We start from the raw sequence: 60,013 nt of genomic DNA, 5'->3' as shown, positions 1-60,013 counted from the left end.
CAAATTACAAAGTTGCTTCATAAAGTAGGAAAAGCAAACTCTGATACTTCATTTGCAAAAATGTTCATTAATTGTCTCAGGCTTCATTGTCTCTTGATTTTCACACCAATTGCTTTCTGTTTCTTTTCTTCCCTTCTCAATTTTCTCAATCTTCTGCTGCCAGATATTCTATTCCCGATTCACGTTCCTTACTTTTGCATACCTTGTGGTCTTAGTTGCTCTTCTAAAGAGCAACTGGATTCTCATTTTTTAGGTAAAAAACATAAGAAGCAATGTAAAAAATATAAGCCATTTGTATCAGATCAGCTATCGGGGTACGTTTCGAATGAACAGTCAGATCAACCGATTGGTCAACCTGACTTTTTCTCTCCAATACCTACTTTATTCAGTACAGCTAGTGAGAATTCGACAAACTTTTGGTTTCCAAAGATGGTTCCTTGTATAAAAAATATCATAGAGCTGGAGTCCAAATTGACATTAACAAATAAATTTCCTCCGTTTTTGGCTTCAGTCACTCCTTGTTCATATCAAGAACGAACAGATTTGAAGAGTGATCTTTCACTCAATCAGAAGGATAACCGCGATTCTTCTGAGCCCAGACAGTTTTGTAGACACGGCGAATGTATTCTGATAAGATCATTACAGGTAAGAAAAAACAGTAATTTGTGTTATAACTTTATTTATTGTGGAACGTTTATTATTAGTATGAGTATATTATCAGGTGTATTTGATTATTGTTTACATTATTCGATTGTAACACGTGCTTGGTACAGAAGAGCACCAAGAAACATACTATACAGTTTGGCAATAATTTAGAGGAGTTAATTAATACTTAAAGGTTTGTTTAATTCAATTATGAGAGACATTATAGTGTAAAATGCAGGTACGAGCAACCAAGATAACTTATTTATTTATTTGTTTAAACACATAAATATTGGTACAAGGAAGCACCAGATAAATATGCGCCTCACAAGTCTCATTCGATTTGTGTGAGGGCTGTGATACTGCCCAGGTCAGTCAGCGACAACGTAGGACCAGGCACATATATGCATCGGTCTAAGTTGCCATACCTCGTTAGCACAACAAGATGAACACCGGATTCATAGAAGTAATTAATTTAGTGGTGGTAGTATATAAAGAAAGGTTGTATATAAGGATATAGTATAGGGAAGAAAAAAGTTATGAAGCAATTTTAATCTCAAGGTTTAAGGCAAGATAAAGAGTGTATACACCTACGTCATTGTGATCGATTCTGAGCCATGTCACACAGAGTCTCCAACCATTTATTACGATAGTCACGCGGACCCCAACCAGGTAGTCTGCATCTGCCAACATGGCTCAGATTAGAAGTTAGTGACTTCAAGCACTGATGCCATGTTTTGGTTTGGCCGCCCCTAACTCTCTTCCAACCATCCCCTACACTAGTCAGCATTGCGCGTCGTGGTAATCGGTGTTCAGGCATACGTAACACGTGGCCCAACCATCTCATCCCGACCGTTGCTGCTACCTTGACGTGGTGGTCGGGCTTGCCTATCGTGATGATCCAATCGAGCTATGCTGGCTGGAACAATCGTTCCTCGAGGTCCTACCATGCCAGACAGGTCGGTTGAAGAGCGGTAAGACTAAAAGCAGCAATCCCAAGGTCCGAAGGCGAAGTCGTACTGCCGACTGTACAGAGGTGTGACGGCAGTAAGGTGTTTCCTTCAGACAACCAGCATGGCAGCGATGCTGCCTTCCCACAAGGAGGGGTGGGGTTAGAAAAGGTCGACCCTAAAAATGCACACCTCGCCTTATCCCACGGATATCCGTCTCCGGCGGTAAGGTTCTTTGAAGAACGGAGCTAACACAAAAACTACTGCCCAGGTGCCCAGACTGAAGCAGGTGGTTTTCTTAGGGGACCACACCCGGAGCCTTTGACCTAAAGGTCTAGTCCACAAGGCAGTGGAGCATCGTAAGGAGATGCAGTCCCATGGTAGCAGGTGACCAACAGTTGGTTCATACGCCATTCGTTCCTTCAGGATACTGGAGCCCATGTGCACCATTGGTTTGGAATCAGGGTTTTCCAACTCCCCTAGGTGGATCCTCTATATCCACCAACCCGGTTAAAGCGCCGGACATTCGCTTTTCGTCCTCTCAATTTCGTAAACAACACCCCCGCCACGAGAAGACAGTGAGTAGGACTTCCCTGGCAGAGGCTATATATTCGCGTGGCCATATGAGAGCATTTGGAGAGGGAGAGTAGACTCTCCCCACTCTCGGCCGTACCAGGGCATTTGAGGGCCAAGATAACATTTTAGATTAAACGTCGGTGTTATAAAAAAAAGTCAGTCAGTCACAACGTAGAACTTCGTACGTACGTACATCAGTTCGAGTTGCCATGCCACATTAGCACGGAGATGCAGTTGTCGATTCAAATCCCATAGTGGTAGAGGTGGTCAGAGTATAAGCAGTAATCCGAAAGATTAGGGTTTCACTGCCATAAAGTAGGACGGGACGAACTGCTGCCAAGTGAACTCGCCTACGCCATAAATGACGCAAGTTGACGAAAGCTAGTCGGGCCTTCTGTATCCGTGCTGAGATTTCGTCACACACCAGACCACAAGGGCTGATGAGACTCCCAAGATAAGTGAAGCGGTCAACACGCTCAACTACTTCACTCCCTATCATTAGTTCAGGTGCCAATGCAACCCAATCCTGAAGTAACATTCTAAGTCAACAAGTAAGTCTCCCGGTAAAAGTTCGACTCTTGGAAATTTAGATGAGAGAAGTGTTATCTCTAAAATGACGTCTACGATAAAGTTAGACAAGAATGGAGAGAGTGAACAGCCCTGACGTACACCACTTGAGGTAATCATTTCTGATGAAAGTTCGTTATAAGCTCTAACTCGACCAGTTGTGTTCGAGTAGAGAGGTTTTATAAGGTTAATATACTTTGGTACTCCTTTCAGTTACAAACACCGTATTAGGACCTCACGATCAACGGAGTCTATGTTCTATGTGTCTATGTTCGAGGACATGATGTAAAGTGATTATCTGGCCCAGGCCGAAAACCAGCCAGGTTTTCTTTGGTCTTCTCTTCACGAGCTTTGGTTAGGCGTCGAAGTATTAATAAAGCTAATATTTTAGACACTATATTAGTCAAACTGATTCCTCTGTGATTGTCACAAGAAGACTTTTGTCCTTTCTTATAGACTGGCACAATCAGTGATTGGGACCATTCAGATGGAATTACGTCTAGATCCCAGATTCTACCGAAGACCTCAGTCAATCTCGCTGATAGTACTGGACCGCCATCCTTAAAAATCTCAGTGGTAAGCCTGTCAGGGCCTGCTGCTCTCACTCGCGTCAGATTTCCTATAGCTTTTTCAACCTCGTGAAGGGTTGGTGGACTTACATTAACTTGCCATTCAGGTCGACTGGGGATCAAGGGAAACCGAAGTGTGGCTGAAGGCCAGTTGAACTGATCCCTAAAGTGTTTTTTCTTTATAAAAAAACAAAAAAGAACTACAGCAGGAGTACCACTGACTTCCCTAAACCTTGTGTCAATATATGTAACAACTGTTATTCACTGTCTTTGGTATCCCACTTATAGAACCTCAATTACCTGAAAAATGCTAACCTACAGCGAATAGTTTTCATTTCTCTACGTCTTCATTAACTGATAGTTTCTGTATTTCAACCCCCCAACCTCTGAAGTGACATACGTAAAGCATCTGTGCCATACGGACTTCTAGACTGTTTCCAATGGTTCACCACCAAAGTGCGTGAGAGCTAGGAATCCTATTATTCTTTTGGGAGTACTGTGCATTTCAGTTAAGACAAACACCATACTTTCGAACACTGATCAGCAACTGATGTATTGCTGCTTGGTTAACCCGTATTTCATCGCATAGTAAAACGGTGCCATCCGCAAACTGAATGTCATGATGTATTTGTGTAGGTATAAATTCTCCATTACATTATCGCATTGCACTCAAAGTTTATTATCACCTAAAGTAAAGCCAAAGAAAAATGGTTATATAAGATAGTCCTATTCAACCCAACTGTCGTATTTCTTCCTGATCGGTCGTTCCTTCATTGCGCAGAACCTGAAATGAAACAAAAGTCTATATTTGCACGTACTTACTTACGCCTGTTACAGCTCGTAGAATACAGGTCACTGACCAGGATTCCCCAACCTAATCTGCCTTCGGCTTTCCCTTCCAGAATGCTAGTGTGGTCATTCACTCGACTCCACCTCGCGATGCTGCCTTCCGATAAGGAAGAGTGGGATTAGAAAACGTCGACCCTGAAAATACACACCACGCCTTATTACACGGATTTCCGTCTCCGGCTGTAAGGTTCCAACAAGTACGGAGCTAACACGAAAACTACTCACAAAAAGGTCGTGTGTGGCCGGCCTTAGGCAGTTGTCCCTTGGGCACTGCGGTCGCGCTCTCAGATCACTAAGACCACCTCTAACCCAATATTATTTCGGGTACCTTTAGAAGAATCTCTCCACGGTGTGGGCAACCGGGAAATGATAACTGCCCATATAACTCTAACAGCACTCAAGACCACTGTATTCATAATCAATTTCCCTCTTTAATTCCTACTATTTCTTCTACCTCGACTTTCAACTCTAAAATTCCTCCTTGAGTGTTGCTACAGCATCTAAAATACTAGCCTCAATAATTATCAGACGCTTAACAAAGACTCATGAACTGCAAACACCGGAAGATCAGGCTGGCTTCAGACCTGGTCGTGGCTGCATCGATTACATATTCACCATTCGTCAGGTTCTAGAACACAGACATACTTATCGGCGTCCGACAATGATAGTTCTTGACTTAAAGGCAGCATTTGACTCTGTAGACCGAGAGGTTCTGTGGCAGTGTCTGTCATTGAAAGGTGTACCTCAGAAATATATAAACCTTGTGAGCGCTCTTCACTCGAACACTAGTAGCCGAGTCAGAGCTTATGGTGAACTGTCACTTGATTTCGCGACCTCAAGTGGTGTCCGGTAAGACTGTCCACTATTTCCATTTCTGTTCAACTTCATCATGGACCTACTGCTGGAAATAACGTTCTCGTCGACTAAATTTTCGGACATTGATTTCCTGCCAGGAGGTCCACTTATTGACTTAGAATACGCAGATGACATAGTCCTGTTTGGTGAAGACGCTGATAAGATGTAGAGTCTTTTGGTAGTACTGAGCAATAATACTAGGATGTTTAGGATGCGTTCCCCCCTCTAAATGCAAGTTGTTGCTCCAATACTGACCTGCGTCAACACCTGAACTAAGGATAAGGAGTGAAGTAATCAAACGCGTCGACAACTTCATTTATCTTGGAAGTCTGACCAGCCCTAATGGGTTGGTGTCTGACGGAATCTCTACACGGGTCCAGAAAGCTTGTTTGGCTTTTGCCAACTTACATCATAAATGTTGAAGGCGAGATATCCGTCTATCAACTAAGAAACGAGCATATTGCGCGGCAATTAGTTCTGCTCTACTTTACGGCTGTGAAACGTGGCCATTGTGAGAAGATACTCGTAACTTACTAGTATTTGACCACAGATGTTTTAGAAATATTGCCATTATCTGCTTGGATCACCGGGTAAGTAATAGTAAGGTTAGACACATGATATTAAATAATGATGGTAAATCAGTTGATAGGGTGGATGTACACCGACTGAGGTGGTTGTGTTATATCATAGCGAAGATTAAATGAACAGTTACTGGCAGGAACTATTTTAGGACTGTTATTTTATATATACTCTTATTGTATAACTGTTAAGTAACTAGATTATATATATTTATATTCCTCTTATTATAAGCTTTTATTTGACTTGTTGACTACTACCATAAGACGTACTGTTCTCAAGTTATTCCCAATTTATTTCTTACAATCCCTCGCTTTCACAGCCACTTCCTGCTTAGTGATGTATGGTTGTTTTTATTTTATGGTATTATAAAGTCTGGTTTGCCTGTATATAAATCAAGTATATCTGTAGTATGATTCATACAGTTAAAGCTGTGTTCTGGAGTCAACAGACAGGGCTAGACGAGAAAAAGTAATATGGACTGTAGGCTGCTCGTACGGGTCAAGACGTCATTGGCTTGATGCAGTACTATGATTGTATAAGTCGTGTTCTGATTGGTGAATAAATCATATGATATAATTGGAAGAGCACAAGTCATAGCAGGTTGGGCCACGTATTGCGCATGTCTAACCACCGATTACTACGGCGCGCAGTACTGACTAGTGTTGGAGACAGATGGAAGATAGTCCAGGATGGCCAGACCAAAACGTGGCATCGATCCTTAAAGTCACTGACTTCTGGTCTGAGCCATGTTGGTAGATGCAGACTACGTGGTTTGGGTCTACGCGACTATCGCAACCAGTGGTTAGAGGCTCTGGGTGACATGACTCAGAATCGATCGCAATGGCTTAGGTTTATACACTCTGTGCTATTCCTTAAAATTGCTCTACATCTTTCTTTCTACAAACTAATTATTTCTTGTACTATATCCTTATACGCAATCTTTGTTTTATATATTACTACTTCTATGAATTTGATGTTCATCTTGTTGTGCTAATGAGGCGTGGCAACTTTGACCGATGCATATATGTGCCTGGTCGTACGTTGTAGCTGACATGTGTAACATAGAACTTAACAAGTGTGTGCATTCGCTTAGATTGCCATAATGCATTAGCATAGAGAGATAAAATTTTCAAGACAAATCCCAGAGTAGTAGTAGAAAAGACTAAGTAAACAAAATAGAAAGTACAAGATTTTGGGACTCAAGTTCTATTGAAAAATGGGGTGAAAGCACCTGTGCTATAGTGAATGATTTCGAACCATGTCACCCAAAGTCTCTGACCACTGGTTGTGATGATTCATGCGAACACCAACCATGTAATCTTCACCAATTAACACAGATCAATTCAATTGTTAATTACTTCATGACGTGGTGCCAAGTTTTGGTCCACCCCTACCGTTCTACCAGACTAAATCGTTCGTCATGGAAGCAGGCAGCAGTTTGGTATACGTTATAAATTTCCCAACTACCTAAGTAAATGAAGATTCTCTAGTTCATCAACTGACTTATCATCTCAGCCAATTATTCTACTTCTAGCCCCAACATTGCTCACTTGGTTGCCCCAAAAAGGGGAACGTTTCGAAGATACCTATGAACCAATAGAAGTAACCTACGAGTATTCTCCATTCATGATGGCCATACTTCACACTCATAAAGTAAAATACAGCGAACTACTACATGGTAAACCCGCCCCTTGATTGGAAGACGGAGATCTCGCCTACGGAAACAAATTCCTTCTTAAAATGCATGCATTGCTACTCAAAACGATTAGAAGATAGCATTTTGTCAGCGTTTTCATCAAACAGGACTATATCATGAGTAAACAGACGAATGTCTTAGTAAGAGATCAAATCATGAAAAGATAGATGAGAGTGATATCACTAAAAGAAAGTCCATGAAAAAGTTAAATAAAAATGATGAAGGTGGACATCCCTGACGAACTTGATGTTGAAAATTTTAATGACATACGGCCTTAAGCTCTTACTCAACCTGCAATGTTTGAGCAGATAGTTTGAACAAGGTTTATTTACTTCTCCGGCACACACCCCAATGACAGCTACTGAAACAGAAACTCTTGGCCAACATGGTCAATGTTACCACATCGTTAAGAAATACAATTGTGATCAGACGTGTATTTGATTGATAAATCCACGTCCATGTCTCAAACCAGCTTGATTTTCTCGAGTTTGCTATTCACAAAGTTATGTATTAGATACTATATTTGTCCAGCTGGTTATTTTGTGATTGTCACAAGATGATTTTTATCCTTCTTATGAACTGGGATGATCGGAACCAGTCAAATAGAATTATGTTCAGTTCCCGGATTTTAGCTAAGATCCTAGTCAATCTAACTGCTAAAACCGGATTACCATCTTCAAAGATTTGCAAAACTAATCTATCTGAATCTGATGCTTTCCTTCGGTTTATATTACTCATATTCCTTCCAACCGCACTAAGAATCGGAAACTGACTTCAATTTGTCACTTACGTTATTAAGAGGTGGTTGCGGCCAAAGGCTAGTTGAACTGTTCCCTAAAGCACTACGCCCATCGGTCCAACCTCCTGGATTGAGTGAATGTTCGAGTCTTTTTCCGAGACAGTCTTACTAACAGCCGGATTTTAAATACCCGTCTCGTTGATAATTCTGAAGAGTTGTCTACTGTTACCTATCAATGTTGTCTTCCCAGCCTCTTTTGCTTTCACCACTACTCATGAATATTGTGTAGGCTTTTTGTTATCCAACACGTTATAGCTGGGTCTGCCCATCATCATGTTCTGAGGCAGATGGAATGAGTTAATAAGCATTTATCAGTTCAGTAGACCCCGCTAAGCCCACTGACTTTTCTTAACCTTTTGGTTAAGGTGTTTCCATAGTTTTCAGGATATCATGTCAAGCTACCTTGGGGTGGATATTACTTTCAAGGATGACCAACTCCACTAGTTGTTCCTGAAATATATTCTTGACTTTTTCTTCATCAAGTCGAACTCGAAGGTATCTTAATGATATGGCTTTGATACTTCCAATAATGCACATAACTAGACGTGTTCGTACTAGAGCATGATCTGAGTCTATATATGCGCTCCAGAATGAGCGGTAAGCGAGCGATTTTGTTGTGAACAAGATGACGTAAGTTGGCAAAAACCAAACAAGCTTTCTGGACCCGTGTAGAGATTCCGTCAGACACCATCCCATTAGGGCTGGTCAGACTTCCAAGATAAATGAAGTTGTCGACGCGTTTGATTACTTCACTCCTTATCCTTAGTTCAGGTGTTGACGCAGGTCAGTATTGGAGCAACAACTTGCATTTAGAGGGGGGAACGCATCCTAAACATCCTAGTATTATTGCTCAGTACTACCAAAAGACTCTACATCTTATCAGCGTCTTCACCAAACAGGACTATGTCATCTGCGTATTCTAAGTCAATAAGTGGACCTCCTGGCAGGAAATCAATGTCCGAAAATTTAGTCGACGAGAACGTTATTTCCAGCAGTAGGTCCATGATGAAGTTGAACAGAAATGGAAATAGTGGACAGTCTTACCGGACACCACTTGAGGTCGCGAAATCAAGTGACAGTTCACCATAAGCTCTGACTCGGCTACTAGTGTTCGAGTGAAGAGCGCTCACAAGGTCTTCGATTTATCCTCAAATAGTAATGGATAATGTAATGCGTTTCCACGGTTATGAAGAAACAAAGTAGTAAAATGAATTTATGTCGCTTCTTCTTATGTGATTATAGGTAACTGTTGATCGTTTTGATTGCTTTCGTCCCCACAGTTTGACTGCTTGTGCAGAATGAGCCATACTCTAAGATAAATAAATAGAAATACAAACGAAATATATCTTGGAAGTCGTCTTATATTTTCTTCAGTCTGTGTTAAGATTTCAATAAATCAATAAAAAAAAGCGTAGTCCCTTAACTTGATGTTCTGAATCTCATAATATCTTAGTTCTTTCGTTGTTTTCCGTAAATCGTCACTTAAGGCCATCATGATTGTTTTCATCATTAAAGTATCACCTCGATAATATCATCCACTAAGCTAACAGTCCTCAACTTCCACTTCACTAGCGATAAACGAGTTTGTTTGGCTTATTATAATATATCACCCTAATTTTAAATTGCTCTACAGTTATTATAGATTCTTTGATTGGCCATGGCACATTCCCCAACATCTGTGCACTAATCCAGGCTATGCTGGTGGCTGCTAACAAATTACTGTTTATGCCTTATCACAATATTTCCTTAGGACATTTTTCGTGAGAAAATCGTATTGGTTAGGGAGAGTTTGGGTTTCAGCTAGCTATTCAAGGCTTCTTACTCCTCTTCTCTGTAGGCAGTTGATATTGGTCACTACTCACAAAATGATCAGTAGGGGACTCTCAGACGTACAAACAATCGGTTTTGGTCTAAGTAGTTCAGTTGTTTCGCCTCTGGAGTTGTTATTGAGTAACATCGGAGTCATCAGTTCCCTCATAAAGTTACTTCTGATTGAAGAGTGCCAACCACTCCAAAGATTCCTTCCAATTACTTTTAAGGTCACTAACCTCAACACAAACCATATGGTCTGTAAGCAAGCACATCCTAAGTTAAATCATCACATCACAAAACTCACGAATAAGTGTGATGAAAATCTAAGAATCGAAGTATCTTAATCCACGCTAATTTGTTCATAAATAATTATTTGACACGTTAAACATCCAAAATGTTTTTTTCCCGTTTACAGTTTTATGAAGATGATTTAAATACAAGAATCGGTAATCCTGGATGACTGGGCATTAAATATTTGTGGGGATTCTCAATTTTCTCATAATAACTATATATTATTATTTTTTTGTACAGAGTTATTATAGCGCATTTTACTTATTTTCTTATACACTACTGATAAACATTAGTGATGATATATGTTGGGCCTAGATCATTCATTATTGTAGTAATTTTTTATAGGTAACCTACATACCAACTCACTTTGTATATTTGGTGAGTCAGTCATTAAACTAATTTGTACCAATTGACCATCTTATTTGAGTCGAATTTGTCCTACAAACTTGATGAAACTTCTACTTAGTTATTTTAACCGGCGGATAGTTTCCTGGTGAATAACACATGTTGGTATTAATCACGGCACTTTTTCGTCGACTCATTCCTTTATTTTCACCCAATTGGCATCTAATAAAAATGTACTGGAGTTCTAAATTTTTGAAATAAAAGCAATAAAGTTTCAATTTTTGTCTCCAAAATATTAGATATTCGAATGAGATCATATTTTTTGTCGAAACGATAGGTTGTCTACGCGATATTTTAATCTGTTCCCCTAACTAGCTATTAGAACCCTTGTTAAAAGACACCAGTATATCTGTATGATTTAGACTTTGAAATTATACGCACAAAATACGGGATCACGCCCCAACATAAATAATAAGTCATAATATATGCAGAACTAAGATATCTTTATTACAAAATTGTGTAGTAAGTTGGTGCTTAATCCACTGTAACCTAAGAACAGGAAAAGATATGTCATTAGTTAATAGTTCAAATAGGCACTTTCAATTAGAACAACGTCGAAATGTTGTAGGTCAGTTTTAATACAAATACCTTTGAAAACATATAAACTAGTTCATCGTGAAGTATTTTCCAAACATTCCCATTTCCACATCTCCCATCTATAATAAATGGCTCGCGAGTGTATTTTGGGGGGGGAATACATTGTGTCAGTTCAATTGTTCATATTTCCATTAGTACCTAACTAACTTGTAGTTGATGATGATCGGTAATGCACCAGATGTTGTCATTTATTTATTTAAACACAAATATTGGTACAATAGGGCACCAGATATATATGCACCGCACAAATCTCATTTGATTTGTGTGAGGGCTGTTATACTGCTCAGGTGCTCAAACTGAAGCAGATGGTTTTCTCAGGGGACCACACCCGGAGCCTTCGACCTAAAAATCTGATCCACAACGCAGTGGAGCATCGTGAGGAGATTCAATCCCATGGTAGCCGGTGACCAACGATTGATTCATACGCCATTTGTTCCCTGAGGATACTGGAGCCCATGTGCACCACTGGTTTGGAATCAGGGTTTTCCAACTCCCCTAGGTGGACCCTCCGTGTCCACCAACCCGGTGAGAGCGCCGGACATTCGCTTTTCGTCCTCTCAATTTTGTAAACAATACCCTGGTGCGAGAAGGTAGTGAGTAGGACTTCCGTGGCAGAAGCTATATACGCGTGGCCATGTGAGAAAGCATTTCGAGAGGGAGAGCGGATTCTCCCCCCTCTCGGTCGTTTCAGGGCATTTGGCGGCCGTTAGAAGCTAAAATGCAATTGTTAGTATCAACATACAGTTATAAAGTTCTAAGCTAAGCTCATTTAGGTTTATTGCCAGTTATCTTAAGTAAGTAAGTAATCTTAAACCACTGACGAAGCGTAAATTGGTCAAATCAGCTTTACTCAATAATCGTGTTGGTACATTATCTTTAGTATCGGTTGGAAATAAAGTGGTTGTTTGATACGTTGTGTTGGGCACTTTTAATATCACACAATGAATTACGTGTTCGATAGCACTTTATGTATTTCAAAGCGATTCTTCAGAAGGGAATTTGTAAGCTTCAGTTTTACTATTGTTTAAAAAGTCGGTTTGTTTTTTAGAGTTCGGCGAGACTTCAATTTATGGACGACCTTTGAACGAATCTTGAGAAATATTAGCCAATCAGTAAACAGTCAGTATAGAGTAAAAATATATTATACAAAACCAAAGAATTAAAATGGATACCAATCATATTAAAAGACTAATATTTGAACGAAGAATATTCTTTTCGATAAATTCTCTTCAGGTTCTACAATTATATATCCAAATTAATAATCCGAAAAATTGGCCAGGTTAAAGGCAAAGTACATAGTTTAATGCATGTAAATTTAGGAATGTCAAATCAAATAGAATAAAATTGTTAATGTTGATATGACTCATATAGAATGTTAACTTGAATCTGTATATACGTAAAGTGAAAATTTAAGATCTGTGATCAGAATATAAATATGGGTCAGATAGGGTGAGAGAGATATGATAGTGCAATTACAATTCGCTGATATATTTCTAGCTAAATTAGAGAACGGTCATCTGAAAAAGATTATTCAAGAATTCAAATTTTACTGCAGATATATGGATGACACATTCATCCTGTGTAAAGATAATATTTCACAACATGATGTGCTTAGGCAATTTAACGAAGTGCATCCAGCCATCCAGTTTACATCGGAGGAAGAGAGTGATGGCCGATTAGCCTTTTTAGACGTCCTCTTAACTAAGAGATCTGATGGATCGTTAAGAAGAAACATGAACAGAAAAAGTACTTGGACTGGACAGTATACACACTTCCTTAGCTTTGTACCTCTACAGTACAAACGAAACCTAATCAAAACCCTTAGCTATCGAATACGCACTATATGTTCGGCGGATGTAGTTGACAATGAGCTAAACACATTGCATAGTGCTCTAAGGGAGAACGGGTATCCCAGAAAATTTATAATTAAATATATGATCTTTAAAGTGAAAATAGGCGAATTCCAAACGGTCAAGAAGAAGTCCTTGTTCATGCGCCTACAATTCAGGGGGGATGCAGCCAGCGAAATACTTACTCAGATCTGTCCAGAAATCTTTCAACGCAGGTGAACTACGTTTGGTGTTTTCTACGCGTCCAATGGTGACACCGAGGCTTAAAGATGAAGTCCCTAGAATGACCACTTCATTTTGTATTTATCAGTTCGACTGCTCCTGTGGAGCAAGTTTTATTGGTCGAAGTTCTAGGAATTTAAGTAACGAAGATGATGCCAACGTAACGACGTATGATAAGGGACGAACGTGCACTGATATTGGAGGTGAAATGTCACTGAATCCGTCAGTTGGGTCACTGAATATCGAACAGACGATCTATCCCTGTTAAAGTCAAGGTCAACAAACGCGCATCAGTAAATCATACGCCATGGACCGGCCCGTTAGGTGGTTGTCTCATTAACGTCTCTGTACTCATTCTTACTAGTATATTTACGTAATCACCCCCTTTGTGTTATACAGTCTTCAAAGCAGTCATAGTGCTTTAATACATCGAAGGGGTAATCCACGTTAGATGCTTCGAAGTTAGCTGGTTCGTCACACCGTTCCCGTCTAACTCCAATCATTCGACATAGATAATCAACTTTGGTGGTCTGCAGCTGTCAACTTATCGGTTAAGACAAATTTGAGACCTGTCCGAAATTACATAAGGTAATAGAAATTCCGTGATTAATAGTTTTGTAGTTGTAAATAATTCCCCAAAATCAATAGCTCATTAAGTGTTCGACATTGGATGCTGACCATGTTGTTTAAGTGGACTTGTTTAACTGAAGGCTTTCGGTCATGCATCCGTACCAGACCACGTTGCAACACGGCGTGGGACACAGCTCCTACGTTTCATTAGCCAGCTTATAGAAAAGGTCCTCGATATATTGGTAACGAATCAAATATATCTTTCCTGCCTCTTCTCGTCTGACTTCTGATTTCTATCTGACTGGGCACGATCGAATATAGAAGGTGCTACTGGTAGCTAGTTGTAAAACTAGAACATCCGTTGCATCATCATTGGTGAGACCGACGTGATCTGGTACACCAAGTCAATATACTGTGAGTCTGTTCCACTTTGGAATATTATTATTGTTATTCTTTATTTGAATTTTATATATTGTGATATACTTTTTTTCGCGAATTTTTTTTTCCGGATATATTTTAATTAGACATTTTTCGTTATCTATATTACTATGACGGAACACTCACCCAAGGTTTTTAAGTTAAAGTCTATTCCCCCTATTTCGATTCAGTTAACGCCATTTTGGCCCAACAATATCGAGTCTTGGTTCTGCTATGCAGAAGCCGATTTTTGCATGCACGGAATCACGGACTCGCGCACACGTTTCCTCGCGGTAGTTAAGGCGTTACCGCGCGAGTTTAACAGGTACGTAACACCTAGTATGTTTACTAGTGATGTTCCCGAACCTTACGAAACGCTCAAACTATCGATTTTAAAACGCGGAGACCTAACTGATCGACAACGGTTAGACCAACTCCTTAACAATATCGACTTACAACATGGTTCTGCGGCGGACATGTTGCTTAGAATGAGAGAAGTCATCGGCCAACGAACTTTCGATGATGGCCTATTTAGACAACTTTTCTTGTCTAAACTCCCTCAACAGGTGCAGGCAGTGCTTGTTTCATTTCAAAACAATGCCATAGATGAACTAGCTGCATCTGCCGATCGAATCTTGGAAATCACGAAATTTTCTAAGGCCGAGGTTTTTACTATCAAAGAAAAACCCCAATCGACCTCGACTGACATGGCCGAACTATGTCACACGCTTACAAGATATCTTAGAGTTCGTAATGACCGTAGTCGGTCAAAATCCTCGCGTAGGAGCGTTTCACGTAAGAGATCTGTCTCTTGACCACGAGAGACAGAAAACCCCGACTGGTGCTGGTATCACAACCAGTACGGTAAATCCTCTAGAAAATGCAGGCAGCCCTGCAATTACCCGAAGTCCAAGGCGACTGACACGAATAAGACTTCGGGAAACTTTCAAGCCGGCACGCGTTAACGGCAGCCGTAGCCGGCGAACACAGCCGTCTGTTATACGTCACGGATGTGACTACGAAAGTTCGCTACCTCGTCGACACCGGCGCAGAAGTTAGCGTTCTTCCAGCAAATCCCAACGACAGACTTCGCGAGTCTGTTTTCAGTTTACAGGCGGCAAACAGAAAGTCGATCGCTACTTACGATAAAAGGTACGTCTACCTTAACGTGGGTTTACGCAAACCCATTCACTGGATTTTCGTGGTTGCAGATGTCTCTATGCCAATCATTGGTATAGACCTGTTACAATACCACAATCTACTAATCGACACTCGCTCAAGAAAGCTAATAGACGGAAACACTAAGTTATCCCTTTGCGTAACTCCTTTTTCGGGTTGCAGGTTATCCCCAATCACAATTAAGCACACCATAGACACCCTGTACCATTCACTACTCGACAAATACCCCGGGATATACCAACCGCAATCGAAATTGCCTTGTGTAACCGGCAATGTTACACATGACATCTCGACTACAGGACCACCTGTATTCTCGAAAGCCCGTCGACTCGCTCCCGAAAAGCTTAGGTTAGCCAAAAACGGATTCGACCATATGATAGGCTTAGGGATAATTCGACCATCAAATAGTCCATGGTCATCTCCATTGCACATGGTCCCTAAAAAAGACTGCAACGATTGGCGGCCAACTGGTGATTATCGGCGTCTGAATGCTAAAACCATTCCCGATCGTTACCCGTTGCCTCATATTCACGATTTGACAGCTACCTTGAAAGGTACAACTGTTTTTTCGAAAATCGACTTAGTTAAGGCCCATAACCAAATACCGATGGCAACCGACGACATTCCTAAAACCGCCATCATCACTTCTTCCGGTCTTTACGAATTCTTGCGAATGCCTTTTGGTTTGAGAAATGCGGCTCAAACCTTACAAAGGTTTATAGACGACGTCTTCCGAGGTCTCAACTTCGTACATGCGTATGTTGATGACTGTCTAATAGCAAGTCCGGACAGAGAATCACATCTCAAGCACCTGGACATTGTTTTCGATCGACTCCAAAGGCATGGCATTACTGTAAACATTCAGGAGTGCCGAACCGGAACCAACTCCTTATACTTCTTGGGACACACTATTGATGCCTAAGGCATCCGACCCCTTAGAAGCAAAATGGCGGCCATTCTGGATTACCCAGAACCGACCACGATCAAGCAATTGCGAACTTTCAACGGCCTTGTAAGTTTCTACAGACGGTTCATACATAAATGCGCGTCCCTTATGAAACCGTTAACCGATCAACTTCGTGGAAATGCTAAATCAATTAGTTTAGACGACACAGCGCGTAAAGCATTCTCCACAGTTAAGGAACACATCGCTAAGACAACCCTGCTTGCGCATCAAGACACTCAAGCGCCCATTAGTATCGCCGTAGACGCATCCGACTCAGCAATCGGAGCAGTCTTACAACAATGGGTTAACAACTCGTGGCAACCTTTAGGATTTTTCTCGAGACGGTTGCTAGACACGGAATCTAGGTACAGCACGTTCGGTAGGGAACTCCTAGCTATGTATTGTGCTGTACGGCATTACCAACATTCCATCGAAGGAAGAGAATTCACACTTTTTACCGATCACAAACCTCTTACCTTCTCTTTAAGTTCATCTTCAGACAATTACTCACCGCGAGAGTCTCGACAACTCGACTACATTTCACAGTTTACTTCAGACATACAACACATTTCTGGAGCAAACAATGTAGTCGCAGACGCCTTGTCTCGAATAAGTTCCTTGAACCGTTTCCAAGGAATCGACCTTCTTAAACTCGCTCAGCTTCAAAAAGAAGACATTGATCTTCAGCATGAGTTATCCTCGACAACTCTTAAACTGCGTATTCAACAGATGGAAACAGGTGAGGAAACCTTACTTTGCGACACATCTACAGGTAGGGATCGTCCAATAGTACCAAAACATTATCGACGCAAGGTCTTCAATACGTTGCACAATCTTTCTCACCCAGGTGCTCGTGCAACAGTCAAACTTATAGCCGAACGGTTTTGCCGGCCTGGCATGAATAAAGACGTGAAGGAGTGGGCACGCTCCTGTGTAAGCTGTCAGAAATCTAAGGTCATAAGGCACAACAAATGTCCCTTAGGCTCTTTCAAAACCCCTGACGCTCGTTTCGACCACGTTCATCTAAATTTGGTAGGACTCTTACCCGATTCAAACGGATACTCATATCTCTTAACATGCGTAGACCGTTTAACTCGATGGCCAGAAGCAGTACCGATTAAGGACATTACTGCTGAAAGTGTGGCTCGCGCTTTCATCGAACGATGGGTAGCAAATTTCGGCTGCCCTTCCACGATCACTACGGACCGCGGATGCCAGTTCGAAACTGCACTTTTCCGTTGTCTGACCTCACTATTAGGAATCACGCGCTTCCGAACGACCGCCTACCACCCACAGGCAAACGGGTTGGTAGAACGTTTTCATAGACAACTTAAAGCTTCATTATCAGCTGCAAACGTTTCACAGTGGACAGACGCGTTTCCACTCGTCTTGCTAGGTATCCGCAATGCAGTGAAAGCTGACATTGGATACACTGCATCTCAACTCGTTTACGGAACGACACTCCGACTCCCAGGAGAATTCGTGGATCCTTCAGCTTCTTCATTGAACATGGATCTAAACTCTTACACGAGTAAGCTTACAAACGCTATGCGTTCAGTTAAACCTGCTCACACTCGACCTCAATCAACTGATGTTTTCGTTCAACCTGAATTACGACATAGTTCACACGTCTTCGTTCGTCGAGACTCACATCGACGACCTCTCGAATCAGCATACGAAGGACCCTTCAAAGTTCTTCAACGCGAACCCAAGTACTATGTAGTCGATAAGAACGGCACGAACGATAGCATCAGTATCGATCGCTTAAAAGCAGCGTACTTAGAAGGAAACCCTAGGTACGTCGAATTTCCTTCGGTACAATCGTACGACACGGCTCCGACACTTGTAGTACCCTACACGACAGCCGACACACAACTTGATACTTCGTCAACGTCGATAGATAAACCTAAAACAACGCGTTCTGGAAGAAGAGTAAGATTTCCAGAACATCTTAACGAATATTGCACGTAGGACACAAGCTTTATGTTGAATTCCCTTTTCATTGTTTGTTATAAAAACTTTTTTTAATATGCTCATTTTTTTATTTATTCAAAAATAACAAAACATTTTATTTTTTTTGAGCGTATTTATATTTTTTTATATATATATAAAACCAAAAAAACCTTTTTTCTTTCCGATCGCTTTTACGCTGTTTGCAAGTGTATTAGTTTATTTTTTTTCCCGCTCATCTTGTGTCCTTACGCAAGTACGAGTGTATTTTCGACACGCACTCACACGTTCTATCTTTTCTTTTTTCCAGGACGGCTGGAAAGGAACGACGAAGTTTCCCAAGGAACCGAAATTCTCATTGTATTTTATCTCTTGATTGTTATGTTGTACCTCATGGTCCCTTAGTTTAAGGAAAGACGACCAGACGCTGCTAAACGAAGCAAGCTATCAGAAGAGTGTTTACCAACGACAAACTCGTTGAGTTTAAACTTCTGGCTGATCACGTCTTAGGGACATCACTACCTCACTAGGGGGGAGTGATCTGTAGCTGTAAATAATTCCCCAAAATCAATAGCTTTCTAAGTGTTCGACATTGGATGCTGACCACGTTGTTTAAGTGGACTTGTTTAACTGAAGGCTTTCGGTCATGCATCCGTACCAGATCACGTTGCAACTCGGCGTGGGACACAGCTCCTACGTTTCAATAGTCAGTTAAGAACGAACGCCTCTCGATATATTGGTAACGTATCAAATATATCTTTCCCGGCGCAGAAGTTAGCGTTCTTCCAGCAAATCCCAACGACAGACTTCGCGAGTGCTACTGGTAGCTAATTGTAAAGTTAGAATACTAGTCGTATCCTCAATGGCAACATTTCTAAGACATCTGTGATCAAATACTAGTAACTTACGAGTATCTTCTACCATTACTTTGATCCTTTGTTCTTGGTCGTGATATGTGTAACTGATATAACGTGATCTCTGTGTTAAGCACACTGATCGGGTATCCAATGGAACAGTACGACAAACTCAGGCCAGTTTTATCATATTGTATTTGCGCGGTATACCTCAGAATAATGTGTCATCAATTCTATCAGATTGTCGATGAAATATCGATTTAGAGTAGCCAGTAAAGCTTATTTTAGACAAATCATTAGGAAAATGAACAACGGGTGCATACATTGATAGTAAATAAACAGAATTCTAAGAAAATATGTTTGAGTAAATAAGAAAGTGTTTTCCCTGCGAGAGAGACCTTTAAATAAATACTGAAAATTGTAAAGATTTTTTAGTAACTAGCTTCGAGAGGCGATTTCCGAAGTTTCAGCACGAAGCCGTGACCATTTGAGCTAATCGAAGTCTCATTGTGCTCCGGACTAACTATTTGGTATTCAATAATTTCAAACACACTTTATTTCGAGAAACTAAAGTGTTTCATCAGACACATATCTACAGTCATAGTTTGGCAAGACATTATATTCAAATGCCATTGAATTGGTTGTTAACATCATTAAAGCCTAAAATAAACAACAATATATGTAACTGACATATAGTTTTTGCATAGCTTGAATCGTTTTAAACATGGAAGTTAGTCATTCCAATTTTGATGAGACTTTAGATTAAAAAAATCTGCGTTTTGTTCCAAGTAATCCCGTTTCTCATGACATCTCGCTGTGATTATAACTATAGTTAACTTAGATTATTGACTCATGCAATGTCTCTGAAAGTTTTGCAAGTAGCACATATCTGGATATTCTGAAAAGCACCTCAATCAAGTCGTTATGTTTACTCACGAGACAGATACGGCTGCAATTATTCTGAACTCTTTTTTGTAATTGCAGCAGTATACTTGGCAGCCAATCAGAATAAAGTGAGGATTATCATTTCTCCATCTTTGTAAGCAATGGCGGCCGTCCTTTCCTGTTCTGCGTTTGTTTCCGCTTTTGCTTTTATGTAGCTGCATAATTTAATATTTCAGTCTGCTGAAATTTCGTAGCTAATGTAATATGTTTAATGTTGGCGCAATTTTTCTTTCAATTAGACTTGTCTTCTCGGTTTTTACCGCTGCTTTTCAAGTCAATGTATGCCTTCAGGCAATCTGTTTTGTTTTGAGTATTATTATGTAGATATAGCAAATCAAAGTTTTTCTATTAAAACAAGTGTTGCTGCCACCTGGAACCTTAACTGTTCGTATGTTCATTCCTATAGGAACAGTTATAAATGCCATTTTTGATGTCATCGGGATCATTGAAAGGAAACGATCTCCGATCTGTTATTTTCTTAAGTATGGTGGGTGACCACATATTATTATTATTATTAGCTTTATTCAATATTATATTATTTGGTACAAAATGGAATTCTCAGCATAAAGTATTTCAACATGTTTACGTTTCTTATTTCTTCGTTGCTCCTGATGATAAACATTCAGTGATCGCTAGTTGGATGTCAGCAGTTCAGTCAATCGACATATGAATAATGTATATTCCTTTTGCTGCATGTACCCAGCAAACACGACATCTCTGATTAGGCCTTTTGTAACCTTTACAGCGAAAGGTTGTGCAGTTTTCAGAAACGCACCGGAATAGGTTGTGCGCTTAATAGCCATAATGATGTATTAAAACAAACAATATTAGATAACTTGTTGAAATATATAGATGACGGGAAAACAGGTGGCCCAGATGTTTAAGCAGGCCGCCTACAATATACCGTCAACGAGTCAAACATACTAAGTACCCAGTAGTAGTGAATATCAGTAATGATTTCGAAAAGATTATGAGACCCAGGCACTTGACAACCCTGGACCTAGTCAGAGATACTATCGATCTATTGCAAAAGCTTTGTTACTGAAAATATGATATACGGCAGTAATAGATGGGTTGAACTCATCACGCCGTACGTGAAAGCAAGCTTAAAATTGAAAAGCCGGAAATCCGCTACCAGTACGTACTGTACGTTTGCTATTTCGGACATAAAAGGAGGGTAGAGAGCCATGATCAGGAATGAAAGGGTAATTACCTGTTATTATGCTCACTTTTTTATAGGTCAAAATTACCGGTTATAAGATCCAAACTAAGGTCTGGCCGAAGAATAAATGTCTGGGCAGTTTAGACACGCGCCATTGCCCTGTTGAAATCTAAACAGGGTGATGGGAGAATAACGGTTCCAAACAAATATTACCGCTCAGTCATTCAATTAATGATTGTCTCCTCAATAATCGTCAAGCGCAACAAAATATAAGTGTTATTCTACCCTTTCTGGATAGATCACGTACAGATACGTTCGAAAGATAATATCTGGTTGCTTTATAATACAAAGTGTTTCCAATTCTGGAAAAGTGCTTCAGTTCACAATCAAAATGCACAATACCAGTCAACTCAAGCAACACAATCAAAGGGGGGATAATCAATATGGCTGCCGCCAAGATTAATTCACAACTGAAATAACATAAATACAGGTCCGGAAGGAACATACAAAACTCAGTGAAGGCAAAAGAAAAATGAGAAAACTATAATAAAATAAAACTTCACCATCACAAATAGCATCAAAAAAGTGACAAAATGTACAATTAGAGAACCCGATAAAAACAAATTGCAAATGTATGCATGGAGGGATGTTCACACACAAAGCCTTCAAATGAATCCTACACCGGTTTCGTTGTTTTCTTCCTTTTGACATGTGGTGTCAAGCGGTACATAATAGCTTCATCCAAGATGTAGAGGTAAATGAATCCCCAAATTAAACATCTCTGTAAGTCTTCGATATTGGATTTCGACAACATTAGTTTTAATAGACTTACCTAGATGAAGGCTCTCGTTCATGCATCAACATCAGATCACGAATGGAAACGCCGTGCTCGACATCATCTTCAATCGCTAGCCAGTTTATTAAAACCTTCGGCATATCCTGAAAATCCATCTCTTCCCCTTGTACAACTCTCAAGGAACTATTAAATCATGTAAAATGCACCAGTTTTGCATGTCGTGAGAGAGAGCAAAATTTCATAAGATGATTCGTCAGAATAACCAAAAGTTTAGATAATTCGTTCTTGAATTGCAAAGACAAGCTGCCAAACGCAATTTCGGTGATCAACTTCATGTACAGCTGAGAGATCGACTAATTGCAGGAATCAGCATACCAGGTCTGGAAAAAGAGATGTTTAAAATACCGGACTGTTTCTTTTACGATGCTAGAACTGAATGTATTAACTACGAAGCAGTGAACGAACTTGATATTCAGTCGATGAAAATTTCTAATACTTTGCTTAGTCGTCATGATGAAATACAATCTCAGGGTCGATCAAAATTGCGTTCATTTATTAGTGATTCCTAGTCTCGTGGAAATATGAAAAGTGATTCAACAAGGAACTGCAAAGCAAACAACAAAGATGAGAAAAAGTTTGGTGAATGCTTATCTTGTGGCAAATTTCATTCTCGTAATTCATGTGCATTTCACAATGCTAAATGTTTTAAATGTGACAAGATAGGACACATTCAGTCAGTATGCAAAACTACTGTTCACTTCGCTTCTAGTATTATTTAGTCTTGTAACTTAGATCCTCATAACTCGGCTGTTCCTAATGATCATTTATCTTTATCCACCGTTTAGAAAGGTAATGTACATATTTAAAAGCAATTATATACATTCCTTGGTTCATTTCATGACTTCATTGTGGACACAGGTAGTATAGAGTCCATTATTTCATTCAAGAACTTGAAATTTTTGGATCCTAATGTTGTGATAAGACCAACTGAAGTCTCAATATTGGGGATTACTGGACACAGACTGCCCATACGAGGATGTTGTGAATTGCTAATAAGAGATGATAATTCTGCATATATACCTTGTGAATTTTTAGTTAGTGTAACAGGACTGGCAATACTGGGTTTAAGAAATCTGAAAAGGCTTAAGGTGAAATTGTCTTCACTAGTTTCTACAGAAAATTCTGGTGCTTTACTTGAGTATCTGATAGCTGCGTGTGCTAAGTGCAGTGGAGGTATGAAAATTCAGCCTATAATACTTCAAGTAAACGGTGATTGAACCGATTCAGTCTTCAGAATGGGGTACTCCTATTGTTACGCCATTGAAGTCGGACGGCAACAACCCTAGAATATGTGCTGACTATGGATTAACAGTGAACTCCCGTTTGTCGAAGCAAACATGCACGACGGTAGGAGATGAAGAAATTTTAAATCGACTTCATGATTCTAAGATATTTTCGAAAGTTCACTTGGAAGATGCTTAGCTTCAAATCTTTTTGGATCAATCCTCATCTATTTTGACAACAATTCACACTCCTTTTGGTCTGTTGGAAGACAACTTCCTTCCATTCGGTCTAAATTGTTCTCCAACCATATTACCGGGAGTGGTGAATAAGATAACCAATGATCTTGAAGGTGTTGAAGTTTACCATGACGATCACATCGTTCATGGTACCGATAAGGTAGTTCATGACCACGGACTTATTGCTTTATTGCATAGTTTAGCTGAGAAAAAATATTACAGTGAATCCGAATAAGTGTTCATTTTGTGTGTCTACTTTCGAGTGTCTTCGATACGTAGTTGATGGTAGTGGTTTTAGACCAGATATGAGCAACTGGCTTCACTGATAAATGCATCATCTCCAAAACATTTTACAGAACTACGTTCACTAATGGGTACTCTCTAATACTATTCCAGTTTTATTCCTTGTTTTTCTTGTCGTGCCAACTGTCTATTTGATATTTTGACATATGATTCATTCAAATGGAGTGAGGAATAAGAGTCATGCTTACGAAGTCTGCTAAAGTTTCCTCGAAGTATTGCTGTTCTTCGAACTTACTTTTCGTGCCTTAAGGTAACCCTCGTGCTATTGATAGAAGAAACCAGAGAAGTAGTGAATAGGTCTTTATTTCGATCTTCGCGCAGTCACAGTGGAGTGTGGGGTTATCCGTTCAGACAAACAAAGGCTCTCAACATTCAATATAAGATAATAGGGAATATAACGCTTACAAAAGGTAAGGAAGTGAATGAATACTTGAACAATACTGTTTTAGCATATGCTTGGTTGTTTGGGGTCAACTCTTAACCAACCAACCTGAGCTGTTACATACTCACCTAGTGTGCATTCTGTACTTATTACTGATGCATCACCTGTGGGTATTGGTGCAGTTTTGAAAAAGGAAGGTAGACCAGTTATCCGTGTACCACACAAACTTACTGTTACTGAACAAGGTTATTCACAAACTCAGCGAGAAGCATTAGCTGTGTTTTCAGCTGTTAGAAGACTTCATAAATATTTATTTGGAAAGAAGTTTACCATTGGTACTGATCATGAGGCTTAAAAGTTCATTTATCATACTGAAGAATCTTTAGCACGTTCCATAGCCACTATGGTTCAACGATGGAGTATTGTTCTGAGTCATTGCGCCTAAAATGTTGATTTTAGTGTGAAAATGAAATTCATTTAATCTTAAAATATGTGTGTTGTCTGTATGTGTTTAATCTAAGTATCTTCCATATCAGTCGGCAAACTGAAAGAACAGAAGTATTTTTAGCGGCCCACTGATCTGACTCCGATATGATCAGATGATGATGTCAACGAAATATAAATGTCGACTACCCCAGTATATGGTTATCAACTTAATTGGCACTAGGGAATACCAAAATAGAATTAGTCAAATATGAGGCTGAATTTTGCAAATGTATACCTCATACATACGTCTCCTCCCACAAAAGCAATAAGAGAATTCAGGAGAAGCAGACCTGAGAAGTCAAACATGCAAGTTCGTCATCTTACTCATTAAAAGCGTCAACATATAGGAAAGCGGATAGTTGATGGTGCAAAAATGGGGCAAGTACTGAATTAAATAAGAGGTAATAGACAAAAACACTGATGTGAACCGCAAAACGAGAAGCCTTAACAAATTACGGAAGCTATTTTTGGGGACGTTAATTCATTTAATTCAAAGCTTGTAAGACTGTAACATTTACTTTTGTCCCTAGCCTATTCTACAGATCATAAGCTTTCGTTTGATGTATGATTCATTGTCATAGCATTTTCTGTTCTAAAGCTATTGTCATTTAGACGTAATCTTTTGTACCCTATTTTCTACTATAATCCCCCAGTTTTGGACATAATTGTATTTTTCTGATTATTGTACGTTGTGGTCAGCCTATTCACCTATTTATTCATGTAACTTTTCACCCTAATCTGAATTGGGAATTCGAGTGCTAGATCGGGGTTGGAATAAAGTGATTAGTGTTCCAGCTGTCTTTGTCTTTTCTCTCTCTCGCGTGCTTGCCAGCCAATCAGGGATAGAATAGTTTACGTCTCTCTACCCCCACTTCGAACTCACGCATATTAGCCTCAAGGTTAAGCCAGTCAGCCTATCGTGTCAAGGTCTTAATCTACATTATACTCGGCACTAAGTGGGTAGACAGATTCAAGGACGTAACAATAGTGGCGACGGAGATTTTTTTAAAATATTGATTGATCCAAATCAGAATGTCTGTTTCTTTGGATGACCTTAAAACTATTCTACAAATTCAGCAAGCTCAGAATGATGCAAACCAAATGAAGCTTTTAGATGCATTGATGCAGAAGCTCTCAGTTCATTCATCTTCAAATTCTCAGTCAGATAAATATGACAGCATCGCAAATTCTATTTGTGAATTCAATTATGATCCCGATTCTGGTATTATTTTCGATTCCTGGTTTCGTCGTTTTGAAGACACATTTCGTGTTGAATTCTCAAATCTTGATGATACAGCCAAAGTTCGCTCACTCTTGAGAAGACTCGGAACACTTGAATACAACAAATATGTGAATTTCATTTTGCCACAAAATCCGCGAGATTTATCTTTTAATGAAACAGTCCAAACCTTGTCCAAAATTTTTGGTGAACAATCCTCATTATTCAGCATTCGTTATCAGTGTTTTCAAATATCTAAATCCTTATCTGATGATTATCTCACATACACTGAACAAGTAAATAAAGAATGCGAACGTTTTAGAATAAATGAAATTACAGCAGATCAATTTAAATGTCTGATTTTTATCTGTGGATTAAAGAATCCGGAAGATATGGATATACGTACCAGAATTCTATCGCGCATTGAGCAGAAGCCTAACATGACCCTGCAAATGGTCACAACCGAGTGTCAACGGTTGTTAAATCTTAAACACGATACCACGATGGTACAGCAAAATCCAAAGACTTCCAATCTTGTTTCAATAAATGCACGCAGATCTTCCAAATCTTCCAAACAAAAGACGACGAACACACAGCAACCTTCTAGTAAACCACCATCACCATGTTGGTTTTGCGGATCATGGCATTTTGTGAAGTTATGCCCATTGAAGAACCACAAATGCCGCCAATGTCATCGCATTGGTCATAAAGAAGGTCACTGCTCCTCAGATAAACGTCAGTCCAAACATCGTTGCGTAAAGGCGAAGCGACAGCCACAGAATCAGGTGAAAAGCACGTTTTCAACTTTTAAAGTGGGATTTCAAAGTAAGCGGAAGTACGTGAACTTATTAGTAAATGAAAAACCTATTCGTCTTCAGTTGGACACTGCTTCCGACATTACACTGATCTCCAAAAACACATGGCGTAAGGTAGGGTGCCCACGCATCCGACCAACAGAGCATGTTGCTCGAAATGCTTCAGGCGACATAGTGAAGCTAACTGGAGAAGTCACCTGCAACGTGCAGTTCAAGAGACATAAATTTACTGATGTTTGTTATCTAACAAATCGGCATGATTTAGATCTATTGGGATTGGACTGGATTGATGTCTTAAATGGTTTATTAAATGAAGTATGTTCTCATAATTCTTGCTCTGATTCTATCCAAAATTCTCATAATATTTCTAAATCAAATGCCTCAGGTGTGTTATGTTCCCCTGATGTCTATGAACTAAATGCTTCTGATGTAACATGTTCTCGTAATATTTCTGAATCAAATTCCTCCGATTTAATGTGTTCTCATTATGATGTCAAATCAAATACCTCCGATTTAATGTGTTCTCATCATGATGTCAAATCAAATACCTCCGATATAATGTGTCCTCATAATGATAATAAATCGAATAACTCTGATTTAATGTGTTCTCACAATGATGTTAAACCAAATGACTCGGATGGAACATGTTCACGAAATGATTCCCCATCAAATTCGTCAAACAAAGTATGCCTTCGTAATATCTCAAAATCTCATGCATCTTATTCCTCTAAAATGTCGACTACATCCCATGTAAATCATCTTCGACAAAAACATGCAGGTGTATTCCAAAACAAACTGGGCTGTTGTAAGTTCACCAAAGTTTTCTTGTCGTTAAAGCAAAATTCAAATCCTGTCTTCAGACCAAAACGACCAGTACCTTATGCTGCTCTGTCAGTCGTTGACCAGGAACTTGACAGTTTTGAAGCACTGGGTGTCATTCAGCCAGTAAATTACTCACCGTGGGCTGCTCCCATAGTAGTTGTGAGAAAGGCAAATGGGACTGTTCGCATATGTGCTGATTTTTCCGCCGGTCTAAATGATGCTTTAGAGGATCACACTTATCCACTTCCCATACATGAAGATTTATTTATCAAACTAAATGGAGGGAAGTATTTTGCTAAGATTGACCTTGCTGACGCATATCTCCAAATAGCAGTTGATCCAGCCTCCCAACCACTACTGACGATTAACACTCACAGAGGCCTTTACCAATATAAACGTTTGCCTTTTGGTGTGAAACCAGCACCAGCTATTTTTCAACAAATTATGGACACTAAGTTGACAAATTTGCTAGGAGTCGCTGTCTATCTGGATGATGTTATCGTTACAGGTTCTAGTAAGTCCGATTTATTTGATCGACTTGATGCTGTTTTGACCAAAATATCTGAGTATGGATTTTATCTAAAAGAAGAGAAGTGTAAATTTTTCATGGACTCGGTAAAATATCTTGGTTTTGTTTTCGACAAATATGGACGACGCCCAGATCCAGAAAACGTACGAGCTATCCAAAATATGCCCCCACCATCTAACGTCGCAACTCTACTCTCGTTCCTTGGTCTTATCAGTTATTACAGTAACTTTTTACCACAATTGCATCGCCTCCGAGCACCCATGAACCATCTATTATCCAAAAATGTATAATGGAACTGGCCTACTGAATGTCAAAAGAGTTTTGACAAAGTAAAGTCACTATTAATATCGGACCTACTTCTTACCTATTTTGATCCCTCACTGGAAATCGTTGTTGCCGCAGATGCTTCTGATTATGGTGTCGGAGCTGTTATATCCCACAGGTTTCAAGACGGCACAGAGAAAGCTATAGCCCATGCCTCCAGAACGTTGACTTCGGCAGAACGCAAGTACAGCCAAATTGAGAAAGAAGGATTGGCACTAGTTTTTGCAGTTAAGAAGTTTCACAAAATGCTGCATGGTAGAAAATTTACCTTATTTACTGATCATAAACCCCTATTATCGATTTTTAGATCTAAGAAAGGTATACCAGTTTATACTGCAAATCGCCTCCAACGATGGGCTACAATGTTGTTGGGTTATGATTTCACTATCAAATACAAATCTACCTCTGACTTTGGTCATGCTGATGCACTATCGCGCTTAATAAGCAATCATAAGCTTGAAAATGAAGATACTGTCATTGCTTCTATATCAGTGGAAGAAGATGTAAGCAGCATGTTGCTAAATTCAACGCGAATTCTTCCAGTGACAGCTGCTCGAATCGCTGATCACACTCTCCGTGATCCTATCTTAAGGCAACTAGCTACATTTATCCGGCGTGGTTGGCCCCCACGTATAACATCTCATGAACTAAAACAGTATTATCAACGACGCCAATCTTTATCCATCGTAAATGACTGTACTATGTTTGCTGATCGCGTAGTAATTCCAAGTAACCTACGCTCACTCGTCCTGAAACAACTGCACACAGCTCATCCAGGTACTGGAAGAATGAAAGCTATTGCTCGAAGTTATGTATACTGGCCTAACATTGATGAACACATCGAAGATTTAGTGCGTGCGTGCAGAAAATGTGCTGCAGCCTCGAAATGTCCACGGAAAGCTGAACTCAATTCTTGGCCATCCCCGAATGAACCTTGGTCGCGTATACACATTGATTTTGCCGGCCCATTTCAAGGTACATATTTCCTCATTTGTGTCGACGCCTACTCAAAGTGGCCAGAGATTCTACCCATGAAGCAAATCACGTCGCAAGAGACTATTATCGAGTTACGGCAGTTATTCTCTCGTTTCGGAGTCCCAGATATTCTCGTGTCAGATAATGGCACTCAGTTTACTTCTTCCATTTTCTCAGACTTCTGCAACAGGTTTGGGGTCAAACATGTTCGTTCACCTCCATACCATCCACAATCAAATGGTCAAGCAGAAAGGTTTGTGGGTACCTTCAAAAGAGCGCTACTGAAGGCAAGGGGGGAAGAGAAGATAAAGGAAATTCTTGATTTTCTGTTAGTCTACAGAACAACTCCAAATCCATCAGCGCCGAATAAATTGTCTCCAGCAGAAATTATGTTTGGTAGAAAAGTTAAAACTGCTCTCGATGCCATAAAACCAAAACAAAATGGTGTAGGAAGAAAAAACCAGAAGATGGAATCTCAATTTGATCGCCATCATGGGGCGAAAAGTAGAATCTTCCGAGATAATTAAAAAGTATACGTCCGTGATTTCCGATACTCACCTCCACAATGGACCAGTGGACGCATACTTGGGAGACGAGGGAATGTAATGTATGTGGTGGAGGTTGAAGGCCAAAAGTGGATACGTCACGCTTGTAAGATCCAAACCTAGATTCCAATAGGTCTGGATGTGGCCGAATAACCGAGGAATAGTTTTATACACTCGTGACCCAATCAAAAGCAGAACAAGGTATTTTGGGCAACACGGTTCCAAACGAATATTATCACCCGGTTATTCAACCAACAATTGATACAAAAATATTCAATCAAGAACACCAAAGATAAGCGTTATTCTATCCTTTCTGGATAGATCAAGTAAGATTTCGTTTGAGCGGCTATTTTATAACACGAAGTGTTTCGATTTCTGGGGAAGTGCTCCAAATTACAACCAAAATGCACGATCCCAGTCAAAATCAACCGCACAATCAAATAGCGAGCAGCCAATATGGCAGACGCCAGAATAATAGCAATTGAAACAAACTAGATACAGCTCAGTAAGGAACATAGAGACTCAATAAAAAGAACGATAGTAAAACCAAGAAAATTGAACGTTACAGTCTTAATTAGCATAAAAATGTTAACAGCATATACAAATAAAGAAAACTTAAGGAAGAAATCACAAGTGTATGCATGGAGAGATTTTCACTTGCAAAATGGATCCAACACCGGCCCCCAAAATCCCTCCATACTGCACAAGCTATTCTAATGTCCTTTTCGCCATGGTTCACCTAATCGCATTCCTCACTAAAAGAACGGGTAGGACTTACAACATTACGCCTACTCGTTCTGTCTACATTGTTTAACAATTAACTAATTGGAACCTTCTAGGAGACATAACTTACGTATATCCCTCCTAATAGACCCGTTATTAGTACGTACTGCCACCGTCCTAACCTTTCCGTCTTCGTCTGTTTCACAACTCTCAACTACTCCTAGAGGCCACTTACCGCAGGTGGAAATATCTGAAACCACGATTACTACATCACCTGGTTGGAAATTGCGACTCTCAACCAACTATTTTTGACGAGTTTGTAAGGATGGTAAGTACTCCCGCAGCCACCTCTTCCAAAACACATTAGCTAGATAATCCACCTGTTTCCAGCGTTTGTCATAATTAACTCTGATACTACTTTCGTCAACTATGCTGTCGCATTCCCTCAACAAAAGCAAACTGTTAGGTGATAATGCTAGCTTGTCGTTAGCATCCTGTACAATCGGGGTTAATGGTCGATCGTTCAATATCCCTTCAATTTCAACCAAATAGGTGCCTAAAGTTTCATCATTCAACGTTTGTTCTCTGATGATCAATAATAATAGTCTACGTACGGATCTTATCATTCTTTCCCACACCCCTCCTCTGTTGCTGGATGACGGAGGGTTAAAATGCCACTGAATCTGCTTCGCTGACAATTCATTACTTATCCTTTGTTGGTCCCACTGCCGAACATATTTCCTTAGTTCAGATATTGCACCCACGAAGTTCGACCCGTTATCACTATAAATCTCTGAGGGCTTCCCTCTTCTTCCAATAAAACGTAACAGGGCCATCACAAATGAATCGGTATTCAAACTATGAGCTATTTCAGTATGCACTGCACGTGTTTGCAAACAAGTAAATATACATCCATACCTCTTTTCTAGTGACCTTCCCTTTTTGACTAAAATAGGTCCGAAGTAATCCACCCCTACAGTTGCGAAACTATGCCAGCCTGGTTTCACTCTACATGCCGGAAGCGGCGCCATCAACTGTTGCCCTGAGTTCGTCGTGTACCGTCGACAGATTACACACTTACCTATCACTCTCCTGACCGTGCTGGTCCCCTTTACTATCCAATAGTATTTTCGGATTGCGGCAAGTACTTGAGAAGTCCCTGAGTGTCCCTCTTCTTTATGATGATGTCTGACTATCATTTCTGTCACTAAGTGACGACTAGGTAATATTACTGGATGCTTGAAGTCATTAGGGTAATCGGAGTGGTTTAGACGACCTCCAACACATAGTAAACTGTCGAGCATTATAGGCGATAAACGCTTCAGATCATTTTGACTATTCACATTACTGTTGTTCTTAAATTCACTGAGTAATCTTCCATAGACCTCTTTCTGGACTATCATTAAGACCTTACTCTTGGCACTTTCAAGCTCTTCGACCTTCAGGCATCCCAAATGAACGGATCCTTCACGACTTGGTGAACGAAGTATCATCCAATATTCTATAAACCTTCGTAACCAGGCTACTGCCCTGACTAATCTTAACCAGTCTGAGTAATAAGAAATAATAGGGAACATGTCATAATTCACTTTACTCAAATTAATCACAGCAGTTTTTCTGAAATCAATACTGTCCGGAATAGTTTGTGGACAATCGGTAATAGTTTTACCGAACTCGGCTTGCAGTAAAGTAAGGCACTTAATCAATGACTCAAGTTCGGCCAAGTTTTGTATACCTCTCGAAGTCCAGTCCGCTGGGTTCTCCGACGATTTGACGTAAGTCCATTGCTCAACCTTAGTGTGCTGGTGTAAGATAGCGAGACGATTAGCTATATATGTACTATATCGGTTTCCTGTATTTTTAATGTAATACAACACTTTCATGGAATCGGTATGAAAATTCACTTCGCAGAAAAAATTGGGTAAGCTTCTTTGTAGCACTTCACTTAGCCTTACGCTTAAAACTGCTGCTGCCATCTCAAGCCTCGGTATAGTGACTGGTTTTATAGGTGCAACCCTGGACTTGCTGTACAACAAAATACAATACGGCCGTTCATTCAAATAACTGACTCGTGCATAAGCTAATGCTCCATAACCAATCTCGGAGGCATCACCAAACAAATGCAGTTCCACCCGTGCGTTAGGTTCATCTAATTTATTATTGATCCCTCGAGGTACTATAACGTGACCTATCTGTCGCATAAAGTTCACCCAGTTTAGCCAAATCGACATATAAGGCTCATTGATCGGCTGATTCCAGCCTATTTGGGACTTACATAACCTTTGCAGCAGAAGTTTGACCGTGAGACAGACTGGAGAAATTAGGCCCAAAGGGTCAAATACAGAAGATGCCACAGATAGAATACCTCTCCTCGTCAACGGCCTTTCCGGTGCATCAAAGTAAAACTGGAAAACATCTCTTCCACAATCCCATTGTATCCCCAAGGTGCGATGAATGACATCACAATTTTTAGACATTTCCATCACAGGCCCTTCTTTGCATACCCCAGGCAAAACAGACCTAACTTCTTCCGAATTTGTTATCCATTTCTTTAATGTAAAACCGCCTTTACACAGTAATTCACTTACTTGGTTAACAAAGTTCTTTGCTTGATCACAAGTAGAAAAAGATACCAAGCAATCATCCACATAGAAATTGTTCCTAACCGCCTCTACGACGTAGCTATCATATCCATCAGAGAACGTTTGAGCGGTCTTGATCAAGGCAAAGTTCGCACAGAATGGCGAAGACGTTGCTCCGAATGGACGGGCGGTCATTTGAAACTCTGATGGTTCTTTCGACATATCTGCCTCCTGCCACCATAGGAATCTTAAGGCTCCTTGATCAGATTCAGGGACCTTTACTTGTATGAACATTTCTTCAACGTCTGCACAGATGGCAATTGCCTCCTTGTGAAATCGCAATAATATACAAACTAGCTCTGCAGTAGTGTCAGGTCCGTGATAAATCATATTATTCAGTGAAACCCCAGCAAATTTAGCAGCACAGTCCAGCACCACCCTCACTTTCTCTGGCTTTTTCGGATTTATCACTGCGTGATGAGGCAGATACCAGCGAGGGAGATAATCTGACCTCAACTGTATTTCAGGGACCCTTCGTGCATATCCTTTAGCAAGATTACTTTCAATACTTCTAGCATATTTGGTGTGTAGGTTGCTATCCTTCCACAACCTACGCTTCAAACTATTAATCTACTGACCGCTACTTCATAGTTTCCCGTTTTTTTGTTTGGATTCATTTTCCACGGTATTGGAACTACGAAGTGACCACCATCGAAGAAGGTACCCCTTTCCACTATTTCTATTGCTGCTCGATCCTCTACTGACGGCGATTTATCGCTTGAATATACATCAGCGAACTCTACATTATAGAGCTTACGGAATTGCTCTTCTAAAGACTGCAATTTACTCATGCAATTACTAACTCTTTTCTTCAATCCCGAAAATGATGCAGGTCCAAATACGGTCCACCCGAGCAATGTTTTTACTGGGTACGGATTTTTTCTTCCACCCAACCGTTGATCGAGTACCCAATGGGCTTCCGGAACATCACAACCAATCAACAATACAACTTCCGCAGAATCTATAACCTCTAGGGGTACATCACTCAAATGCGGCCACTTGACTAGGCTGCTCATAACTGATTTCGTCGGCCTATGCCCAGTTCTTTGCGACACTATCAGGGCTCCTTCAATCTTAACGTGCTCAGAGTGATCTAAGGAGTACACTTCAAAAGGTGTCTTTGTAACCCTTGTTGTCTCATTACCGCTCACAGTTTGTACAATCACTGACGACTGTTCCTCATTTAGACCCAACAACTTCAAACATCCTAACCTGATCAAGGTTACGTCAGAACCATTATCCAAAAGTGCGTACCCTACAACCTCAGCGTTCCCCGATCTCAACCTCACGGGGATCATTCCCAGACACACGTGACTGTCCACCGGCCTATCTTGTCCACAATAGTTTACCGTAGCCAGTTTATTACTGATTTATTCTTTGCCGAACCATTATGCAACAGAGAGTGATGTCTCTTAGAGCATCCGTCAATGGCGCAACGTCTCGTCACCTTGCATTCAATAGACTTATGCCCTTGTTTAAGACATACGAAACAGATACTCTTACGTTTGACGTGCAACCAACGTTCTTCTGTCGTGAGAGCTAAGAACTGTGTACACTCGTAAACCGCATGATCCCCTAAGCACATACTACGCTTAACACTTGCGATCGGTGCATTCCTCGGTCTCACTACTGAATGGTAACATGACTTCGTGATAACTCCCCCTCTTGGACGTTCAGCCAATCGTCCAAACCTGCTCGAAGCGACTCTCGCTTTAGCTGCCACAAACTGAGTGAGTTTGGCGAATAATTGCTCTCTGTCATCTTCCGTCAATCTATCTACCAGTTCGGCCCATTGCCTTTGCATAGGTTGAGGCAGAAATCTTACTACCCTCTCTAATGTAACCAACGAATTCAAGTCGGCAGTGCAGTTCATTTGCTCTAGAATCATGCTACAATTCTCCATTCTTATGGCTAAACTTGAGAGTTGTTCTGCGTCATGACAACCGTGCTTTACATCATTGAATAAATCCTCCAACGTCTCTCTTGCTATAACATGAGCCTGACCGAACAATCGTTTAAAAATTTCTCTAGCTCTCTTATACCCAGACGTAGCCTCCATCGTTACACATCCTTCAATGGCTGCCTTCGCCTTACCCTTGCAATAATGGAGCAAATATAGTAAACGTTGACTATCGTCAGATACTCTAGCCGCAACGTAAGTATCGTATTGTTTTATAAACTTCCAATATTCCTTCGGTTTTCCATCAAAATAACACAATTCAACTTTCGGTAGCTCTAACCCAACTATAGGAACCTTAGGTATTGTGCCCGAGACCGCATGCCCAAGTCTTTCCCCTTCATCTAAACTAAGATTCGCTACCTTATCTAACATTACGTCACTATCACTATAGTTCTCCTTAAATACATTAGAACTATGAGGCGTAAAGACATCAGAAAAAACTTGCTTTGTACCAAGGGATTTGTCATTAACCTTGTCTTCATCCTCTCCGACCAGCTTAGGGATGGACTTCTTTGCACGATTGTTGGGCATCTCGAATTATCGACCAAATTTTGTTCAGAACTTAGAGCACGGAACAAGCTGCAAACCGACCAATATTCGTTCAGGACTGTAAACGCGGACCGAGCTGCTAACCGACCGATATTCGTTTAGAACTGTAAGTTCTTCCAAGCAGCCAATCAATATTCGTTTAGAACTGTAAGATCCAAACCTAGATTCCAATAGGTCTGGATGTGGCCGAATAACCGAGGAATAGTTTTATACACTCGTGACCCAATCAAAAGCAGAACAAGGTATTTTGGGCAACACGGTTCCAAACGAATATTATCACCCGGTTATTCAACCAACAATTGATACAAAAATATTCAATCAAGAACACCAAAGATAAGCGTTATTCTATCCTTTCTGGATAGATCAAGTAAGATTTCGTTTGAGCGGCTATTTTATAACACGAAGTGTTTCGATTTCTGGGGAAGTGCTCCAAATTACAACCAAAATGCACGATCCCAGTCAAAATCAACCGCACAATCAAATAGCGAGCAGCCAATATGGCAGACGCCAGAATAATAGCAATTGAAACAAACTAGATACAGCTCAGTAAGGAACATAGAGACTCAATAAAAAGAACGATAGTAAAACCAAGAAAATTGAACGTTACAGTCTTAATTAGCATAAAAATGTTAACAGCATATACAAATAAAGAAAACTTAAGGAAGAAATCACAAGTGTATGCATGGAGAGATTTTCACTTGCAAAATGGATCCAACAACGCTAGCCACATGCTGGAAAATTCTGGTACTCCTCAGAAAACCGAGAAAATGTGCTCAATGTGGGAAGTCTTCCTGGACAGTTTCGACATAGGAAGTCCAGCAACTAAGAAAACTGTGCAACTGGAACAACATCCTATTAGGAGATCACTACGGAAACGCAGAAGACCTGATATACTGTAGGTGGACCCGAAGAAAAGAGCATATACTTCTGAGGGGAGATATCAGTGATGATATCTTATCTACTGTTTGTAATTAGTGACTAACCGCTTTTCTTTTTTTCCCAGTTAACCAATGGGTCTTTTTCTCACAATGATCACAACGCCATCCAGTTTCCTTTATGCACTAAGTCAATGGCAGTGATAACATAACTTTTTTTTTCGTCAAGGGGGAAGATGATGTGAACCGCAAGACGAGAAGCCTTAACAAATTACGGAAGCTATTTTTGGGGACGTTAATTCATTTAATTCAAAGCTTGTAAGACTGTAACATTTACTTTTGTCCCTAGCCTATTCTACAGATCATAAGCTTTCGTTTGATGTATGATTCATTGTCATAGCATTTTCTGTTCTAAAGCTATTGTCATTTAGACGTAATCTTTTGTACCCTATTTTCTACTATAATCCCCCAGTTTTGGACATAATTGTATTTTTCTGATTATTGTACGTTGTGGTCAGCCTATTCACCTATTTATTCATGTAACTTTTCACCCTAATCTGAATTGGGAATTCGAGTGCTAGATCGGGGCTGGAATAAAGTGATTAGTGTTCCAGCTGTCTTTGTCTTTTCTCTCTCTCGCGTGCTTGCCAGCCAATCAGGGATAGAATAGTTTACGTCTCTCTACCCCCACTTCGAACTCACGCATATTAGCCTCAAGGTTAAGCCAGTCAGCCTATCGTGTCAAGGTCTTAATCTACATTATACTCGGCACTAAGTGGGTAGACAGATTCAAGGACGTAACGCACACTCATGTACACACAAGGCGCAAAAGCGTAGGATTACAATGACAAAAGGCAACACATGTATGTGTTACCGAATGGTCACAGTTTTGTATAAAAAGAATAATTATCACGAAGGTAAAACGTTGATTGGCTGATTAAAGTCTGTCCAAAAGCTAGAATGAATTATGCAATTGTTTATTACTAGTGAACAATACGTTATAACCACAGAGGAAAGGAATTCCTATCGGTGTTCCAGCTACGCCTTTGATTTTATCACGGCCTATGCGGTAGTAAGGAGATTTACCCAATTTTATTACTGTTTAACCGTGACACCGATTAAGAATACTGCCAATGCCAAGCTAACCACAAGTGATAGGTTTGGCATAAGTTGGAAATAGAATTACTTGAAACTGAGTGAGTAAAAGTTTTTGAAATCGATTAGGCTCATATGCCACAAATATGAGCGACGTGACTTTTTATGGTGTTTTCAGCTCACTAAATCTTCATAAAGTGTTAAACGGTGGACGTCGCTCATCTGATTATCAGAAAGAGCATAAGCTGAAATCAAGAGGAGTACAACGATCATCCCATAATCATTATAATGGTAAGTAACATTGTCAGTATCGGGGCAAGTCTAGCATGGATGTTTTAACGACAAAAATTGTAATATATGGTCTGAACGCAGAGCCAACGAACAAAGGTTTACTTTTCAGGCCAAATTATATTCTTCTATCTGGCGCACTAAGAGTTTTTGAGTGACTCATCTTTATTTATATCAAAACCTAATCTCTGTGCCCACTTTGGACGGTTTCAATGTAAGAAGGACAACAGATTACATCAAACGTACAAAACACCTCAAACAGCCCAGTCTATGCTATATAATCAAAGTTTTCTCTAGCACAGGATAACATGATGAGAACTAGAAGGAGCATTTTCAACGAAATGCTATCAAATATTTATCTGCAAGGATTCAAGTTACCTTTCCAAGCACAGTCAAGGGTCAAAAATAATCAGCTTTATCACTCTATAACCCTAAGTCTATTTAAACACGGCCTTACTGACAACAATTAACGGTAAAATTAAGTAGCAGAGATAAATTATTAGCCATAGAAAACTACTGAATACAAAAACAGAGGAGACTAAAGTACACAAAATGTAGAATCCATTTTGAAGGTGAAAATCCCTCCATGTATACATTTGCAATTTCTTCTTTATGGTTTCTTCGTTTGTATATATTGTTGACCTTTTTGATGCCAATTGAGACTGTAACCTTTAATTTTCTCGTTTTTCCTATCGTTTTCATTGAGTTTCTATGTCTCTTACTGAACTGTATATAATTCGTTTTAATTGATATTATTCTGGCGGCTGCCATATCGACTGTTCGCTCTTTGATTGTGCGGTTTGATTTTTGACTGAGATCGTGCATTTTGGATGTAATTCGGAGCACTTTTTTAGAATTTGAAACACTTTGTGTTATAGAACAGCCGCTCAAACGGAATTTTTCTTGATCTATCCAGAAAGGATAGAATAGCAGTTACTTTTTGGTGTTTTCGGTTATTTTCATATATTTCTTACTACTTTGCTATTCATTAGTAATTTAGACAGAATATTTTGGTATCAATTGTTGGTTGAATAACTGGGTGGTAATATTTGTTTAGGTAAATTTGCACATTTGTATATATGATTAATTTTAGGACCGTTATTACCCCAATCGCTTTGTTCTGATTTCGATTGTGGTGCGCGTCACTAAACTTTTACTACTGTTATTCAGCCAAAGCCAGACCTATTGGAATTAAGGTTTGGATTTTACACAAAATATGGCTACAAGAGGCCTGAGTAAAGGTCAAAACACAAGATGTGAGAAACTAAAAAAATGACAATAATGTTCAGCGAAACATCATAGAGCGATTTTTAGCGTGTGCTTTCTTCACGCAACCCGCTAACATCCCTTCAATTGCTTAAAGACAAATCTGTATCTATTCAGTTATGTCTCTACTTGCTAACTAAACCATATCATTGAGAAGTACATTAGTTGCAATAGTTCTCTCGTTCAACCACAACCCCAGCCCAAAAGTTTCAAATATTCGGCTGTCTACGAAATAAAAAACTTCCGCACGTCTCATTTAACAACCCTTTCCTTCCTACCCATCACTGTCCCCATAAGACATCCTCGTCCATCCCAGGAGCAGCCTCCAGTGGATGACTTGGATCGTCCTTTACAACTAAAGCGTTTATTTGCATCATACTAGGTACAACATTCATTTGAGAGAAACGATTTTAAATCCGTTGATTACGCTTACAGTGTTGATCGAGGATAAGCCAGTGAAAACAGATTGTTCTGTTTTAGATGTCTGTCACAACTGATGGTTCAGAATTAGTCCATGTTTAATGTTTTAGAAATGTCAGCAATTTATTATGGTTTGTAGGATATAAGTGGGTTTGAGTTACTTGAAACGTCAGTTAAATGACCATTAAGCTTGTACTTCGTTATTAATACTGCTCTAATAATAAACGTAATCCTAAGATTGTAGATTTGTCGTGATGTAACTGCCTAATCTGTAAAATCTTACGCGGAAGTCACATCATTGTCTACAATGACTCATCGCATCTGAACAATCACCATTATATGATCGAGAAGACATTAAGACTGGAGATAGGACGATACATTTAATATGAATAAAAGAGATAAAAACAACACACATGGATGGCCACGCCTGCAAAGTTGAACCATGCCATCCGATGAATTGAATTAATTGAAGTAATCCCTACCACATTCCCCAATAATAACAAGTAAGATGGGTTTGGCGCGAAATGTCCGGGGTAGTTCAAATAAATATCAAATTCGAATGGCATAAAAATAATAAACATATTTGCAAGCTAGGTTAACTTGCAAGATGATGTAGAACATTAAAACTTGTCAGTGAAATTTTAAATTTCAGACATGACTCATGGAACTACAGTTAAGAACATGACCGTATAGCTTTTTCATTAGAGGTCGCTGTACTTATCTTGATAGGTGAGACTTGTAAATGTGTAACAAGACGATCAGGACAACTAGCAGATGTTAACTGATTGTGTAATCTATTTTGCTCCGCCTAAAAACAACACACGTTTTCATTGTACTATGTTTTCATATGAAGCCGTAAAATAAGTTTTATGTCAACGACAAATTTGAGAGTGACGTTTATATGATACGATATATTTTATTAGTCTAAGGTAAAATAAATGCTACATCTTATGAAGCACTAAAAACATAGTAGATCAAATAGTGAAATAATAAAACTCTCCTGGTTTACATTCCGAATCCAGACCATCCAGTAGACGTGATATAGACCATATTAATGGCGAGAAATAATATGAATATCAAGAGGACTGGATAAGACACGGCTTATCGCAATGAATTCTGGAACTTGTGTGATTCTCTTAACTTTGTTTTTTTATTGATTTAGAATAAATCCAGATAACCTTTCAGTCCGTGATTACATTACCTTCCAGCCCATGTTCATTCACATTGATTAGGTACTACATTTGCAAAAATACTACGAAAGGTTGTTATTGTGCTATAATAGCCAATTGTAGCTGTAACTAATGCGTCATTGATGTCAATCGGGCTTGTAAGTTGAGTAGTAATATTAATCAGTATTACAATAAAACGACTCATGTAAGCATTAATCAATGGACTAATAAGGTAATGTATTAACATGAGAAAAAAAGATCGAGAAAGTTATGGTAGATATGATAATTAGAGAGTGTATACGTTTCTTCAGTTAGTTATAAAAATGATAAATTGAGATCTAGGTCGTCGTCAGTCCACACATCCCTACTACTAGAGTAATATACCTGATCCAACATTGTGGACTTGCCATGGTGTGATTATCCAACCCACATGACCAAATGTTAGGGCCACGTCAATTTGTACAATGACTTTTCCCACCGTGACAGTCGACAATGTTTGTAATAGTTTTTGGAGAATGCATGTAGGCTGAGGATAGAATAAAGTATTTGATATGTGGACCGAGAACTTACATAAAGTGACCATCCCTGCATGTTCGAGCCATACCGTATTGATTAAGTGTCCAAGAGTTTACCGTTTCCAATCTTGTCAAAATGTTCAAAGGTTAGTATATGATATTCATTCACCATATGTCTGACCTCAAAGCTCGTTTGGTTATGAACCTATGTTACTAAAAGTCAGTTGAAATTGAATACACTTCAAATACGTTTGAGGTAATATAACCCGCAAGTAAACCCTTGAGATGCTCCTAGAATTACGTGTCAAACTGAACATTTGACAGGTGGATATTTTATTTGTGGTTTAATAGTAAGTGAAAAACAGAACAAACGATCCATGTTGATGGTTATAACTGAACTGATAACCTAGAAATATTCAAAGCACTAGTAATGTTGTCCCAGGGAAGGCATATTCGACATGAACAACAAAATAGATTGAAGTGATTCGAGAGATCCGATCGCTAAGTTTGTTAATTGGGTCAGCGGCGCCATGCAAGCAAGTTTACTCCTGGTTAACTCAAATTTGTCAATAGCACACATATCTCAAACAGATCCACAGGTAAAAATGTCTAGGCATGTTACTCGTTAATCCATTATTACCAAAAAATAGTAATGATTTCGAAAAAATAACGAAGTCCTGTTGTTCGCTTATTTAAAAGACTATACTTTCATGGAAGACAGCAGTCCTCAGATTATTAATAAAACAGCTGATCACAACGCATACATGAGGTACCATATTAAAGTCAAATATCTGTAGGTGAAATAGCATAACCTTCTTCCAATCAAACTTTCTTACTTGGAAGTTCCTTCAGGTAGGAATCAAAGTATATTTAACAAGAAAAAAACGTGATATTATTAAATTGCAGTGAAATATTGTTCTGGGTCCTTGAGGATACATTGAGTCTTCCCTTGAAGAACTTATAGGGGATTTGTGGGACTGCCTCGCTCGGCCACGAATTCTATGAATGCACTAATTCTACAAAAATGGTTTGCTGACAGTCCAGTTTGCTATGTTTCGAACATAACTTCCAGGCCCGACCCACGAATTTGTGTCTTAATTGAGGAAAGTAGGTATCGTATCGCTATGGGAATGGCATTGACTGCTAACCAAATCATTCGAAATTCAGACTGTTGAATACCGAACAGTTTATCATTCTCCATCAACTTCACGGACGAACAACGAGAAGCAATAGGTTGAACGTCATGGACGGATGCATATGGTAGTGGTCGCACACTGCCTCTTGAACCTGGCCTGACTAATATAATTCTGCAATAGCTCTGTTAGTGCTATACAGTCATCAGATTAGCATTAGAACCCCCACACAACAAAAGATTAGTTCACGTTGGATATTATTTGGAGTTTTTGGCTTAGATATAACTTGTAGAGTTACGCCATTCCCGTCCAACTGCAGTAGGTCTCCACTCATCGACATAGACCACATACCTCGGTAATAGACATTGTTTTAGGGAATGACCAAGAGTGTTCAGTACGCTACTAGTTATTGAGTGGTTCATTTGTTTGATAAGTAGAAATCATGTAGCTTAAGAAGCTCTCCATGACACTTGTATTTAGGCCTTCAAAGTGGCTTCTTTTATTCGCCCTTTGGACCGTTCCAGAGTATTCCCAGCATTTTGGAGTTAAGAAGGAAACACTATCTTTTCATAATCCAAAATGAGGTCTAATAAAACTACAAGATATTAAGTGGAAAAATCTACCGTTAATTTAGTCAAGAATGGGCTTAAGAGTTCAAGATTTCCTCTAAAGGCTGTTTTGCACTTAGCTTAGTACGAGATCATGCCCAAGCCAATAACAAGTAGAATAATATCTACAACTAGATATTTCCACAATAAGCCGGAACCTAAGTTTTGTATTAGTTATGGAGTAATGAAGAAGTCGCTCATTAATAGAGAATCTGAAGTCAGAAGTATAGGATCGTAGTATGGAATATTGACAGTTTAAAACAAAGATGTAGAATAATTTAGAATAAATGATAAGTGTGGTAAGAATTTCCCCGAAGGCTTACTAAGTGACGAATCGGCCACGAGAGTTTACATGTAATTGCCATTAACTTAAATCCTTTTAAAAATCAATGAATAACAATCCGATCAGGGACTTGGATCACTTTCCAATTGACGGCTGCACGTAAGTTCGGCATAGTTGAAAAGTCATGCCACTGGTTCTCGCTCACATGTTACATGTCGCGGATTTGTGATGGCGTCCTTTATTATCTATTTAGAGCATTTTTCCTTCACATGACAATTTTAGTGATGTTTGTGCTTGTTACATGGTGTTTATTGTAGTCTATTATTATCCTGACGTATTTGTTACTCACAACCTGGGGGAGGTTCAGTGGGGTAATTGGTATCCCAGGTCAAGTTACGAAGCAACAAAACAGCCAAATTGTACACTACAAAACACAGAAAGCCAAATTAACGCTTTTCGCATCGATTTCGTGAATTTAATGCAGCAAAACACGACTCAAATACGAGAAAACATGATATTCGTACAATCAAGCGGACTTCCGATAGACCCTAAACAACTCCAATACAGAATGACCGCCTCTTGTCAGGCCGTTCAAGGTCGCTGAAACGAAACGGCGGGCTAACTTAAAATTCACTGACTTTTTTTACCGTGACCGTAAGTTCGATGTTGTTTCGTTCACAGTTTTCTCATTTGGTGCTTAACGTTGCCTTCATTATGCAAAATAAAGATGGAATTACGAACTGAACTCAAAGGCGAAAAGCATTAACTGCGAAAACAGAATTCTCCCTGTTTTCTCGTTATTCGCTTGTGTGGATATGTGCACAATATTTCCTCAGATTGAAGAAAACCACGAATTTTTAAAGGATTTTGAGAAAGACCATAAAAGGTCCCCACATTCATGGGGCTGAGCATAAATGCAATTGCATCAGAAAGTCCTTGGAACTATCTAGGCAGCTCTTTTTAGCTGTGAATATGTAAATATGCTTACTTACAGTGCATGTACTGCTAACTAAATACACTACGTTTGACAAAAATCCTCATACTGATATATATTAGTTAGTCCAGCCTGTATACTTGTTTTCATTCATTCTTTAGATGCCTTTTCCACCTGTTTGCTACTACTATCAAGCTGGTTGTTGTAGAAACGGGAACGAGTGCACCTTTACGCACCCGAAGGTTCGTTGTCGTACTTTTGCCTCTGACGGTTGGTGCCCTTATGGATACAATTGTCATTTTTGGCATGATCCGTCTGTTAAACCGAACGTTGTCAACTTAATCAAAAAGCCTTGCCTATTTTATGCAAATAATCAGTGTAAATATGGTGACAAGTGCAGTTTCTCCCATGATATTGACGTTCAAAACAATAGTGGGATTACGTTGAAAGAATATCGAGCCACAAAAAAGGTGACAGGAGTACACATTAATATCGAAGCTCTGGAGTCTACAACTAATGAAATATCACACGGCAAAGAAAATGGTATTTCCGAAGCATCACTTACGTCGGTTATGAAATCTAATCTAAACAAAACTTTGTCATCTACATGCCTTAATAGAAACAATTGTAACTATGTGAGACCACCCTTCCAGAAATATGCTTCTGTAAACACGACTGATTTTCAAGCAGCTTCAAAGGCGGAAATTTATAATCTTAATCATTCTGAGTTGGAACGCCTAAAAAAACAATTTCCTCCAGACAAATTATGTGAAGTTGAATCAAATGAAAACTATCATATGTTTTGTGTCAGATTCTCCTCCACAGATCCCGATTGGGTTAGTCATTTTGTTAATGGTGAATATAAAACAAACTTAAATGGTCATTGCAATAAATACACTAGTCTAGCCATTTTAGACTTGAGATCATCTCGACATTTAAACTCACTTGGTCAAAAATGTCCCTTTACAAAAAAACCGAAATCTCGTGCTTCCGACCACATGCTTGCCCATACTGTTGGTCCAAGAATTCTTGTCTCTTGTGTCAAAAGGTTTAGATAAATGGATACATATAATAAACACTGAGCATCTTATATACTCGTAGGGGGTAGTGTGGTGTCTACTTATTTTGAAAACTAATACTTGGTTTAGACTTGCAAATCATTGGCTTGTTTTGCCATCAAGTCAGTTTTAAGACTGTTTTAAGATATACTTCATGATAGTCGAAGATAAAAGTAATGTAACTACAAGACTAAGTAAATTACTATTGTAAGTAAGTATTGTAGAGCAGTATAACTTAGATTATTGTTTCGAGTACTGGTAAAAGTAATTATTAGGAGGCGAAATACTGTTCAATGTACCGATAAATACTTCTCTCTTTCATATTTCAACTGGATTATACTTTAACCTGATAAAATCGGGAATCTTACAAATTCTATCTTGAACGTGCACATATTATTTCTCTCATTTCGCATTGATTACTCAAGGTAATGTCACGGTTATTTTATTCATTTCCTGAGTGCTGTTGTGTACAACACATGCGATCTATACGTCTTTCTGATTACCTAATCTTTATTTCCGAAATATATTGTTACTGTATATCATATAAAATTTGTTTTTTACTTTGAGATTTTACCTGTTAGAGTTTTTGAAGAAACTTTTCAGTATGCCAACTTTATCGAATGAATAGTATGAAATAACTCTATATTTCTAAGATCAGAGTGATAAATATGCAAAAAATACTAATTAGTTGGCATATGAAATTCTTCCACATTTGTTGTTAGAAAAAAGTTGGGTTATCTCTATTATCGAACACCTCTAGCATCTGATATAGTCTTACGGCATATAGGCTATATAACGGAGTTTTATATGAGGTAAATAATCCCTCCCTCAACTAGTTATACGAATACAACGACTATAGTTAGTTACGGACAAATCCAACCATTATTAAGGTTAGTAATACAGTTTAAATCAAGTATTGTAAATCGGAGGAAGTGGCATTTAAAAATGTCGTGCAATGAAAACTATCGTTTCTGAAAGTCGATGTGACGACACTCAAATATTTGGTAATATTTTTTGCTTTTGTGTCGTTGGTTGATTAAATGAATTATCTATGAACGAGTTCAGCCAGTGCACATGAACTAAACTTTCACTTTAATACGGGAAATAAAATCGTTTGTGGTTATTCAAAAGACTAATCTTATTTATATGCAGAAACTTTAACGTGAGTTATATTGCAGGTATTTATTTATTGAAACACAAATATTGGTACAATAGGGCACCAGATATACATGCGCCGCACAAATCTCATTTGATTTGTGTGAGGGCTGTTATACTGCTCAGGTGCTCAAAATGAAGCAGGTGGTTTTCTCAGGGGGCCACACCCGAAGCCTTTGACCTAAAGGTATGATCCACAACGCAGTGGGGCATCGTGAAGAGATGCAGTCCCATGGTAGCCGGTGACCAACGATTGATTCATACGCCATTTTCTCCCTCAGGATACTGGAGCCCATGTGCACCACTGGTTTCGAATCTGGGTTTTCCAACTCCCCTAGGTGAACTTTCCGTGTCCACCAACCCGGTTAAAGCGCCGGACATTCGCTTTTCGTACTCTCAATTTTGTAAACAATACCCTGGTGCGAGAAGGTAGTGAGTAGGACTTCCGTGGCAGAAGCTATATACGCGTGGCCATGTGAGAGCATTTCGAGAGGGAGAGCGGACTCTCCCCCCTCTCGGCCGTTTCAGGGCATTTGAGGAAACAAGATAACTGGTACGAAAAATGGTCACTAATTTATTGCACTGGATGTACAATATTTTACGACTTTGTATATGTAGTCTTCTTTCTGTTTAGATTCGCAGCGTAGTCAACTGACGGTTATTCACAAAACCCAGTTTCTGACATAAGCCTTGGAATATATAGATTTCAAGAGACAGTACAGTTCGTTGGAAAACAGCTTGATTTTTGTTGAATAAGGTGACACTTATGTACACATACGTACACGAAAAGGATCGTAATCAAAAACCCTTCGAAACATTTTCTAGTTCAGCCCGTAATATCAAGACCTGACAGTCAGCGTCAGTTTACATCCATTATACCATCTGCATACTTTAAAATTGTCTGCAGCCTGCTGATTACATCCACTACAGTTTAAAATAGCGAACTTCCATTTTTTTATGCTTGTTTTCATCTGTATTAAAAAATATTGCAGTTTAGACCGATAAATAAATTCCTTTTAATGTATACTAATGTAGTTGTGTACGTACATTTACTGACACGAGGTTTTTATAACCAAAGCACCGGCTACAGGAAACCGCCGATTCTTTGTTCCTAATCTAGATGGTTAATGGTTTGAGTCATTTGCCACTTAAGAATTTACCTACTCGACTTTAAGTTGCACATTTTAAAGTGAAGGCTAGTGATATTATCTGAATATTCTAACCAAAACTGGTTGAGCAGGGTTCAAACTTGTTTTGTTTTTGAGAATTAAACAGTTCGACGTAGCAACTGCTTTGTAACTTTACTCTTTGTTATTCGAGTTCATATTGTTGTAACCTTCTTGAGGTCGTTTACGTATGATTTGACTTGGAAAAATAGCTCACCGTGATATTATCTGATAGAATACTGTTTCTACTCGTATTCTAGGTCTACGATGTTCGTGAGATAGTGTTGAATATTCTCATCCCACAAATGTATCCCAAAGAACAACTTCGAATTTCAGTGGTAATGCAAGAACATTTACCCGTTATCTTAGTTGAGTAAGTGTTTATCTTATTTTTTTTAGTAATTTGCATCATTTCTAGTGACCGTATACATTTATATCCGTTCATATATTGTTTTTACTCAGCCATTTGAATAAAGCAATCGGTTCTTGGGTTAGATGTAAGCACCAATGTATGGAACGAATGAATCGTCTAGAGCTATACCTGCGTCCTCTCCTTTTGTGGCTTGATCGTAACTTGGGAGAATTATTCACTGAAGGATTACGTAAAGTAAGTTCGTTTTTATGTTAATTATGAAACAGGTGTTACTTTGCGTACTTGTGTCCAATGTTTTAAACTTAGATTATCTTTTAAGTCTTGTTATGGATAGCATTAGCAGAAGAACTGTCATTGTACTTGTAAACTAGTCAGTCGATTGGTTTCAATGCGTAAATTACGAATGAGGATGTCAGAAGAAGGCCTAACATACTCAGATTTATTTTTCTATTTTAACCCTATTACTATTCTTTCTACCATGGGGTTAGGAGCTGACAATCAAATAAGAACTTTAAATTTTATCTAATATCTCACTCGAATATGAAATCTGTTTGCTATTTGAGTATTTTGTAACTTTTACCTCAAGATAGGTTTGACGTATATTTTCAACGATTTTGTAAAATCTTTACTTATTGCATTGGAGTAAAACCATCAATTCAAACTATCAGACTCAGAAAAATTAACCAGATTTCTGTCAATATCGACCAACCAAAGTGTGGCTATTGTCAATTACCTGTGTTAACAAGTGTTTCCAATATCATAGGTTTACTCATGTACAATGTTCAGAAATCACTCACCAGTTCTGGGGTTGTCACTAAACTCGCTTCAAAATACGGAGCAATAGTCCTTTGATTTCATGAATAATGAGGTTTCTACTGAAGTTTTTTGCGATTTTATTTTAACTTAATATGTTTGTGTAGTATCTGTAAACCTAGTTAGTAAAAAAAATTGGAAAGTATAGAGGTTAATCCGTTATTGTCTGCAAGGAAGCGTTAAATTATTTGACTAGATATTTTTATTCACCATTCCATTTTTTTTTCAAGAGCTCATAGTTCCCCAATTGGAGATCAGTTGTGTTGAAAATCTGACACTTATGATCTACTCATTTAACTTGATGTAACATGTTATTTCTTGTCAACATCACGGTGATAATAGTGTTATCAAAAAATCATGGGTCTTCTGTTAATCTCCAACAGTTCGTTTGTTATTTTTTTTGAAAATTAAACGTTAGGTTAACTTTTAAGTTGTGTATAAAAACGTACGATGACCTAGTAAGTGGAACGATAGAATCTTCAGCGTGTTAACTTAGCAGCGCACAAAACCGAACCAACCACTTAAAATGCCTTAACTAATATGCTGGCAGCATGAAATCAAACTGTGTATATTAGTTCATTAAACACATGATCAGTATCCACAACTCTCGATAACCATGTATGTGAATTAGGTCAAACGATAAGATGTACCCCATATTTATATACGCGATCAAACAAGTTGTAATAAGTAGATGGTGAAATGATATCAAAGTCACATGGTACCAGCCAACAATATTTCAGTTGTTCAGCTTTTATACTGACAAGATATTTCCAAAAAGATTCAAAATCAGTGATTATAGTCATTATAATTAGAAGTTTGTATTTACTTACACCTGTTTCCCCATCGTGGAGGAGCATGAACCGCTCACCAGCATTCTTCATCCAACTCTGTCCTGGGCAGTCCTGTCCAATTTTTTCCAGTCCCCATTTATCCCTTTTATGTTTGTTTCCGGTTCCCGAAGTAATGTGTTCTTTGGTCTTCCTCTTTTCCGTTTTCATTCATGATACCAAGTTAGCGATGGCTTTAGATGCAGTTTGATGATTTCCTCAATGTGTGTCCCATCCACTTCCAGCATCTTTTCACAATCTCCTCATCAGCTCGAAGCTGGTTTGTTCTCTCCTACAGTAGGTTGTTGCTGTTAGTGTCCGACCAATGGACATCGAGTATCTTGAGTTTCCCCACCAAGTGTGATTGTGTTGATGTTCTCCGTGTTGTATGTACTTGAGGGTCTCGCTTTTTTCCTTGTATATGTTGAGGTCTACTACTACAGAGGTTGCTGCTACACTGGTTGTCTTGACCTGTATTTGCTGATGTGTATGAGATAGAAGGCTCAGGTCATCTGCGAAGTCCAAACCGTCTAATTGCATCCAACTTGTCCATTTCATTCCGTGCTTCCCCTCAGATGTCGCGGTCTTCATAATCCAGTCAATCACTAGAAGAATGAGAAATAATGAGAGTAAGAGGGCTTGTCGGACACCGGTTCTCACTAGAAATGCGTCCATCAGCTGTCCTCCATGCACCACTTTGCACTGTAGTCTGTCGTATGAGTTCCGGATAATCTTTACAATCTTCTCAGCTACTCATACCATGGAGTCGAAAAAGTTTCCATCATATTCTCCTGTCCACACCGTCAAGCTCCTCATATTCGATGAAGTTGATGAAGTGACGAGTTCCATTCAATTAATTTAGTCTGTGCACGATCGATACCTACGGAGTCCAGCCTTCTGACATCGAAGTTGGGAGTCTACTGAATTTTTCACCCGGTTCAACCATACTCTGTTGAAAATCTTTCTTTCCCTGAATTTCAGTGATTGATTCCTTCCCAGTTGTCCTCCATAGTAGTTTCTGCTTCTTACAGTAAATCCTGTAAAGCTTGGAACCTGTTGTTGAGAGTTATCATGAATTCGTTGAGTTCGTCAATATCTCGAAGGAAGGATGTATTGATCATTCGTAATGCTGTTTGTCCAGTTTTCCAATGCCCCTTTAGCTTCAGTTTCATCTTGGCAACCACGAGGTGATGATCTGAAACTATGTCAGCTCCTCTTAAGGTTCTCAAGTCTTCCACTGACCTTGTGAATTTTTTAGTGATGCAAATATGTTCTATCTGGTTCTGTGCAGTGCGATCCGGTGAGATCGATGCAGCTTTGTGTATGCGTTTGTGTGGAAATATTGTAGCACCTATAACCAGTTTGTTTAATGCACATAGATCTGCGAAGCTCTCCCCATTTTCATTATTTTCTCCTAGTCCATGTCACCATATGATATCTTCATAACCGTTGTTTTCCATTCCGACTTTGGCGTTTAGATCGTTCATCAGAAGTGTTAGGTCGTTTATTGGGTACTTCATTATGATTGATTGCAGCCTCTCATAAAACTGACCTTCATCGTCCTCATCGCTATCATTGTTGGGTGCATAACATTGGATAACATTCATTGTGACTCCCTCCTTTTGTTTTGAAGGAGGCTTTGATGATCATGAGTCTATTAGACTTCCATCCTATAAACGCATTTCGTGCTCCTTTGAACACCATTAGAGCAACTCCCTGAGTGTGTGGAGCATTTTCCTCTTCGTGACCGGAGTACAGTAGCATCCCCCCCGTACTTAACCTTTAGTGTCTAGCTTGAGTCCAATGAGTGTCACTGATTCCGAGAACCACCATGTTGTGCCTCCTCATTTCCTCAGCTGTTTAGTGGGTACTCTAGATCTCCTACATTGTCTAGACGTTCAATGTACCTATAAAAATTGTTGTTGTGATTGTGAGAAGGGGCATTAACCTCGTGATTTCACAAGAATCTCGGTTTTTATCATGATGCGTGATTATTCTTCCTTCAAATTCCAGGGCAGTATTTAAATGGTTTAAATTGTCTATTCTGGTTGGCGTTTTTTAGCAAGGTTGTTTTCTACGGGATGGGATTGTCGATCCTATGCCCAACCCTCCTCTCTTAGCTGGGCTTGGGAAAGGCAGTAGCCCTAGAAGAGCTACGGGTGAAGTTTAGTTTGTATTTGTCAATAAATAAAAAAGAATTGTTTTTACTGTCGATCCACCTTTTAATCCTAATTGCTTCATCAAAGTAATAGAGAAAAGTGATTAAAATGTTTCTGTTTTTTTTTCACTTATTGGCAATTTCAAACTGCTAATAATGATAAATATCATTTATCCGTTCTTCTTTCACGTTGTGGCGATACAAAAAATGAATGCATTTATTTTACTGTATACAAGATATTTTGGCTATATACAGAGGCGCTTCATGAAATTGTCGCTTATTACATTTAAATCCAACTAATTTAACCGATGTAATAAGCTTAGCTGTTCTTGCTTCATATAGTCCAATGAGCTATTTTGTTATGCATTGTGTCTTTATTTTTCAGTTATACTCATATGTAGATCTTTCAGTGTTGAATGGTGTACAAACATCGTTCGCACAATCTTATTTCGTAACAAAATATTACTTTATCATAAATAGCTTGCAGTATATTTCATGTATCATACTAGGTATTTATTTTCTTAAAATTTCATATAAATGTGTAGATTCTTTTATTTTTTTTATTGGATAGTCATAATTATTTTAATTATTGTTTCTTTTTATTTTCTCAAGTATAAAGCGTTTTTAGAAAATAAAAAACTGGATTCAGATTTATCTCCATTGTTAACTAAAAACAATGCTGATGTTATTTCTCACTGCCAGTCAAATAATAAGGATAATGACAGAAATTCGCCGTCAAGTTATGATAATGCAACTGGTTCGACTCCTGTTTTGCTTGATAAGGAAATCTTAGATCTTAAATCATTTAACCCTAATTCATATTCTGATAGTAATCTATCAGCTGTTGAAAGTGGTAAAACCCTATTGGAAAGTGAAATACCTAGCATAAATAGAGGTTATAATAACTCTTCAATCCATTCAGATAAAGGAATTGTATTCAATATACGTAACCCGACAACTGAGAATGATTTTCCAACTGACTCAATATTAGATCATGATATTATGATTGGTTTAATTCCTCCTGTTATACTGAAAGACCAATCAGAAGAAACACACAATGGTGATCAAAATTCACATAACAGGGACCAATCGTCAATTGGGAGTGATAATAATGTTAGTTCACAAACTAGTGAATCGGTGTTAGAATCTAGCAGCACTGATGAGGATGTTAATGATCCTGGTTCTGGGTGTGAAGATGTTAAAACCTCATATGATGATGAATCGCAAGTTCCATGTGGAAATCTCCATGGTTCTTCTTCACTAACCACTCCTGGTACGCAGAAATTATTGATGAGCGGTCTTAGGCTATTCGGTAAAGCGGGAACATACATACAACGTCGACTTTCTGTTTCTCTACATTGTACGCGTTGTCGTTTATCTTTCCAGTGGCTTTTCACTTTTCATGGGGCGCGAGCTATGAATAATTTTAATGATCCTAATACAGCGTGTAGACTTTTACGTTCACTCCCACCATACACAACTCATTGTGCACGTTGCCATCAAAAATTCAGTTTACTTTTCCAGTCTAGTCTAGCCCATGCATTTGACAACAATGTTGGGACTCTACATTTAGAAGGTTGTATTGCTGATGATGTTCCACCGAAACAGTCTGATGGCATTATTTTATGTACCGGATGTTTCAATTCAGTGCTAGTTACTGTGAGTTTTTTGTGCTGATTTTTTATTCCTCATTATGTCTATCATAAGAATAGCTTGTAAAGTTCTACACAACAAAGTAGTATGTACTATGGAATAGTTCTCAATATAACTCTTTCGAACACTGAAAGGAAGTACTTTTCTTGAACTCATTAGATTGGTTCAGAGGTTATTTTAACATTAAATATTTTGTCGCAAGTTTTTTATTTTGACAAAAATAATCTGACTGTAATATTTAAATGAGTAGAAAATTGAACTTCTAGTGTCCCACCACTCAGGGTACCTTGTTTTGTCAGAGAACAAATAACCTTTTGCAAACTGATGCATGTTTAATTAGTACAAGGAACAAAGAATTAGAACTTTAATACATGAATGTTGAACCACAACATAATATGTTATTCAGATCAAAGATGAAGCATATTTTTGTGTATTTATGTGTATACGAGTAGGTGTGAAAGTGAACAATTGTAGTGTGAACTACTCTGCAGTTCGTATGCACTATTCCTTCAGGGAGAGAATTCGCATAACCATACTAACTATTAGTAATCGCCCCGCTTATCGGTGACTAATTTCTAGAAGTGGTTTCTGGAGTCTTGGTGAGAAGCCGCGACTAGAGGAGTTCAGTCGTGTAGGGAGCGAGGCGGTTATCCACCAATCCAGTTGAACGTTGGTTGCGCAGAATCGCAGATTGATTTTACTTACAGAAACAAACCACTGGATATCCACTCAGTAGTATGAAGGCTAAGTGCTCGTCCCGATACCTAAAGATCCTAGGGGAATCGTAGTTGTGAACTATTGAGGAGTCCTATGCTAGAGCCTCAAAACGCCCTCGTTTGGCCAAGGGCGAGAAGAACCTGTTCTTCCTCTTGAAATGCTTCCATATGTCCACGCGAATATAGGCACTGCCAGGGAAGTCTTACTCTTTGCTTTCTCGAGGCGAGGGTGTTGTTTACAAAATTTAGAAGAGGGAAAGTAAATGTCTATCTCTTGAACCGGATTGGTGCGTACGGGGGATCCACCTAAGTGAGTTGGAAAACCCTGATTCCAAACCAGTCGTACAAATGGGCTATAGGATCTTGAGGAAACAGATGGCGTATGAACCCATTGTTGGTCACCGACCGCACACATAGTATTAAGCAATTATTAGCCCAGTAGGGTTTATCAGTGTATCACACACTTCAGCTACTCACCTTCCTTTGTATTTGAAGAAGCCATTTCTAATTAGCTCAATATTTTCATTATCGATCCGATGGTTGCCACTGATATTATATTTTGTTACTAATGATTTCATTTGTATTTTTAAGCTCTACAAGAGTATTAGGTGCACTTGTGTAACGTGGATCTTCGTTGGAACGTGTTAGGTTTGGTTTCCTGTTCAGTAAATTGTTAGTGCCAATTAATGGTGCTTTGTATCTGATTTTTCCCCAAAATGACCCTTTCATATATTTAAACTTTTTTTCTTCTAACAGGGACTTGATTTTGGCTCTCCTCTTACACGACGCTGCTTCAATTGTCACTCTTTGACTGGACTAGAATTTAGCAAATTTCAATTGGAATTATTAAAACAGCCTTCAAATTGTAAGTACCGCATAATATTTTATATATAGCAAGGTTAAAAAAAATTCGAAATTTATATTTTATGCTATTGAATACAATATTTCTACCTTATGTATCTTTGATTTTAAACATATTTTTTTGTTTTTAATACTCCCTCTTATTTATTTTTCAGATAAAGCTAGAACAAATTCACTTCTTAGGTAAAACACATATTCCGCGATCTCGTAATAAAAAGGACGGGAATGGGAGATAAGTTACGGATAAAATCTTAGTAGTTAAAATTGGAAACTCTAAATGAACGGTGATTAAGATATCATTTGTTTGTTGCAGAGTTGAGAGATTCTGGCTTCTTCTTACAATGCTAATAGGTTTCAGAAAAGAGCAAAGCAGTCGTTCCATCTTGTTTCATATGTAGTGATATTTGCTGAAAACTACTTCAAAAGTTATCAAAGCATTTAATCAACTGATACTTCGTCCATATCGGACTTATTTGCAAAGTCATCCAATATAAGTTCATAACGTCATTACGTTTCAACGCCCACCGACCATTTTATAAAATTTAGTAGCTACATTGACCTTTTATCGAAGTTATAAACTCGTAAACCATAATACATATCATAAATTAGAGAAAATCATTCATTTGACTGTTCACTTCTGCATAAAGTATTATGAAAGTTAGACCTATTAAGTCATAAGAATCAGCCTGAAGTTGATAGATACCGTAGTTTATTGAGATTAAAGCCTTGGAAAATCACTCCCGTCCATGCTGGTAAAACCTATAGAGTTTCAGTACCGTCCATTTTGTATCTTACAACCTGTTTTCCACTCACTATATAAAGTAAAAATTACAAAGGCTGTATACTACTTGAAATGTAATGCCTAAAACTGTCTAATGATTGCAGTGTTAAAACTATAAAGAATTTGGGAACTATCGAGAGAAAAAATACTGATCAGTTACTTTGTCGTTTAAGGTCTATAGACACTATGATGAAATCTTAAATTAATAGGTATCATGTAATTTGATCCTGAAAATTCTTGGCTTTACCAAAACTCGCAGTATTGAATAAAGTCGTTATTACTATTTAGTTGTGAAAAAGCTAACCGGGGGCCAGACAAAGTGAAACATATCAGGCAGATGCAACAAATTAAAAAAGTCGAACGAAATCAGCTACATCAGAGTTATTGTTGCATAAAATCTACAAATACCTAGTGAGTATATGACTTAAACTGACGTATCATTTAAACGCTGAAGTTATTTTCATGCGTGAATAATTTAATCTAACTGGTACTTTAAAAATAGTCATCTAGTGTTAAAATGACATTTAGCAAGCTGAAATATTCCACTTATTCTGACCAGTTAATAATAATCAAAAACCAGATAAATCATACAAATTATTCCTTCACTAATTGAGTTCACGCATAATGCAATACCCTACCTTATTTTCGCTTTTGGTAACGGTATTTTTGGAAAGGTTCTGTCGTTATGTCGCTTACCTCATAAAACAACCTGTCATTTGGAAGATGTAAAGAAAGAAAGCAGATATGGTGATCGCTGGGATTACAGAAAAAATAAAGTGCATTAAGAGGACCATTTTGGTTTTTCTCGTAGTTTTTCAAATGAACACTAAGGAAATTTCGTGCAATTGGTCCCCTTTCTGAATTTGATTACAGCCAGAACAAGCGATGCAGAATAATTTGAATTCATCATAAAGAAATTCAAACCTGATTTATGTATCCAGAGAGACAGTAATAAACTTATCACTAACTTGGTAAATTATTTCTGTCATTATTATTTTTTGTGTGTGGTCTTCCCTTAACTAGTTCCTATTTTATGTACACCAAAACAATCCCTTCACTCATACGTTTCTATTCACTTAATTCTTTTAACTTATGTAAACTCTTCAAATGCTGTTAAATTATTTCGTAACCCATCTTATCAATTTTTAATTTCAGTAATCTTGCTACACCCTTCATAACTTCTAAAATTATCACACTATCTTATCTGTCTCCAGACCTCATTTAAATGTTTTTGAATTCCAACACCAAATGACCTCTAATCTGTCGGTAACCTTTATCATTCTAATTCTTTTCGTTCATTCGTGTCAATTGTTCCACATTATATCTTACCTCAATGTTAACTTTCAATGTATATATGGTTGTAAGCAGCTGATGAAAAACCACAAAATATAATGAATCCAAATTATTCTGCATCAATGTTTGTTCTGGCTTTATTCAAACACTAAGGAAAACCTGAACACAATTACCACTGGCTTTGGTTTTGAATCATCAGTGTTGCGTATATTTCTCTAAAAATGTGTTCTGGCAGTTGATGTTTTAATGGATACTATCGAGGCTGCAAGATTTTCTCGCTTGACGCCTTGTCACAAAGTCATTGCCAACTGGTATAAGGAGCAACTGACGGCTGCAAAAGGTAACATACGTCATACTTCCTACCAAAACATGTATCAGGATTCTTACATAACTAATTCGTAGAAGCAATTATTTAAAGTAAATTAGAAAAACCAAAGCACATCTGTTCAAATCAAACCTGTGACTCCATAAACACTTAGAGCCATCCACGTTGTTTGTGACATTACTTCCGTCACGGCAGTAGACGTAGTACTTGGGTGACCAAAAAGAGGCAAAATAGGCGCTCTACTCAAAAGCTTCTGTAATGTCAGTGTTCTTTGTTATTGTTTATTCCAAACACCCTACTGTTTATTTTCATAAATTATTGTTAGCCAAGGGTGTGAAAATAGATGGCACAAATCAAGACTCGTCTCAAATTTCCCGGAGAATGCGACGTACAATGAATTCGGCTCAAAACACCCTTATCCAGGATGGATCACCTTTGCCAGCCTTTGGCAGCTGTAAACACTATCGCAAAAGCTATCGGTGGCTGAGGTAAGTCTAACATGCATTCAGTCAATATTTGCTAGTGTCAAGCATTTTCAACAACCTAGATTTTTATGCATACTACGGGCTAAAAAATTTCGTTCGTCAACCTTTCTCCATTCTTTTTTTTTTCGGAAGTTACACTGATGGACAAACAGTGTATGCATCTATCACCTTGAATTAATTGTGATTAAGCATTTAGGAATCAGCTTGAAAAGTTAATCTAGTTAAAAACCTTTCAATGTCTCATACATCCAAAGAATATCCGATGTGGCATTTATAGGATAACAATTAGCATCCGTTTGTCTGAAATCAGAAACCTACGCAGTGTTATAAACATGTTTGGTTCGCTAGACTTGATAAACAGCTTGACATTTGAAAAGTAATGCGCTATATATAGAGGACCTGACAGTTTACGTTTGAAACGAATACTAACAACTTAAAAAATTTATAACGTTCACATGCTTTATTATTTTGTCTTGAGAGTATAAAAATGTATACAGTGAACAAAAAACGTAACCTTATTGACAACAACATTCACTTAATTTTGTTTTACTTCTGAAAGGTTTCCCTGTTGCGGACGTCTGGAACCATGTGATGTCTGTCATGATAATTCTGCTGTTGATGGACACGAAATGGAACTGGCTACTCGTATGATTTGTGGATTTTGTTCTAAAGAACAACCATTTTCTACTAACAAACCGTGTGTAAGATGTGACAAGATGCTATCAGGGACTCGATCTTCACATTGGGAAGGTGGGAAGGGATGTCGCAATCAAGTAACCATGTCTCGAAAAGACTCAAAAAAATATTCTCATATAAACAAGGTTATATCTAAGAAGAAAACCAAACGAAATAAATGATAAAAACATTAAAACCCGTCTACAGCTCTTTACAAGATTCGGTATAAACAAGTACTGCTCATCATATAACAACAGAGTAATTATCAAAATGGAAATCATTCTTTCTAACATATGGTTCTACAATTAGTCTAAACTATTGTTTAAGGGTAAATACATATCAAGAAATTATAGAATAGGGATTTAATATTTGCCTTACATATAAATATTCTTTCGAATCACCAATATAAACTGATTTCTGTAGAACCTGATGGTAATTTATTAAAAAGAATATTTTTCGTCCATATGTTTCAAACAGCAAGTTAACATTTCCGTGATATTCCAGTACATTTCTTCGTACACTAAATTTAGTGGATTAAGAAAAGGGAATCTATATATTGTGAATTTAAAATGTCACTTTCCCTATGAACATTTATTTTGTATTCATATTTTTAAAAAGATTATCAAGAAGGCTAATTTTTCTGAACATTTTTTATTGTTTCGAACAACCAACAACTAACCATATTGTTTTATTTTTAATTTATGTCTAAAAATCTGTTTTTCTTTTCTTTACAAATTTTTTACAATTCGATATCATGATGATCCTGGTGAAAAAGATTTTATTTAATAACGTATTCCGTTATTCATATAATTATTATGATAAAGCTCTTTTTTATTTCCCAAGATATAATTTATATAAACATGTTGTCTTTATAGCAATTCAATGATCTGATTGTTTGATTTCTATAAACTTAATATTATCTACTGAAATGGTGATATTTGAAACAATGTATTAACATGAAATGCTCAAATAAAAACTAAAGATATGTCAAGAACCACTACTTAACAGATATATTCAAATGTAGAATATTAATGTACAACACAAGGTCAATAAAAATGATTAACTTTTGCTTTAAGATTGTATAATAGAAGCAAACATTTGGAAAGCTATGTAGTTTGATAGTTTTTTTATTTTTACTTAAAAAATATTTTCTGACTACGTTGTTGCAAATTTAAAGAATGAACATAACAGCTAAAAAGGTTTGTACATGTTTGCA

The 60,013-nt window shown here is 38.5% G+C and overlaps 2 protein-coding genes across 2 annotated transcripts; both read left to right on the top strand.

The window, feature by feature from the left end:
- Nucleotides 1-9,947: 9,947 nt before the first annotated feature.
- Nucleotides 9,948-10,770, top strand: Smp_172770 (hypothetical protein; the record flags this gene model as incomplete). Its single annotated transcript, XM_018793497.1, has 1 exon — nucleotides 9,948-10,770. One exon carries the CDS (start codon nucleotides 9,948-9,950, stop codon nucleotides 10,236-10,238), a length of 291 nt encoding a protein of 96 aa, XP_018648003.1. The 3' UTR covers nucleotides 10,239-10,770.
- Nucleotides 10,771-42,030: 31,260 nt separating this feature from the next.
- Nucleotides 42,031-59,420, top strand: Smp_172780 (hypothetical protein; the record flags this gene model as incomplete). The annotated part of the gene is made up of 8 exons (XM_018793496.1): nucleotides 42,031-42,099; nucleotides 44,620-45,294; nucleotides 48,098-48,210; nucleotides 48,300-48,444; nucleotides 52,621-53,667; nucleotides 55,134-55,242; nucleotides 57,963-58,125; nucleotides 58,682-59,420. 8 exons carry the CDS (start codon nucleotides 42,031-42,033, stop codon nucleotides 58,977-58,979), a joined length of 2,619 nt encoding a protein of 872 aa, XP_018648002.1. The 3' UTR covers nucleotides 58,980-59,420.
- Between the last annotated feature and the right edge of the window lie 593 nt (nucleotides 59,421-60,013).

The sequence above is a fragment of the Schistosoma mansoni genome, chromosome 1 (assembly GCF_000237925.1).
Source record: "Schistosoma mansoni strain Puerto Rico chromosome 1, complete genome".
Taxonomy (NCBI): Eukaryota; Metazoa; Platyhelminthes; class Trematoda; order Strigeidida; family Schistosomatidae; genus Schistosoma; species Schistosoma mansoni.
This window is presented reverse-complemented; position numbering and strand designations above follow the sequence as displayed.